This window comes from Scyliorhinus torazame, chromosome 11 (assembly GCF_047496885.1).
Source record: "Scyliorhinus torazame isolate Kashiwa2021f chromosome 11, sScyTor2.1, whole genome shotgun sequence".
NCBI lineage: Eukaryota > Metazoa > Chordata > Chondrichthyes > Carcharhiniformes > Scyliorhinidae > Scyliorhinus > Scyliorhinus torazame.
In genome coordinates, this window is record NC_092717.1 from 24,833,628 (window position 1) to 24,905,716 (window position 72,089).

Sequence of the window (72,089 nt, forward strand, 5' to 3'; positions counted from 1 at the left end):
GAAGGCCCAAGGGGCAGCGATCCGGGAGGTGTGGCAAAAGGCCTTGGAGAACGAGGACGAGATCTTGGGCCTGGCGGTGAAGGTAGAAGCGCACGAGGCGATGCTTAAAAAATGGCAGGAGAAGTTCGAGGACATGGAGAACCGGTTGAGGAGGAAGAATCTGCAGATTCTGGGTCTCCCGGAGGGAGTGGAGGGGTCGGATGTTGGAGCATACGTGGTCACGATGCTGAACACGTTGATGAGCGCGGGGGCCTTCCCGGGGCCCCAGGAGCTGGAGGGGGCCCACCGAGTCCTGGCGAGGAGGCCCAAGCCCAACGAGCCGCCACGGGCGGTTCTGGTGCGATTCCACTGTTTCGTGGACAAGGATTGTGTCCTAAGGTGGGCAAAGAGGGAGCGGAGCAGCAGGTGGGAGAATGCAGAGGTCCGGATATACCAGGACTGGAGCGCGGAGGAGGCCAAGAAGAGGGCCGGGTACAATCGGGCTAAGGCGGTTCTGCATCGGTAGGGGGTGAAATTCGGGGTGCTGCAGCCAGCGCGACTGTGGGTCACTTTCAAGACCGCCACCACTACTTCGAGAAGCCGGAGGACGCGTGGACCTTTATCCAGGCTGAAAAGTTGGACTCGGATTGAGGGTCAGTTGCGAGGGGATGTCGAGAGGGGATTGATGTGATTGTTGTGTTTTGGGGGGATGTTCTGTTCTGTTTGGTATTGTTTTTTGTTGGGTGCTGGGTGGGGTAGGGTGAAATGGTTCGTAGTGGGGGTTTGGTGAGAGTGTGGGCGTCGGTGGTTGGAAGAGGGGGCCCCATTGGGGGGGGGGGGGGGAGAGGGGAGGCCCGAGGTGGGGGGAGCTCGGATCAGAACGCGAAAGGGAGCTGCGCCTGAGGGGGCGGGGCCGGATTAGTGGGAAACGCGTTTTTTTTCCCCGCGCTAGGGAAGGAAAGGGGCGGGGTCGGGGGGGTCGGGGTGGTGCTGGAGAGGAGCGCCCGCTGATGGACAGGAGAGGGGGGAGATTCTCACACTGGAGTGGCAGGAGCGGCCGGGGTCAGCAGGAGTCAGCTGACTTACGGGAGTGCTATGGGGGGAGCAACGCAGCTAGGGGGGACCTAGCAGGGGGAGGAGAGGGGGGGGAACTGGGTTGCTGCTGCATTGGCCAAAGGGGAGCTGGAGCCTGAAGAGAGTCGGGGCGGGGGTCTGCCGCTGGGGGGAACGGAGAGTGCGGGAGGCGCGGGCACGCGGCTGGCCTAGAAAGGGAGATGGCTAATCGGCAGGGGGGGGGGGGGGGGGGGGGGGGGGCGGGCAGCCCCCTGATCCGGCTGATAACTTGGAATGTGAGAGGCCTGAACGGGCCAGTCAAGAGGGCCCGTGTGTTCGCGCACCTGAAGGGACTGAAGGCAGATGTGGTTATGCTCCAGGAGACGTATTTGAGGGTGGCAGACCAGGTTAGGCTGAGAAAGGGGTGGGTAGGGCAGGTTTTCCACTCGGGGTTGGACGACAAGAATCGAGGAGTGGCGATTTTGGTGGGGCAGCGGGTGTCGTTTGAGGCGCTGAGTATCGTGGCTGACAATGGATGTCGGTACGTGATGGTGAGCGGTAAGCTGCAGGGGGTGCGGGTGGTCTTGGTGAATGTGTATGCCCCGAGTTGGGATGATGCGCATTTATGCGGCGCATGTTGGGCCGGATTCCGGACCTGGAGGCAGGGAGCTTGATAATGGAGGGGGGGGGGGACTTTAACACAGTACTGGATCCAGCATTGGACCACTCCAGGTCCAGGACGGGTAAGAGGCCGGCGGCAGCCAAGGTGTTGAGGGGGTTTATGGACCAGATGGGAGGAGTGGACTCATGGACGTTTGTTAGGCCGGGGGCCAGGGAATTCTCTTTCTTTTCCCACATCTACTCCCAGATTGACTTCTTCATTTTGAGCAGGGCGCTGATCCCGAGGGTGGAGGACTCGGAGTCGACCATAGCCATCTCAGACCATGCCCTGCACTGGGTGGAGCTCGAGCTGGGGGAGGAGAGGGACCAGCGCCCGCTGTGGCACCTGGAGGTGGGTTTGCTGGCAGATGAGGAGGTGAGCGGGCGGATCCGGGGGTGCATTGAAAGATACCTAGAGGTGAACGATAAGGGGGAGGTGCAGGTGGGGGAGGTCTGGGAGGCGCTGACGGCAGTGATTAGGGGAGAGCTAATCTCCACTGGGGCCCACAAGGAGGGGAAGGAGAGGAGAGAGAGGGAGAGGTTGGTGGGGGAGATTTTAAGGGTAGATAGGGGGTATGCAGAGGTCCCCGAGGAGGGACTACTCAAGGAGCGATGAAGGCACCAGGCCGAGTTCGACCTGTTGACTACCAAGAAGGCGGAGGTGCAGTGGAGGAAGGCGCAAGGGGCGGTGCATGAATACGGGAAGAAGGCTAGCCGGATGCTGGCACACCAGCTGCGGAAGCGGGAGGCGGCAAGGGAGATTGGGGGAGTTAGGGATAAAGGGGGGAACACGGTGCGGAGTGCAGTGGGAATAAATGGGGTATTTAGAGACTTCTATGAGAGGCTGTATAGGTCTGAGCCCCCGATGGAGGAGGGGGGGATGCGTAGTTTTCTGGACCGGCTGAGGTTCCCGAGGGTAGAGGAGGGGCAGGTGGCGGGGCTTGGGGCACCGGTAGGGCTGGAGGAGCTGACTAAGGGGCTGGGGAGTATGCAGGCGGGGAAGGCACCGGGGCCAGATGAGTTCCCTGTGGAATTTTACAGAAAGTATATAGACTTGTTGGGCCCATTACTAGTGAGGACTTTCAATGAGGCGAGTGAGGGAGGGGGGCTGATCTCACTGACCTTGAAGCGGGACAAGGACCCTTTACAGTGTGGGTCGGACAGGCCAATCTCTCTCCTCAACGTGGATGCGAAGCTGTTAGCGAAGGTGTTGGCTACCAGAATTGAGGACTGTGTCCCGGGGGTGATCCACGAGGACCAGACAGGTATCGTGAAGGGAAGGCAGTTAAACACCAATGTGTGGAGGCTCCTAAATGTAATCATGATGCCTGCAGTGGAGGGGGAAGCGGAGATAGTGGCAGCTATGGATGTGGAGAAGGCCTTCGATAGGGTGGAGTGGTGGTACCTGTGGGAAGTGTTGAGGAGGTTTGGGTTCGGGGAGGGGTTCGTTAGTTGGGTTGGGTTACTGTACGAAGCCCCGGTGGCGAGTGTGACCACAAATCGTAGGAGGTCGGAATACATTCGGCTGTACCGGGGGATGAGGCAGGGGTGCCCCCTATCCCCCCTGCTATTTGCGTTGCCAATTGAGCCTTTGGCGATGGCTTTGAGGGAGTCCAGGAACTGGAGGGGGCTGGTGCATGGGGGGGAGGAACACCGGGTATCACTGTATGCAGACGACCTGCTAGTGTATGTGGCGGACCCGGTGGGGGGGATGTCGGAGGTGATGCGGACCCTCAGGGAGTTTGGAGACTTTTCCGGGTATAAACTCAACATGGGGAAGAGTGAGCTATTCGTGATACACCCAGGGGACCAGGGAAGGGGGATAGACGAGCTTCCACTGAAGAGGGCGGAAAGGAGTTTTCGGTACCTGGGGATCCAGGTGGCCAAGAGCTGGGGGGCCCTGCACAAGCTCAACTTGATGAGGCTGGTGGAGCAGATGGAGGAGGAGTTTAAAAGGTGGGATATGCTGCCACTCTCCCTGGCGGGTAGGGTACAGTCGGTGAAGATGACGGTGCTCCCGAGGTTCCTTTTTATATTCCAGTGCCTCCCCATCCTGATCCCAAAGGCCTTTTTTAAGCGGTTCAACAGGAGCATCATGGGGTTTGTATGGGTGAAAAAGACCCCGAGGGTGAGAAGGGTGTTTCTGGAACGGAGCAGGGACAGAGGAGGGTTAGCGCTACCTAATCTGTGTGGGTACTACTGGGCTGCCAGTGTGGCGATGATACACAAGTGGGTAATGGAGGGGGAGGGGGCGGTGTGGAAGAGGCTGGAGATGGTGTCCTGTGTGGGCACGAGCCTGAGAGCGCTGGTGACGGCACCGCTGCCGCTCCCGCCGACAAGGTACACCACGAGTCCAGTGGTGGCGGCGACCCTCAAATTTTGGGGGCAGTGGAGACGCCGCAGGGGGGAGGCAGAGGCTTCGGTTTGGTACCCGATCCGGGAGAACCATCGGTTTGTCCCGGGGAGAATGGATGGGGGGTTCCTGAGCTGGCACAGAGCAGGTATTAGAAGGATGGGGGACCTGTTTATAGATGGGACGTTTGCGAGCCTTGGGGCATTGGAGCAAAAATTCGGGCTCCTCCCTGGAAATGCCTTCAGGTACATGCAGGTAAGGGCGTTCGTAAGACGGCAGGTGAGGGAATTCCCGCTGCTGCCAGCACGTAGGATCCAGGATAGGGTGCTCTCGGGGATGTGGGTTGGAGAAGGCAAGGTCTCGGCGATCTACCAGGAGAAGCAGGAGGAGGAGGAGGAGCTGAAAGGTAAATGGGAGGAGGAGCTGGGGGAGGAGATAGACGAGGGTACGTGGGCGGACACCCTGGGTAGGGTAAATTCTTCCTCCTCTTGCGCCAGGCTTAGCCTGATACAGTTTAAGGTTCTGCACAGGGCGCACATGACGGGGGCAAGGCTGAGTCGGTTTTTGGAGTGGAGGACAGGTGTGTGAGGTGTTCGGGGAGCCCAGCAAATCATGCCCACGTGTTCTGGGCTTGCCCAGCGCTGGATGGGTTCTGGAGGGGCGTTGCGAGGACGGTGTCTAAGGTGGTAAACACCCGGGTTAAGCCGAGTTGGGGGCTCGCACTATTTGGGGTATCGGACGAGCCGGGAGTGCAGGAGGCGAAAGAGGCCAGGGAAGGGGGATTCTGGCCTTTGCGTCCCTGGTAGCCCGGCGGAGGATTCTGCTACGGTGGAAGGATGCGAGGCCCCCAAGCGTGGAAGCCTGGATCAGCGACATGGCAGGGTTCATTAAATTGGAGAGGGTAAAATTTGCCTTAAGAGGATCTGTGCAAGGGTTCTTCAGGCGGTGGCAACCATTCCTAGACTTTCTAGCGGAACGTTAGGAGGTGGTCAGCAGCAGCAGCAACCCGGGGGGATGGGTGGGGGGGGGGGGAGTGTACTTTGTGTTTACTACTGTGCTTATTATCGTTTAATGGGGGGCTTGTATAATGTGGGAATACGTGACATAGCTGTAAGATGTTTATTTATGTGTTCTTTGTTTTTTCTTATTTCTGTTAGGGGGGGCTTTGTTGAAAATATGTAAAAAATTTGAATAAAAATATATTTTTTAAAAGAGTCTGCACCGTCCCACTTAAGCCCTCATTTCCACCCTATCCCTGTAACCCAATAACCCCTCCTAACCTTTTTTGGTCGCTAAGGGCAATTTATCATGGCCAATCCACCTAACCTGCACGCGTTTGGACTGTGGGATGAAACCAGAGCACCCGGAGGAAACCCACGCAAACACGGGGAGATCGTGCAGACTCCGCACAGACAGTGACCCAGCGGGGAATCGAACCTGGGACCATGGCGCTGTGAAGCCACAGTGCTATCCACTTGTGCTACCGTGCTGCCCGTGGAGAACCCTCCAGTCTGAAAAACAACTGCTGTCTATGTTCTATCCCTTAGTCAACCTCATATCCAAATTGAGCCTTGAATCACATGGACTTTATTTTTGAAAACAAGTAATGGTACTTTGTCAAATGCCTTTTAAAAGTCGAACACACACATCACCTGCATTACCCACACCAACTGATTGCAGTTCTTATTCTCCGCCATTATCTATTTGGTAGATGAAGAAAACATCCGGTTCTGAAGGGCCAATACGGTTGGCAAACCGTCGGAAGATCAGTGGGCGAGGGACTGGGCGATTTCAACTCCCATGTCTTCTTCCCCTTTGACCAGGTGGGAAACTGCAGTTGGGGCAGAGAACCTTTCCTACCCTAGCTTCCCTGCCTGCTATGTTGGCCTAATGACGGAATGGTTAAAATGGGGGTGGAATTTGGCCTGCATATCCAAAGGCAGAACTCACTGGCAGAAGAGCCGGTTTGGGTGCCAGGAAGGAAGTGGAATCACTATGGACAAATCCCGCGGGCCATTTTAACCGCCTGCCTATCCTGCTTCCATTCGACAGATTGGATTAAAGTCATCCTTTTAGTTTCCTATGATACATTGCCTGATCAAATATAAAATCTTGTGTCTCGGTGTAGCAATCTAGACGTCGCTATTTTGATGAAAAAACATCAATCAACTAAACCTTTGTGTCAATGCCTATCTGTGATGAGACTGTGAATTAATACAAATGGATTCCCATGGATGTTGGTGTAAATTAGCTTGTGAATTGATTGATGTTTTCATTCCAAGGCTTATAAGAAATTTCAAAAAAGAAGAATGGTCTTCATTTTTGCCTTGATTCTATCACATTACAATAGCAGTCTCTAAATTCAGCAACCCCCACCCTCCAAAACTCATACCAATTATTTTCTTTGATATACTAGCCAATCCACTATAATATTGCTTACAGGTAGTTCAAGGTCTGGAGCACGGTTCCACTGTTAGCTCAGTCTGTCCCTTTAAGGGTGCTAGTCTAATAAGTAAACCAATTTAAGTATAGGAGCTAATAAAATGTTAAGTCAAACAGAGGCCAGTTATAACTGCTCATGAATTTTAGGCCACGGGTCAATAACCTAACCAGGACAATAATGTGGTTCCGAGGGAGCTGACCTTGCCCCCTAATTTGAGGTCAGCTCAATAATATCATTTTATAACTCTATCAGTACAAAGTACATGACAGTTGGAAGCGACAAGGGCTGGAGGGTGGAATTTCAGGCATCAGCCAACCATTCAAGCACTGACAGCACTTCCCGGAGTGGCACGGAATAGCCTGGCCAGGCATGCCACTGGAGTAGCGGGAACAGTGGGGTGGCATGGTAAGGCAGGGGGCATTAATGGCAAGGAGGTATAGAACATAGAACAGTACAGCACAGTACAGGCCCTTCGGCCCACGATGTTGTGCCGACCATTTATCCTAATCTAAGATCAACCTAACCTATACCTAGGTATGTGGGGCAAAGGTGAGGGGAAGGACTTTTCTTCACATTTGGGGCTTCCGCTATGGTATAGAGACCAATTGTTCTGTTGCTAAAGTCACCTTACGGTGAGAGCTGTCTAATTCAGTGCTGTAATATGCTTTGTACACAGTTTATGGGAAGAATTCGAACATCCTTCACCCTTGACAGACATACAGGGACATTCTAGGGGAGTTGTGATGTGGAGATGCCTGGGCTGGACTGGGGTGGGCACAGTAAGAAGTCTCACAACACCAGGTTAAAGTCCAACAGATTTATTTGAAATCACAAGCTTTCTGAGCGCTGCCCCTTCATCAGGCGAAGTGAGGGTTGTGGACACCGACTTTCACACAAGACAATATAGGGACATGCCATGCATCAGCCATGGTGGTTATAGGATATGGGGAGGCAGTGGCATTCTGCTGTTGATGCTGGACTAGTAATACAGAGACCCAGGGCAATGCCCACCACAGCAGATGGTGAAATTTGAATTCAATAAAAATCTGGAATTAAAAAGTCTTAACGATGACCGTGAAACAATTGTAGGAAGGAAATCTGTCATTCTTACCTGGCCTAGTTAGCCTATATGTGACTCCAGATCCATAGCAATGTGGTTGACTTTTCAATGCCCTTAGGGATGGGCAATAAGTGCTGTCCCAGCCAGGGACGCCAACGCCCCATGAACGAATGAAGGAAAAAAACGATATAACTAGCAGATTGTCCGTGGAATTTCTCAACACTAAATTGGAGCTGTTTTATTCTTTCCTGAGATTGGGGGGGGGGGGGGGGGGGGGCATCACTTACTGCTCATATTGCAAGCGTATTTTAGAGGGCAGTTAAGAGTCGTTGCTACGGGTCAAGAATTACATGTAGGCCAGGCCGGGTAAGGATGGCAGATTAGGGTATTAGTGATGCAGATGGATCTTGGCGGGTTTTTAGCAGATGGTTTAAGGTTGGGAGGCAATGCAGCGCCACAGTGTTACACAGGGGGCAAAGGTGATATAGTGCTTCTTTAATGCCAAGCTATCTGACTCTAGGTGAGTCAACAACAATTTTGGGCTCTCTGAGTTCAATTGTATGAAAGGCTCCAGATTGCAACACAAGTTTCACAATTTCCCGTAACTCACAGCTGTACCAGCTGAGATCAGCCCCTCCAGTACAGAATGGGTTAGTATTCCTGGGGGAGGGTTTTTCAGATGGTGGGGTTTCGTGCCCTGCCGTCAAAAAGGTCCACGGGGGACGCACCCCTGTTCTGTGGAGTATTAATTCACACTGGGGTCGGCCTCTATCTGGGGCGAATGGCCTGTCTCAGAGTGTTGCCAGATTGGTTGGCCAGCTCTCGTCTCAGCAGCGTTATCGGGAGCAGTGAAGAATCAGAAACCAGGTGGCAGGAGAGTACAGGGGGGCTCTTTGTAGGGCCACGGCAAGAGGTTTTGGGGATGGGTGGTGATTAGGGTGTAAGCAGAGGTCTAAAGGCCCAGGGGGTGAAGAGACACCCTGGGATGGTGGGGGCAGACCAGACAGGCTACCCCTCCTGTGCCTGACCTCCTCTAAAGGCCTGATAATTGAGGCCATTAGTTGGCCATTTAAGGGTGTCAATTGGGTAAGGGCCTTGTCCACCTCCCATAAAATAGCAGCAACAGCTTGCGGGTGTGTGGGCTGTGAGAAGGAAACCTGCAGAATCATACGCCCCCTCCTCTCCCACCTGTAATCCTACCCACGGGGCACTGTAAATCCTGCCCCTGGTTTGTATGGGCTGAGTTTTAAAGGGAGCATATTGTTCGCCTGCTTCCTGGTGGAATAGTCAGTCTTGAGGTGGCCGACGTTATAAAAGCGACAGGAACCCTGCCGTCAAGAGGTGCTGGCCAATCAGATTGGCTGAGTGTTTCCAGCAGCGCCATAACAGAGTAGTGGCCACCGCTGGGTCTACAAATAGTCCCAACAAAAAGGAACATGGATGTTGTCTGAAAGGTGAGCTCTGGTGTGTTGGTCAGGGAGGAATTGGGACACTAGAGACAGGAGAGAAGAGGGTGGGGTGTTGGATCCTAGAGGCTGGGGGGGGGGAGGCACAAAGGGACCATCATCTTGGATGTCCGCCCCAGATGGGCACAGGACACCCCCAAAGGAACCCTTATTCCTTCTTATCTTTTCGCCCATAAAGGTAAGAAGGATGTTGACCTTCCCCAGCCACACATTATTGCGGTGGAGGAGGAAACAGATCCTTAACTGACAAAGTCCTCATTGAACCTAAGGGTGGGCTGACTAGTCGATGCCTTTACCCACCTATCACTAATGAGGGACAGCACCCGGGGGTGGGGGGGGGGGGGGGGGGGGGGTTGCAGGTGGGATGTGGCAGTCTGAACTACTGAATATTTTCTGACCAATAGTTAGCCCTGTGCTTTCTGCATGTTACAAAGATGCGGATGTTGAGATATTCCATCTCAGAGTTTTGATTGATTTTGGAATTTCCAAATGGTGCTCAAAGTGGTCGCACATTTTTACGACAAGTTGAATCTGTGCAGCACCTTTAACATATTCAAATATGTGGCACCGAGGAGGTTGGGGGAAGGGGGCACTGGCGAGAAAGAATTGCCAGATAAGGAGATATCGGTATAGGTGACAAACATTTTGACAAAGAGAGTAAGTTTGAAGGAGGAAAGGGAGATTGAAGGAAGGATACCTCGAACCTGGAGCCCAGAAGGCATGACCGTGGAGCGGATGGGAGAGGCCAGAATTGAAGGAGCTTGGAGGGCTGTGGGGCTGGAGGAAATTACTGAGATAGTGAGGCAATGGAGGGAAATGAAGAACAAGAATAAGATTTGGCAAAGATGTTCGCCGAAGGGAAGGGAAGGCTGTGGCTGGGGCTGACAAAACGGCTGCTGGCTATATGGTGTACAACACAAACAAATGCCAAATCTGTTCAACTACATTGAAATCGATGGGGGGTGGGGGGGGGGGGGGGGGGGGGGGGGGGGGGGGAGTGGGGAGAAGGAATGACACTTCCAGGGAAATAGCAGCTGTCCTATGCACACCTTGTAGAGAACCAGGCCATGTTGTTGGAATCTGGAATAGGAATCTGATCGGCCCATGTACGAGCAGATTGGTAACTGGAAATCCTTGTTTTGAGTCATTGTCGCAAGTAGGTTTCATTTATCCGTTGCAGCCTGTAGCACACTCTTTCTTTTTCTCTCACTCTCTCCCTCACTCTCTCCCACTCTCCCTCCCTCTATCTGCCAGTAAATCTGCCAGGTAATCACCCGCTCCGGAAGCGCTGTGCCCCATGCACCAGCTGCTGTGCCTCATTCTTTGGCACGGCCAAGTGTTGCTGTTACCATGGAGACGGCAAAGCAGCAGATGACATCTTAAGCTGGAGAGGTGCCAAGGTAATCTGATGGCGCGGTTTTTGTGTGTGCATTATGTGTTTTATTAGAAAGAGTAAGCCCTCCCTTCGAGCCTGTACTGTTGGCAGCGAAACAAGTTTGAACTTTGAGCCAATTGTAGGCCACCAATTAACTACCAGGACCAGCTGTTGTTTGTGTTGTGCCAAGTCTGAGGATCTGCACCAAGGCTCTACCAATATTAACTCCTTAAGGGGCTCGCAAGTATTTTAGCTTGTGCACTGCCTAATATTGCTCTCCCAGATAGCTGCCGACATTAGTATCCCAATGTTCCAGGTCATATTGCTTTGACAAGATTGGCATTCCCAGGGCACCTAAATCCACGTTCCTGGGGTCTCTTCATGTCTCCAAGCTGAGGGGTAAACAGAGCGAGAACAGCTTTTCTCACTGTAATTAATGTTCTGAAAGGGGTACTCAATCCATTTAGTATTGCCAGTTGGAGCTATTCTTTTGCTGGCTTGTCCTTTGCCCATCCATTCAGAATTCTCAGGTGAACTGAGATTTCTGTTTGCTAGTTTGAGCAGGAAAATGTTATTTTACCTTCACTTGACGTTGTGGCTAACTCTTCTCTGGGGTTATGTGGGGTGGTGGGTGATGGTTGGGGTCCAACTTGTGTCTGCAGCCGTCTAGGCTGTGCCCAATTGGCCTAGCCTGTCAGCATTCGTAAGCAATTGAACCTGGTAGGGTACAGCAGTCAAGGCCAACCACGCCATCACTTGCCATCCCCTGTGCACATCCCCTAGCTGACAGGCTAGGCCAATTGGGCACAGCCTAGACGGCTGCAGACACAAGTTGGACCCCAACCATCACCCACCACCCCACATAACCCCAGAGAAGAGTTAGCCACAACGTCAATGATAAAAAGCAGAATCTTCTGCTCCCGGACGGGGGGAAACTTAGTTTGGCGTGAGGCCAGATATTCGCTTCCTGACAGCGGGATGAACTTTAGGGATTAAGTTCTCGGGAATCTAAAGGTGGGTTAAAGGCTGGTTGAGCTTTCTGCCGAACAATGTCAGGGAGCCCTTTGCATGTATTAGCATCTCGTTAGCATGCTCATTAAAAGCCCACCTCGCTTGAATGAAGATCCCCCACCCCCACCAAATGGAGTTCTCCGCCAGCGAGAAATTAGAATGTTCATTTTTACGACTGCGCGTAAGATTTGTGTACTTGGCAAGGTTGACATCTTCCATGATTAACGATGAATTGTTGCTGCAGGACCCTCTTTGGGAAGTGTCTGTAGATGACACCTTATGCTCAAGACCGGGTGGTGGGAGTACAAGTTGCTTTGAAAATGACCAAGGGAGAGTGAACGGGCAAGAGTAGAAGGGGTACTGCTGGCCGTCTGGGTGCCCTTTATGTATGGCAGTGAGACCTTTGACCCCTCGAGGTAACGGCGGTGATGGAGACTTTGTGCCTGACCCTTGCACCTCCCGGATACATAGGCCAGAATTCTCCAGTCATTGCGATTCACTTTTCCCACTGGCGGTGCATCCCCGCGGTTTCCCGGTGGCGTAGGGTCGTTACAATGGGAAATCCTATTGACAAGTGGCGGGAAGATAGATTGCCACCGCCAGCTGAGAAACACGTGGCTGACGGACCAGATTATCTCGCCCATATTTAATGCCCCTGCCGCCACCCCCCTCCCCAACCCCCTCCTCCCAGCATAAATCACTCCCACTCCCACTCCTGCCACCAGACATAAACTCCAGAACAGAAGATGCCAGTCTCCCTCACCCAGTGACAATGAGGCCCGATTGTCACACTGCTCCCAAACTCCGGTTTACGGGTTTTATGCTTTCAATTTTCAGGTCGGTATTTGTTTCCCCAACGAGCAGGAAGACGCAGTGGAAAGTATCAAAAGTGTTTCAGAGAGCGGTCCTTGCCAGCCTCCTTGTGATTTGCTTACTCATTTAGATGCGAGTTTAGGAAAGAAATAGGTTGTGAGAATGGGTTGAGTGAGGGAGATGGAAACACACCGGGCCGGGGTGGGGGGTCACACATCACTGCAGACAGGGTAATTTAGATCAGCAGCGGTCTTTCTCACTGTCCTTTCAGTTCCTTTTTCTCCGCTTTGTAAACTTTTTAACGTTCATTGGATTCGCCGGCACTGAAATCGGCATTAACGTGATGGTAGCAGCCTCTAATTGAGACTGGTAGATTCAGGGGCAGCATAGCAGCGCAGTGGTTAGCACTGCTGCCTCAGAGCGCCGAGGACCCAGGTTCAATCCCGGCCCCGGGTCACTGTCCGTGTGGGGTTTGCACTTTCTCCCCGTGTCTGCGTGGGCCTCACCCCCACAATCCAAGGGTAGGTGGATTGGCCACGCTAATTTGCCCCTTATTTGTAAAAAATAAATTGGGTACTCGAAATTTATTTTTTTAAAAGAGATTGGTAGACTCCCCACCCCGGTTGAGCCGACACTCTGTATTTGTATGGACCGACCACAGGGGTGGCTAAAGTGTTGCTGGTTTCACACTGTAGACCCTTTCAATCTGCAAATGGGGGTCCTCTTGGGGTATGAAGGACCCCGACTGCCATTTTAGGACTGAGCTAGATGGTGCTTGAGGCCCAGAGATAAATAATTTTTCAATTAGTTTGGAGGGGCTAGAGGTAGTTGGAGGGTTTCTTCAGACCTGACCAAAATAACCTGGGCCGCTGTCAACCTGAACTCACCATCTTGTGTGACCTCACGGGTGACCATGAACTGCATTAAATTTTCCTTTAAATGATGTCCCGGTGTTAAAATACTTCCAGCCTCTTCACTGCAGTTCTCAGGAATTTCCTCCCCAAACTACTCTGCCTCTCAACACGCTCTCACCCCCTTTAACCAACTCTTCAACATCCTGCTCCAATCACCAAGCTTTCAATCATCTGATCAAATCTCACCTTGTATAGCTTTGTATCAGCACTGTGCCTTCGTGCACTGGCTCAGAATATTTATATGAAAAAAGACAAGTATATTGCACCTTCCAGGACCGCCGAATACCTCAGGTTTTCCAGGTAACCAAGTATTTTTGATGTGCAGTCACTGTGGAAATGTTGGAAATGCGGCAGTCAATTTGCTTGCGACAAACTCCCATTAACACCAACGTGACAGATGATCTGGCTTTTCCTGGGAAGATTAAGGGGTAAATATTGACCAGGACACCAGGTGAAACACCCCTGCTTTACTTAGAAAGAATGCTGTGGGATCTTGTATATCCCCTTGAGAGGACAGGTGGGGTTTTGGTTTGACGCCTCACCTGGAAAACGTTAAAGGTGCTCTCTATAAATGCAGGTTGCCGTTTCTGCTTTCCTTCCCTGGCGGAGCTACCTTACCTCAGGCTCTTGGTGATGAGAGGCCTCAGTGTTAAGGTGGGCAAAAGCTCGGAATCCCTGTCCCTGGCAGTTCTTCCGTGACTCCTGTTAGGACGTCTGCGTGGGTGGATGCTGAGAGCAAGGTTAAGCTTGGCAGGCAATGTCCACACCGTGAAACAATCTGCCCCAAAACACAGACAGCGTGCTCACCTGGGTGAAGTGTAGAAGTATCACCTGTAAAACAAATACACGGGATGGCAAAAAAATAAAGGGGCGAACTGTTGTCAAAGAAAATTGGGGGTTTTCATGTTGTGATCATAAATAGATTACAAGGGCGGCATGTGGCGCAGTGGTTAGCACTGGGACTGCGGCACTGAGGACCCAGGTTTGAATCCCGGCCCTGGGTCACTGTCCGTGTGGAGTTTGCACATTCTCCCAGTGTCTGCATGGGTTTCACCCCCACAACACAAAGATGTGCAGGGGAGGTGGACTGGCCACGCTAAATTGCCCCTCAATTGGAAAAAAATTAATAATTGGGTACCCTAAATTTATAAAATAAATAAATAAATAAATTACAGGGGCTTGAGATGAGATACTTTGCTATGCCATTCATCTCCTTGAATAGGACTCGGTGCAATTAATATCTATGGACCTCCGGTTGCGGCTATGCCTAGGTAGGTCACACGTTCGGCAGCTCCCGCTGGGAACGGACTTTTGGGCTCTCTAGAGGGGCCCCAACGGCAATTGTTCGACGGTTTCCAGTGTGGGAAGGTGACAGCAAGATCCCCCCGACATTATATGGATTGGACCAGGAGTGGAGCAGTGAAAAAAGTGATCTTGGAGCAGCAAAAAGTGAGAGGGAGAAAAAACAAGATGGCGGCGGGTGGAGACCAAGCAGCATGAGCGCAGTGGTCGCAGGAGCAGCAGGGGTTTCTTAAACGCTGCTTTGAGGAGCTGAAAACCGAAATGCTGGCGCCAATGAAGGCGGCAATTGAGAAGCCAGTGGAGACCCTGAAGGCCCAAGGGGCGGCGATCCGGGAGGTGCGGCAAAAAGCCTTGGAGAACGAGGACGAGATCTTGGGCCTGGCCATGAAGGTGGAGGCGCACGAGGCGCTGCACAAGAGGTGGGCGGAAAGATTTGAGGACCTGGAGAATAAGTCGAGGAGGAAGAATCTTCGGATTCTGGGTCTCCCCGAAGGAGTGGAGGGGCCCGATGCTGGGGCATATGTGGGCACAATGCTCAATTCGCTGATGGGCGCGGGAGCCTTCCCGAGGCCTCTGGACCACGCCCCGCATTGGGTGGAGCTGGAGTTGGGGGAGGAGTGGGACCACCGCCCGCTGTGGCGCCTCGATGTGGGACTGTTGGCGGATGAGGAGGTGTGCGGGCGGGTGCGGGGGTGCATTGAAAGATATTTGGAGGCCAATGACAACGGGGAGGTGCAGGTGGGGGTAGTCTGGGAGGCGCTGACGGCGGTGGTCAGGGGAGAGTTAATCTCCATCAGGGCCCACAAGGAGAAGAGAGAGAGCAGGGAGAGGGAGAGGTTGGTGGGGGAGATCTTAAGGGTGGACAGGAGATATGTAGAGGCCCCCGAGGAGGGACTACTCAGGGAGCGGCGGAACCTCCAGACGGAGTTCGACCTGTTGACCACAGGGAAAGCAGAGGCACAGTGGAGGAAAGCGCAGGGGGTGACGTATGAGTATGGGGAGAAGGTGAGTCGGATGCTGGCACACCAGCTTCGTAAGAGAGGCAGCGAGGGAGATAGGTGGAATTAAGGATAGCGGGGGGAATATGGTGCGGAGTGCGGTGAGAATAAATGAGTTATTTAGGGACTTCTATGAGGATCTGTACAGATCTGAGCCCCCAGCGGGGGAGGAGGGGATGCGATGATTTTTGGATCAGCTGAGGTTCCTGAGGGTGGAGGAGCAGGAGGTGGCCAATTGGGCTGGAGGAGCTGGTTAAAGGATTGGGGAGCATGCAGGCGGGGAAGGCCCCGGGGCCAGATGGGTTCCCGGTCGGGTTTTACAGGAAATACGCGGACCTGCTAGGTCCGTTGCTAGTGAGGACTTTCAATAAGGCAAGGGAGGGGGGACCTTGCCCCCGACAATGTCTAGGGCGCTGATCTCTCTGATCCTGAAGCGGGACAAGGGCCCACTGCAGTGTGGGTCGTATAGACCGATCTGGCTCCTCAATGTGGATGCTAAGTTGCTGGCAAAAGTGCTGGCTACGAGAATTGAGGACTGTGTCCCGGGGGTGATTCATGAGGACCAGACGGGATTTGTAAAGGGCAGGCAGCTAAACACTGATGTGCGGAGGCTCCTCAATGTGATTATGATGCCCTCGGTGGAGGGAGAAGCGGAGGTAGTGGCAGCTATGGACGCAGAGAAGGCCTTCGATCGGGTGGAGTGGGAGTATCTTTGGGACGTGTTGCGGAGGTTTGGGTTCGGGGAGGGGTTCATCAGCTGGGTCAGATTGCTATATAGAGCCCCGGTGGCGAGTGTGGCTACGAATTGCCGGAGGTCGGAGTACTTTCGGCTGTACCGAGGGACGAGGCAGGGGTGCCCCCTGTCCCCCTTGCTGTTTACATTGGCAATTGAGCCTCTGGCCATGGCACTAAGGGAGTCCAGGAAATGGAGGGGACTGGTCCGAGGGGGAGAGGAACATCGGGTGTCGCTGTATGCGGACGACCTGTTGTTGTATGTGGCAGATCCAGTGGAGGGGATGGCGGAGGTCATGCGGATCCTAAGGGAGTTTGGGAACTTCTCGGGGTATAAGCTTAATGTAGGGAAAAGTGAGCTCTTTGTGGTGCATCCAGGGGACCAGGGAAAGGGGATAGATGACCTGCCGTTGAAGAGGGCGGAAAGGAGCTTTCGGTACTTAGGGATCCAGGTGGCTGGGAGTTGGGGGGCCCTGCACAAACTCAATTTGATGTGGTTGGTGGATCAGATGGAGGAGGATTTCAAAAGATGGGATGTGCTGCCACTCTCGCTAGCGGGTAGGGTGCAGTTGGTTAAAATGATGGTCCTCCCGGGGTTTCTCTTTGTGTTCCAGTGCCTTCCCATTATGATTCCCAAGGCCTTTTTCAAACGGATAGGTAGGAGTATCATGGGTTTCGTGTGGGCAAATAAGACCCCGAGAGTAAAGAGGGTGTTTCTGGAGCGTAGCAGGGACAGGGGGGGGCTGGCTCTGCCAAATTTTTGCGGCTATTATTGGGCAGCCAATGTGATGATGATCCGTAAGTGGGTAATGGAGGGAGCGGGGGCGGCGTGGAAGAGGTTGGAGATGGCGTCCTGTGTGGGCACGAGCCTGAGGGCGCTGGTGACCGCACCGCTGCTGCTCTCGCCGACAAGGTACACCACGAGTCCAGTGGTGGCGGTGACGTTGAAGATCTGGGGGCAGTGGAGACGACACAGGGGCGAGGTGGGAGCCTCGGTTTGGTCCCCGATTCGGGAGAACCATCGGTTCGTCCCGGGAAGGATGGATGGGGGATTTCGGAGCTGGCATCGGGCAGGGATTAGAAGAATGGGGGACCTGTTTATAGATGGGACGTTTGTGAGCATGGGGGCACTGGAGGAGAAGTTTGGGCTACCCCCGGGAAATGCTTTCAGGTATATGCAAGTGAGGGTGTTTGTGAGCCGGCAGGTGAAGGAATTCCCACTGCTCCCGGCACAGGGGACTCAGGACAGGGTGATTTCGGGTGTATGGCTTGGAGAAGGCAGGGTTTCGGCGATCTACCAAGAGCTGAAAGAAGAGGAGGAGGCCTCGGTAGAGGAGTTAAAGGGCAAGTGGGAGAAGGGGCTTGTGGAGGAGATAGATGAGGGTCTGTGGGCTGATGCCCTGTGATGGGTTAATTCTTCCTCCTCTTGCGCCAGGCTCAGCCTAATACAATTCAAGGTTATTCACAGAGCGCATATGACAGGGGCGAGGTTGAGTAGGTTCTTTGGGGTGGAGGACAGATATGGGAGGTGCTCGGGAAGCCCGGCGAACCACGTCCACATGTTCTGGTCGTGCCCGGCACTGGATCGGTTTTGGAGGGGATTCGCGAGGACTATCTCAAAGGTAGTGAAAGTCCAGGTCAAGCCGAGTTGGGGGTTGGCACTATTTGGGGTAACGGACGAGCCGGGAGTGCAGGAGGCGAAAGAGGCCGGTATCCTGGCCTTTGCATCCCTGGTAGCCTGGTGGAGAATCTTGCTATTATGGAAGGACGCGAAGCCCCCCAGTGTGGAAGCCTGGGTAAATGACATGGCAGGGTTCATTAAGCTGGAGAGGATAAAGTTTGCCTTACGAGGGTCTGTGCAGGGGTTCTTCAGGCGGTGGCAACGGTTCCTAGACTATCTCGCGGAGCGTTAGGAGGAGGTCAGCAGCAGCAGCAACCCAAGGGTGGGGGGGGAGGGGGGGTCTCTTTCGGGGGGTGGGGAATTTGGGTGGGTGGGGGGACCTTCCCTACAAGTACCTTTGAATGTTATATGGGGGGGGGGCTACTGTATATGGGGAAACCCAATGTAAAAGTTTTGTATAATTTTTGACTGTTGTGTTTGCGTTTCTTTCTTTTTGTTATGGGGGGCGGTTTGTTAAAAGTTTTGTTGGAAAATTTGAATAAACACATTTTAAAAAAACAAACAAGTAATATCTATGTACTATTGATGAAGGGTTTGGATATAAAGAGATATCAAGGGATATAAATGGAAGTGGGCTAGTGTGGGAAGGGCATTCAGGAAAAAAGTAACTCTTCTTCAGTACTCTGCTAGAGTAGGTTTAGCCCATACCACCACAATCTCCACCATGGGCAAGGTAAGATCCACACCACCCTTCCAACCAACTGGCTCTCCCAAGGAGTCTGAATTGCTGTTGTAGCCCAGAGCTTTTTTTTTGTCTATCCATTCATGGGATGTGCCAACCCTAATTTCTCTTGAAATGAGATCATTTTAAGAATGAACCACATTGCTGTAGACCCGGAGTCACGTATCGACCATGATCCTAAAGGACATTAGTGAATCAGATGGGTTGTTACGCCAATGGTTTCACAGTCAACATTGGATTTTTAATTCCAGATTATTATTGGTTTCAAATTTCACCATGGTGTGATTTGACCCTAGTCCCCTTACCCCAGGTCTCTGGGTTACTAATCCAGCATCACCTCTCACCTTCCTTATCATTAATGGTGGTAGAGGCTCCAATTTTTTTTCCAACTTAGTGCTGACCAGGAATCTCTCTCCCTCTTACCGGCTGCCATTGTCAAGTGTTGGAAGCATTTGCAGGTTGATGCTCAACCTGTTTAACGGCGTTCTGACTGTACCTTCCCAGGCCATCAAGGACATTACCCACTCCGAGACAGGGACACTACCCCCTCCGAGTCAGGGACACTACCCCCTCCGAGACAGGGACAGTACCCCCTCCGAGACAGGGACACTACCCCCTCCGAGTCAGGGACACTACCCCCTCCGAGACAGGGACAGTACCCCCTCCGAGACAGGGACACTACCCACTCCGAGACAGGGACAGTACCCCCTCCGAGACAGGGACACTACCCACTCCGAGACAGGGACACTACCCCCTCCGAGACAGGGACACTACCCACTCCGAGACAGGGACACTACCCCCTCCGAGACAGGGACACTACCCACTCCGAGACAGGGACACTACCCCCTCCGAGACAGGGACAGTACCCCCTCCGATCAGGGACACTACCCCCTCCGAGACAGGGACACTACCCACTCCGAGACAGGGACACTACCCCCTCCGAGACAGGGACAGTACCCCCTCCGAGACAGGGACACTACCCACTCCGAGACAGGGACACTACCCCCTCCGAGACAGGGACACTACCCACTCCGAGACAGGGACACTACCCCCTCCAAGACAGGGACACTACCCACTCCGAGACAGGGACAGTACCCACTCCGAGACAGGGACACTACCCCCTCCGAGACAGGGACACTACCCCCTCCGAGACAGGGACAGTACCCACTCCGAGACAGGGACACTACCCCCTCCGAGACAGGGACAGTACCCCCTCCGAGACAGGGACACTACCCCCTCCGAGACAGGGACAGTACCCCCTCCGAGACAGGGACACTACCCACTCCGAGACAGGGACACTACCCACTCCGAGACAGGGACACTACCCCCTCCGAGACAGGGACACTACCCCCTCCGAGACAGGGACAGTACCCCCTCCGAGACAGGGACACTACCCCCTCCGAGACAGGGATACTACCCACTCCGACCTCCCTGCCGGGTCGGGAAATTGCCGGGGGGCGGCGTGAATCCCGCCCTGACGCCAGCTGCCGAATTCTCCGGCACCGGTGTTTTGCCAGGGGCGGGAATCGCGCCGTGCCGGTCGGCGGCCGCTGGTAGCGCCCCCCCCGCCCCCCAGCGATTCTCCGCCCCACGATGGGCCAAGTGGCCGCCCACTTTCAGGCGGTCCCGCCGGCGTAAATCAAACCAGGTCCATACCGGCGGGACTTGGCTTTACGCGCAGCCTGCAGAGTCCTCGGGGGGTGGGGGGATCGGATCCCGGGGAGCGATCGGGACCCACCGATCCGCGCGCGGGCCTGTGCCGTCGGGGCACTATTTCTCTCCGCGCCGGCTGCTGTCAACCTCCGCCATGGACGGCGCGGAGAGGAAACCCTCTGCACATGCACCGGGATGACGTCAGCACACGCTGGCGCTCCCGTGCATGCGCCAACTTGTGCCAGCCGGCGGAAGCCCTTCGGCGCCGGTTGGCGTGGCGCCAAGCCCGTTCACGCCGGCCTAGCTCCTGAAGGTGCAGAGGATTCCGCACCTTCCGGGCGGCCCGACGCCGGAGTGGTTAACGCTCTCCTCGCCGCTGGTACGGCCCGCCCCGTCGGTAGGGGAGAATCTCGCCCCATATCTTTAATGAAATTGAGAGCTCTAAGTGCAGACAGTATTAGTGGTCAGTTACACACGCAAACACTGAGAAGCACACCCCTTTGATTGTCAGAGACTCCTTGTTTGTTGTCATGATTTTATTATCAATAATGTGAAGGACGGGGGCCAAGGAAAGCAGAGGGAAATCTGTGTGGGCCCTAGTTCAGGCTCTTGATATTTGGATTCAGGGCTGGAGTAGTTAAATGCACATTTTCAGAGCGTTTCCCTCTCTCATTGTGTGTGGTTTACTTTGATTTCACCCTGAGCTGCCCCTTTGAATTGGCCTTAGCAGTCCCAGCTGTCCCGGCTGCCTTGAGGCTTTAATAGAAGTTCATGTTACTCATTGACCGGCAAATGAGTCTTTCACAAATCTCTGGCGGGGAGCCAAGTGGAAGTTGCACCACCTATAAAACGACACAAGCGGCCTAGTGTTGTGGTTTTTTTTTTATGGCTCTGAGCACACTTTATTGCTTTCCAGCAGAATATTTGTTGAAGCAGCCGGTGGACTGCACATCAGACAGTCGCGGCTCTGATTGTCAGGCGCTCAGCTCTTTTGCACTGTCATCTGCTCCGAGCAGTTTGTGGGGAAGGACATCATGTGGCCGCATGAGGGATAAGCTTCACTTCATTCAGCTGGTGTCTCAAGCAGAGATCCTGGGGCTGGAGCTCAGATGTGAGGAATCAGCAAGTTGTCTGCTTCCCCTCTTCTCCCCAAGACATGGAAAGGCGGAGATCGGTGGAATGAAAAGCGGGTGGGAAATCCACTGTGCTCTGTTTGAAAGTTACCCCCTTTCACCTTCCTCTGCCCCCCCCTGCATTTAAACTCCGTGCAGTGAACCATACAGCTCATTTTGATCTCTGCTCTATTAGCCATTGTAGGTCAGGACAATGGCGCTGGGTGCAACAATTAAACTTAGTGCCCTTGAGATGGATAGGAGGGAGAAAAGAAAGATTGAGTCAACTCCATCAATAAAAGAATATATTAAAATAAGTCGTGGATGGATTAATATTCTTGGGGAATATCTCAAGGAAAAGCAGCCTTTGTAAATGTGATGTCGCACTTAATGGGCAGTTGTGTTAAAAGTGACACGGGTCAAAATACCAAGACAGCAGTGCCTCAGCACATCAGTACACTGGTGGTTTAGGCTCATGGTCGAAGGCGTCCTTTATTTTCCATGAACTTAACCTAACCAAATTATCCACTGTTGTCTTATCTTCACTGAGCCGAAGAGACTTGGAAGGACCCGAGTCAAATTTGTGTTGGTACGGCAAGCAAACCGATCTCAGGCAATGGAGCGGAAATTGTTTTGTTGATGACCACCACCCCCCCACCCCCCCCCCCCCCCCCAGATTTTGAACCATTAACCCTTGCAGGACATGCCCATGTGTACACGTCAGGGAGGGCAGGGCGGGTTCATCCTCACGAGTTGTGCCTCCCGAGAACTACCGTTCACGGTGTGATCAGTGCTGCAAAGAGATCAACTACCTAAGACACTGAGTTGCTGTTGAAATGACTGCACGACAGCATGAGATAAGGAGAGGGGAGGGGGGGGGGGGGGGAGAAAATAAAGAATTGCTTTAGTTTTGAGTAATTCACCATTTAATGAGAAATCACCACCTTTTTTACATATTTGGGGAGTTATAGGGAAATGCAACTTTTTAAAAGGCATCCTTTCTAGAACCCGTGCATTTATTAAAAGCATACAGAAGGAACAATTTGCATGTTCTTTTTCGAGCTTTGCTGCCAAAAGATGTTGCAGCTTAGTTCAGTCTAAGCAGACACTGATCTTTTCGTATTTTCAGAAATTATCGATGAAAGCATCCAAGCAAACAAATGTTTAGCGGCGCTGAAGCCTTTGGGGGATTTTCAGAACCAATTCACCAAAAACAAACATAGGAATAAACAAAAGGTGTCCAGTGGGAAGATTCTGCAACTCGCAAACGCGGAGGGTTCTGATGGCATCAAACATTCAACAGCACCGCCAACACCCGTAGCGCCTTTAAGATAATAAAACATCCCCAAGGAGAATCATTGGAACATTGTAAAACAGAGCAGGGTCAGAAACTGGGTGTCAGCGACTCAGAACCTACATACAGACCAACTTTGATTCTGTTAAACTCAGCAGTAATGCAAACCGGGATGGGGTGGCTGGTTGGGTATAACTCAGTCGCAGGTTCTCTCACCCAACGACAATAAGGGAAAAGTTCTGCAAGCTCAGTATTTGGAATCTGTTAAACCTCCCCTCCTTTCTCTCCTTCATGTCTGTGACCTGTCTTTATTTTCCTCTCTCCTGAATTTACCCTGCTTTCTCAATAACGTCACTTCCCCCTGCGGCCTCATCTGCTCACTTATTGATTTGCCTGTGTTTGTCTCCACCTCCCTTCCGCTGTCACTATTGTTGATCGTGGACTTCAGATTTAAACGGAAACATCTCCGCAGCACACCACTGTCCATTGGATTCATCTCTTCCCCCCATTATTCCTGTAATTTCTATAATATTTTTGTTCTTGCTGTAACTTCTCTAATCTGTTTCACTTTCCTCTGTTCTGTCTCTCGCAGCTTTAAGAAAATGTTCCACCTCCTTTTCTGGAGAGCCCTAAGTGCTTTACCTCTCTTTAAATTTTTTGATACATCTCTCTAGTTACCTGATTCTATCGCTCACCTTTCAGTGTCTAATTTTCCCACTATTTCTCTCGCTCTCTGGTTTCTCTGTCCTTTAATAATCACTGCCATCCGGTGTACTTAGTCCCAGTCTCTCCCCTGTCACCCTGCTTCCTATCGCTAATGTTTTTGCTGTTCTCTCTTCTCTTTAGTCCTCCCTCGCCCGGAACAATGGTGCAGTGGCAATGTGACTAGAAGCTCTGGGTTCTGTGGAATTGCTACAGTGCAAAAAGAGGCCATTTGGCCCATTGAATCTGCACCAACCCTCTGAAAGAGTACCCTACCTAGACCCACTCCCCTTGCCCCGTCCCCTTAACCCCACCTAACCTGGACACTTAAGGTGCAATTTAGTGTGGTCAATCCACCTAACCTGCACATTTTAGGACTGTGGGAGGAAACCGGAGCACTCGGAGGAAACCCATGTAGACATGGGGAGAAAGTGCAAACTCCACACAGACTCACCTAAGGCCGGAATTGAACAGGGGTCCCTGGCGCTGCGAGGCAGCAGTACTAACCGCCGTGTCACCCAAGCGAGTCAAAAGTGATTTTTTTTTTGTTCATTTATTGTTACACACCTTACACTATGGATGGCAGAAGGCTAACTGAATTGTTTCACAGAAGACAGCCTAGAACAAGGTTTCGATTGCTGAAGGTGCAATTAGCGTAGTCAGTGTGATGTTGTTTGATTTCTGAATGAGGATGGCTTTGCAGTGTAGTGTCTCACAAAGAACACCAAGCTATGTTTTGAACAAAGCTAATTTATTTACACTACAACTAAATAGATTTGACTTGCTTGCTAAGATGTACAAGATGACAGATTGATTAAAACTATGATTCTAGCTTCAGAGCTCCTGATAACACGACTATACTCTATCTCGCCGAACAACCTTCTCCCCGAATCAAGAGTATCACGTGATCCACGTGTATGCGCTTGATCGCCATCTAGTGGTTGCAAGTAGTTACAGTAAATTGTTAACTCGTCATTATTATTACAATACACATGTTGTCACAGTCAGTAGAAGGGGAACAATCGAAGCACAAGGAGAATCATGATCGGGGCAGCGTCAGAGAAAGAAGTCTGAAATTGTACTGGAAGGCTAAAGTGAAAGATTATCACCATAAGTGGTTTAAGTGGTTACCAGGAAAAGTTGTGAAAATATGTGGTCCTCGCACATGTTTGGTCAGGATGTTTGTAGAGAAAAGGTTAGGTTTGTACATATAGATCAGTTTTACCTTCAGAGGTTCATGAGGAAGAAGGAAGTTGGGAAGAATCAAATGAGGTTGCTGAATTGGTTGAGTAGAGTACCACTAGTTATTCCTACACAAGTTCTGCCTGAAGCCAGCTTAGATCCGAGTCAGAGTCAGACAAACATGTCTGATGAAGTAGAAAATTCAGTTGAAGGTTAAGATCAAAATCAGTCTGTGTTGGAGAAAACCTTTCATCAGACTCGGGGCCCAGATAGGACGGGTTCCTTCCCAAGTTCTGGAAGTTTGGAATGGAGATATCCTCTTAGGTATGGGGAATTAGTGGCTAAATTAGATTTTGAAATAATGGATTTAGATTTGCAAATAAGCAACAAACTCGGGAGCTCTGCCTATGAGAGCACGGCTGTACTTGTGATTTTGTTTTCCTGCCTGGATGTACCTATAGACAGTGAAGATGGAAATTAGAACATCTAACTGTGCAGAAGGAGACCATTCGGCCCATCGAGTCTGCACCGATCCACTTAAGCCCCCACTTCCATCCTATCCTCGTAAGCCAATAAACCCTCCTAACCTTTTTGGTCACCAAGGGCAATTTATCACGGCCAATCCACCTAACCTGCACGTCTTTGGACCGTGGGAGGAAACCGGAGCACCCGGAAGAAACCCACGCAGACACGGGGAGAACGTGCAGACTCCGCACAGAGAGTGACCCAGCGGGGAATCGAATCTGGGACCCTGGCGCTGTGAAGCCACAGTGCTAGCCACTTGTGCTACCATGCTGCCCACATTGTGGAGCTTCTTTTCTTGATATTTGTAAGTTGCGTATGTTTCACAGCTACACAGCAAGGTGCTGAGAGCACATGCCATCTTGATGTTATCATCAGGAACGGCTGTATTTAAGCGTGAGTTTTTAATGGACACTACTGGAAACAAGATTTCCAGGAACTTCTGAACGTTCATTAATTATTTAAAACAATGCACAGTGATAGATAAGCACGAGGCCCCTTCGCAAGGCATCTCTATCTGATATCACTGATGCTGTATATTAGCTATTAACCTTTTATTTAAAAAAATAATTAATTTAGAGTATCAAATTCATTTTTTCCAATTAATGGGCAATTTAGTGTGGCCAATCCATGCACATCTTTGGGTTATGGGGGCGAAACCCACGCAAACACAGGAAGAATGTGCAAACACCACACGGACAGTGACCCAGAGCTGAGATCGAACCTGGGACCTCGGCGGCGTGAGGCAGCAGTGCTAACCACCGTGCCACCGTGCTTCCCCTTTCGAAAAATAAATTCAGAGTACCCAATTCATTTTTCCAATTAAGGGGCAATTTAGCATGGCCAATCCACCAAGCCTGCACATCTTTGGGTTGTGCGGGCGAAACCCACGCAAACAAGGGAAGAATGTACAAACCCCACACGGACAGTGACCCAGAGCCGGGATTGAGCTGCCATTAACCTTTTACAACTGCAGTATCAGGCTCTGCATCAAGGAACAAACTGTCACCGTGATTCTGAGATAGCAGAATTCACTAACCACTTCCAGTGGAGGGGGGCTTTATTTACTGTGATCAGGAGCAGAGATAGTTCTTAGATATTCATCCCCATCTCAAGGTGCAATAAAGTTAAGGACCAGGAAAAGTGTGACAGTGAAGAGAGTTTTGTTCAACACAGAAAGAGCCGCATGTGCCTTGGAAAGTTGTAGCGCTGTGTGTTAAGTCCTGGCTCTGTGGGTAACACTCTCACCTTTGAGAGTCACAAGGCTCTGGGTTCATGTCTAACTGCAGAGACTCAAACACAATAATGTAGTCGGACACGGTGATGCAATATTGAGAGAACGCTTCACTGCTGGATGTTCTGCCTTTGGCTGAGATGTTAAAATGAGGCCTTGACCATTTTCTGAGGAGGACGTAGAAGGCCCGTGGCACTATATTGAAGTAGAGCAGTGGAGCTGCCCCCGGCCTCCTCGCCAATATTTATCATCAAAACAGATTATGTGGTCATTATCGCAGTGGTGTGCTGGGAGTTGGTTGCTGCATTTCCGACATTACAGCAGGAATTTCAATTTAAAAGTACGTCATAGCGCTGAGGGCCATACTAAGGTCTTGAAAGGTGCGATGTGAAGGCAAATCGTTCCTTCTGAAAAGGTTCTTCTGCGGAGAGGTAGACAGTAAACACAGAATGGAGATGGGGGGAGAGGAGGATAAAAAAAGTTACCTATTCTTGAAAGGGTCTTTTTCAAGGTGGGTGAGGGAAGGGAACGTCAGCTTGCAAACCAGCCCCCCTGGAAAAAATAGCGAGTTACATTCTTTTATAAATCGACAGGAAATTCTGGACTCTCCAACTCGTCCTGTGATGAAGGGTAAAATGTTCAAACGCGATCATGTGAACATGTGCCACTTTAATTTGTTACAGCCTGTTTTATTTTTGTTCTTGAACATGCTACTATGTAGTGGTTAGCAACATCTCTGCAATTAAAATGTCTGACTAGCTTTGGAATTGAAGGACTGATTACAGCATTGCGGTAGAGGAAAGATTCCATCTACGTCTTTGAACAGAAAATGTAAGAGCACAGCTGTGGGTTTTGATGCCTTGTGTATACATACACATACACACAAAGCGCAACAAAAATACATATTTTTGGTTAACCACTGGCGTGAAGGTAAAAGTTATTTATTTTTTCGTTCTTTGGGAGCGAGAACGCAAAATGATGTATTTTCCAATTGCTAATCGTGAGCTGTGTAACTCTTGGTAATCACACTGGGAGGTGAAGGCTTAAACCGTATATTTCCACAATCTGATTAAAGGTTGGCAGGAAGTCCCATACGTTGCTCAGTGGATTACAGCTACGCAGCAGATTCCTTTAGATTTGCAGCTTCTCTGGTCAGGGGTAAGATGACTATAGGTCATCGTGGAAAATGTCATTGTTGTATGGTATACCTCCCAACAGCTCCTTCCCGACAATGGCGATGTGACACCCAGCCAACTCGGAGGAGGCTCTTACATACAACAGAATTGAAAATCCATTTGTCAGGAAGGTTCTTTCCTTCCCCCGATAGCGTCAGCGGCCGCTCACGGCATCCCCGCGCATGCGCAGTGGAGGGGGTCTCTTCCGCCTCCGCCATAGTGGAGACCATGGCGAAGGCGGAAGGAAAAGAGTGCCCCCACGGCACAGGCCCTGATCGCGGGCCAGGCCACCGTGGGGGCAGCCCCCGGGGCCAGATCGCCCCGCGCCCCCCCCCCCCCCCCCCCAGGACCCCGGAGCCCGCCTGCACCGCCTGGTCCCGCCGGTAAGAGAGGTGGTTTGATTCTCGCCGGCGGGACAGGCATTCCAGCAGCGGGACTTCGGCCCATCACGGGCCGGAGAATCGCCGGGGGGGGGGGGGCGCCAATTCGGCGCGGTGCGATTCCCACCCCTGCCGAATATCCGGTGCTGGAGAATTCGGCAACCGGCGGGGGCGGGATTCACGCCAGCCCCCGGCGATTCTCCGACCCGGCGGGGGGTCGGAGAATCCCGCCCCTGGTTCAGCAGGCCATTGGGATTCTGCGTTTTGCCGGCTGGTTAACGGGGTTTTCCACGCCGTCGGGAAACCCTCGGACTGCCGGCAAAACGGAGCAGCCCGACAGCGGAGAATTCAGCCCATGATCTTCTCCAGGGCGAACGTTGTAAAAATATAGATATTGTATGAGAGAATGGGTTAACAATTTCATGTAAATAATTATTACCACCAGATGGTGATCAAGAGCAGTCACATATATATCACATGACGATCCTTGATTCTGGGAGAAGGTGTTTAGGCGTGAGGGAGAGTAGTTGTTTATTTGAGAGTTCTGTAGTCAGAGTTATAGCATAGTTTATTTCAGCAACCTTGTACTTAGGAATACGTTCAAATCTAGTTTAAGTGGTGTTAATAAATCAGCTTTGTTCATTTACTTAGCTTGATGTTCTTTGTTAAATACTACGCATTCAAGACATCCAGACAAAGAAAACAGAGAACATCACAAATGCATTTCCCGATTTTCCACGCCCACGGTGACATCACGAGGTGCATGCTCACAAAGGGCGAGAATCTCATTATAATGGGTTTGAATAAATTTGAATGTCCCCCGCAACATGATCTCCCCTCACTGAATGTTCAAACCTCGCCAACGTGACGTTGCGTCAGCGCGGTTTACAATAATCTTTTAAAAAATTTAGAGTACCCAGTTAATTCTTTTTCCAATTAAGGGACAATTTAGCGTGGTCAATCCACCTACCATGCGCATCTTTTTGGGTTGTGGGGGTGAGACCCACGCAGACACAAGGAGAATGTGCAAACTCCACACGGCAGCTAAACACTGCTCCACCGTGCCACCCCTACAACAGCTTTTTCAAAGCGTGATTTAGTGGGATGCAAAGGTAAGTCTAGCCCCTGGGGGGGGGGAGGATTGTGCCCAGGCAGTGCCCTGGCACGTTCCCCTGGCACAGGTTGGCACTGCCAGTTTGGCACTGTCAACCTGTGCCAGAGATAGTGCCAGGGGCGAGCCCTCATGGGTGCCCCGTGGGGAGGGGTTCCACCCCCACCCCCCACCCCCACCACAGTAAATCCCGGCCACTCCGTTTTTTTTATTCAGAGAGACTCAAAGCCTGCAGTGGAAACCGGCCTGCGCAGCTGGAGAGTTACACACCAGCTTTCAGTCTACGCCTGACACTTTGTAAAAATATGGTAAGATTCCCCCCTCCGTATCTAATTTTAGCTTTGTTGAGCCATTCCTGGATTCCACATTTGCTCAACTGCCTGGATGGATCCTTGTCCGTTTTAGACCAGGGGAGAGAATCAACTAATGTGGAATGCATGAGGGTTTGGGCTGATAGGAAATACAGAAACTGGGTTTGACACTGTTGCTCTTTTTAGCTTTAGTCTATTTGCTCTGTTATAGGTCACCTTTGCTCATGAGTCGCCAGGTATCTTTATGATACCGCCACGTGGTTCAAGTTCAGGTTATGATTAATAACACAGCACACCGCTTAGTAAGGATTAAAACAACGGTCATTTATTATATACAACAAGCAATATTAATACCCTAATACTACTATTTATATAATAAACCTATCACTACTGGCCAATACTTAACTTAGGAAGAGCCCACCAGGTCAGGGAAACAAATGGCTTGTCCAATCAAATCGGGCCCGCGGGATTCAAAGGGCTACTACAGGTCGGTGGCTAGGTGTCTCTACCGGATAGCGATGGTTGGATTCAAACTTACGATACACGGTGGCTGGTCTTGCGAAGGTCTCGAGCAGGCGAAGATGAGAGAGAGAGAGATCTGAACTTGTACCTTCACTTTTATAGGGCCCAGGGGCTTCCCGCCTCCTGGGGCGGCCCTTGACCCTGAGTCCCAAGTGATTGGATTCTGTCCCCAGTCTCTGGGGTCGATGTGTCCAATGGTGAGGCGATTCCTCGATCGGGGGGTGGTCGCTCACCTGTCTTTGTTTCGGCCACTGCAGGCGCCGACAGGTCTGGCCCGGTATTCAATTGCTAATATGTTGCAATTGTTCCCGGGGATAGCCGATTTAACTGTGGATGTCTGAGTTGATTAGGTGTAAACAGTCCTGAATGCAACTGCTGGGTTGATGGGCTGTTGATAGCCCTGAGTATCGATCTGGGCTACGTTCCCAGAGCTGAATATGGAAACCTGTCTGCAGCTGCCTGCTTGTGTCTTCTTGGCTGCTTTACCCAGCAGTCTTTTGGGTTAGCCGTTTTAAACTGGGTTTTGGCCAGATCAATCGGAACGCAGCCATTTTACATGGCTACAACACAGCCTTAGAAAGTGCCTGGAATTCAATTAGATAGCTAATAGGCCCGAGCCCCAGTGTAACAGGGTCTTCCCCAACTTACTTACTATTTTCCCGGGAGTTGCTGACCAGGCCAGCTCGATTGCCCTTTGAACTGGTGGTTCATTTCAGAGGCCATTTAAGGCTGGAGTCATGTGTAGGCCAGATCACGGAAGGACAGCAGATTTCTTTCCTAAAGGGCATTAGTGAACCACTTGGGTTTTAACGACAATCGCTGATAGTTTCATGGTCACCATTACTGAGACTAGCTTTCTAATTCCAGTTTTATTGCTTATGAGTAACTGAATTCAAGTTCCACCAGGTGCAGTGGTGGCAGTGGAACCCCCGACCTTTGGTTTATTAGACCAATGATATTACCTCTACCCCATCATCCCTTGCATGTTACCTTTTTCTATCGCCCATCAGATTCCACTCCTTTAACGTCTCCACGGCTGTGAAAATTCAGTCTTGATGGGATTAGGTGCAGCTTTAAATCAGAAAATATATAAGACCATAAGACCATAAGACATAGGAGCGGAAGTAAGGCCATTCGGCCCATCGAGTCCACTCCACCATTCAATCATGGCTGATTTCAACTCCATTTACCCGCGCTCTCTCCATAGCCCTTAATTCCTCGAGAAATCAAGAATTTATCAACTTCTGTCTTAAAGACACTCAACGTCCCGGCCTCCACCGCCCTCTGTGGCAATGAATTCCACAGACCCACCACTCTCTGGCTGAAGAAAATTCTCCTCATCTCTGTTCTAAAGTGACTCCCTTTTATTCTAAGGCTGTGCCCCCGGGTCCTAGTCTCCCCTGTTAATGGAAACAACTTCCCTACGTCCACCCTATCTAAGCCATTCATTATCTTGAAAATTTCATTGAGCCTCCCTCGGTCTTCCGCCATACTTTAACGGGAGGCCACCAGAGATCCCAGAATGCAAACAACAACTTATATTTATGTAGCATCTCTAATGTAATAAAATGTCCAAAGCTACTTCACAAGAGCATTATAAAACCAAATTAGCAAAGCAAATCACTGATTATGCCACTTCTCCAGGGGAAGGGGAGGGGGGTTCTGCTACCCGTCTGTTGGTGGAGATCGGGAAGACTCCCAAGGGTTTTCAAAGTTGTTATTTTCATGAGCTAGGAAAGTGGACAAGTCTCCCATACTTTCTTCAGCTGCCTCGGTCCTAAACTCTGGGATTCCTTCCCCAAACCTCTCTGCCTCTCCCCCCTCCATGAAGGTGCTCCGGAAAACCTGACCCTTTGACCAGGATTACCTGAACTAATGTCTCCTTCCTTTTCTCCGTGTTCATTTTTGAAATCTGGTTCCCTTCCTGTAAAATGCCATGGGATGTTATGCTAAGCTAATGGTGCCATAGAGGAACATAGGATCAGGAGTAGGCTATTCGGCCCCTTGAGCTTGCTCAGACATTTTACCAGATCACAGCTGATCTACCTCAACTCCATCATCCATCACTATCCCGTATCCCTCAATACCATTGGTATCTAGAAATCTATCAACCTCTGCTTTGGACATACTCAATGACTGAGCTTCCACAGCCCTCTGGGGTGAAAATTCCAAAGAATCCCCTTTCTATGAGTGAACAAATTCCTCCTTTTCTTGGTCTAAATGGTCTACCTCTTATTCTGAGACCAGGGGAAAGATCCTTCCTGTATCCACCCTGTCGAGACCTGAAAGAGCACAGCTCATTCTTCTAAACTCTAGAGAATGTAGGCTAGGCTCATCCATCTTTCCTCATCAAACCGTCCCACTAACCCTGTCTGGTAAACATTTGTTGTACCCTCTCTGTGGGCAATGTATCCTACCTCAGGTAAGGGAACCAAAACTGCACACAATACTCCAGGTGCGGTCTTACCAAGGCTTCATACAACTGCAGTAAGACCTTTACCCCTACACTCAAATTAATTTGCATTAAAGACTAACATGCACTTCCGGTTGCGGCTATGCCTAGGTAGGTCGCACGTTCGGCAGCTCCCGCCGTGAACGGACTTTTGGGCTCTCTAGAGGGGCCCCAACGGCAATTGTTCGACGATTTCCAGTGTGGGAAGGTGACAGCAAGGTCCCCCCGACAGTATATGGATTGGACCAGGAGTGGGGCGGTTAAAAACGTGACCCTGGTGCAGCGGAAAGTGCAAGGGAGGAAAGCAAGATGGCGGCGGGTGGAGACCAAGCAGCGTGGGCGCAGTGGTCGCAGGAGTAGCAGGAGTTTCTTAAACGCTGCTTTGAGGAGCTGAGGACAGAAATGCTGGCGCCAATGAAGGCGGCGATTGAGATGCTTGTGGAGACCCAGAAGGCCCAAGGGGCGGCGATCCGGGAGGTGCGGCAGAAGGCCTCAGAGAACGAGGACGAGATCTTGGGCCAGGCGGTGAAGGTGGAGGCGCACGAGGCGCTGCACAAGAGGTGGGAGGAAAAATTTGAGGACCTGGAGAATAGGCCGAGGAGGAAGAATCTTCGGATTCTGGGTCTCCCTGAAGGAGTGGAGGGGCCCGATGCTGGGACATACATGAGCATGATGCTCAATTCGCTGATGAGCACGGGAGCTTTCCCGAGGCCCCTGGAGCTGGATGGGGCTCATCGGTCCTGGCAAGGAGGCCCAAAGCCAACAAGGGCTGTAGTGGTGAGGTTCCACCGCTTCATGGACAGAGTGTGTGTCCTGAGATGGGCCAAAAAAGAGCGGAGCAGCAGGTGGGAGAACACGGAGATCCGAATTTATCTGGACTGGAGTGCGGAGGTGGCTAAGAAGAGGGCTGGTTTTAACCGGGCTAAGGCGGTGCTCCAAGATCGGCACCACTATTTTGAAATGCCTGATGAGGCATGGAACTTTATCCAGTCTGAAAAGTTGGACTCAAACTGAGGGTCTGTCGTGGGGGGATGTTTACTGTGTTTACTGCGTTTGGGGAATGTTCTTTTTGTTTTGGTGCTGGGTGGGGACGGGTGAATGGATTTGATGTGGGGATGTGGGAGAGTGTGGGCGTCGGTGTTGGAGGGGCAGGGCCCCGCGGAGGAAGAGGGGGGGTGGAGGCTGCAAAAAGGAGCTGCGCCAGAGGGGGCGGGGCCGGCTCAGGCAAGCGCAGGTTTTTTTCCCGCCTTAGGAAGGATGGGGACGGGGCCAGGGGGGGGAAGGGCGGTGCTGGAGAGGAGCGCACACTGACTGCCAAGGTTTGGGGGGTTTCTCACACTGGGGGGTCGATGGAATGGCGGGAGAAGCCGGTGTCAGCAGGAGTCAGCTGACTTACGGGAGTGTCATGGGGAGAGCAAAATGGCTAGATGAGGATCTAGCAGGGGGAGGGGGGGAAGGGGGGGAACTGGGTTGCTGCTGCATTGGCCAAAGGGGAGCTGGAAGTAGGAGAGGTAGTCATGGAGGGAGTCCGCCACCTGGGGTTCTGGAGGGTGCGGGAGGCGCGGGCACGTGGCTGGCCTAGAAAAGGAGATGGCTAGTCGGCAGGGGGTGGGGGTGGGGGGGTGGGTGGGGGGGGGGGGGGGGTGGGGGGTGGGGGGGGGGGGGGGCGGGGGGGAGCGAGTAGCCCCCTGATCCGGCTGATAACCTGGAATATGAGGGGCCTGAACGGGCCGGTCAAGAGGGCCCGGGTGTTCGCGCACTTGAAGACAGATGTGGTTATGTTCCAGGAGACACAACTGAAGGTGGCAGATCAGGTTAAGCTGAGAAAGGGATGGGTAGGGCAGGTCTTTCATTCAGGGCTGGATGCGAAGAACAGAGGTGTTGCAATACTGGTGGGGAAGCGGGTGTCGTTCGAGGCACTGAATATTGTCGTGGATAATGGAGGTCGATATGTGATGGTGAGCGGTAGGTTGCAGGGGGTGCGGGTGGTACTGGTGAACGTATATGCCCCGAATTGGGATGATGCCGGATTTATAAAACGCATGCTGGGTCGGATTCCGGATCTGGAGGTAGGAAGCTTAATAATGGGGGGGACTTCAACACGGTGCTGGACCCAGCACTGCACCGTTCTAGGTCCAGGACGGGCAAGAGGCCGGCTCCGGTGCTCAGGGGGTTTATGGGCCAGCTGGGGGGAGTGGATCCATGGAGGTTTGTCAGGCCGCTGGCCAGGGAATTTTCCTTCTTTTCCCACGTCCATAGAGCCTACTCCCGGATAGCCTTTTTCATTTTGAGTAGGGCGCTATTCCCGAAAGTGGAGGGAACGGAATATTCGGCCAGAGCCATCTCGGACCATGCCCAGCATTGGGTGGAGCTGGAGTTGGGGGAGGAGAGGGACCAGCGCCCGCTGTGGCGCCTTGATGTGGGACTGTTGGCGGATGAGGGGGTGTGCGGGCGGGTGCGGGGGTGTATTGAAAGATACTTGGAGACCAACGACAACGGGGAGGTGCAGATGGGGGTAGTCTGGGAGGCGTTGAAGATGGTGGTCAGGGGAGAGCTAATCTCCATTAGGGCCCACAGGGAGAAGAGAGAGGGGAGGGAGAGGGAGAGGTTGGTGGGGGAGATTTTAAGGGTGGACAGGAGGTATGCAGAGGCCCCCGAGGAGGGGCTACTTTGGGAGCGACGGAACCTCCAGATGGAATTCGACCTGTTGACCACGGGGAAAGCAGAGGCACAGTGGAGGAAAGCACAGGGGGCGACGTATGAGTATGGGGAGAAGGCGAGTCGGATGCTGGCACACCAGCTTCGTAAGAGGGAGGTAGCGAGAGAGATTGGTGGAGTCAAGGATAGAGGGGGGGAATATGGTGCGGAGTGCGGTGAGAATAAACAAGGTATTTAGGGACTTCTATGGGGATCTGTACAGGTCTGAGCCCCCAGCGGGAGGAGGGGATGCGACGATTCCTGGATCAGCTGAGGTTACCGAGGGTGGAAGAGGAGGAGGTGGCTGGTTTGGGGACGCCGATTGGGCTGGAGGAGCTGGTTAAAGGATTGGGGAGCATGCAGGCGGGGAAGGCCCCGGGGCCGGATGGGTTCCTGGTTGAATTTTACAGGAAATATGTGGACCAGCTGGGCCCGTTGCTAGTGAGGACTTTTAATAAGGCGAGGGAGGGGGGGACCTTGCCCCCGACAATGTCCAGGGCGCTGATCTCTTTGATCCTGAAGCGGGACAAGGATCCATTGCAATGTGGGTCGTATAGACCGATCTCGTTCCTCAATGTTGATGCTAAGTTGCTGGCGAAGGTGCTGGCTACGAGAATTGAGGACTGTGTCCCGGGGGTGATTCATGAGAACCAGACGGGGTTTGTGAAGGGTCAGCAGCTGAATACAAATGTGCGGAGGCTCCTCAATGTGATTATGATGCCCTCGATGGAGGGGGAAGCGGAGGTAGTGGCAGCTATGGACGCGGAGAAGGCCTTTGATAGGGTGGAGTGGGAGTATCTTTGGGAAGTGTTGCGGAGATTTGGGTTCAGGGAGGCGTTCATCAGTTGGGTCAGGCTGCTGTATAGAGTCCCGGTGGCGAGTGTGGCCACGAACCGGCGGATGTCGGAGTACTTTCGGCTGTACCGGGGGACGAGGCAGGGGTGCCCCTTATCCCCCTTGTTGTTTGCACTGGCAATTGAGCCGCTGGCAATGGCACTGAGTGAGTCCAGGAAATGGAGGGGATTGGTGTGGGGGGGAGAGGAACACCGTGTGTCGTTGTATGCCGATGACCTGTTGTTGTATGTTGCGGATCCAGTGGAGGGGATGGTGGAGGTCATGCGGATCCTTAGGGAGTTTGGGGACTTTTCGGGGTATAAACTCAACGTAGGGAAGAGTGAGCTCTTTGTGGTGTATTCAGGGGATCAGGGAAGGGGGATAGACGAGCTACTGCTGAAGAGGGCGGAAAAGAGCTTTCGGTACCTGGGGATCCAAGTAGCTAGGAGTTGGGGGGCCCTGCACAAGCTCAATTTGACGCGATTGGTGGAGCAGATGAAGGAGGATTTTAAAAGATGGGATATGCTGCCACTCTCACTATCGGGTAGGGTGCAGTCGGTCAAAATGATGGTCCTCCCGAGGTTTCTCTTTATGTTTCAGTGCTTTCCCATTTTGAACGCCAAGGCCTTTTTCAAACAGGTAAGCAGGAGCATCATGGGATTTGTGTGGGCGAATAAGACCCCGAGGGTGAAGAGTGTGTTTCTGGAGCTTAGCAGGGACAGGGGGGGGGGGTGCTGGCACTGCCAAATTTGTGTGGCTATTATTGGGCTGTCAATGTGGCGATGATCCGTAAGTGGGTAATGGAGGGAGAGGGGGTGGCGTGGAAGAGGCTAGAGATGGCATCCTGTGTGGGCACGAGCCTGAGGGCGCTGTTGATGGCACCGTTACCGCTCTCGCCGACAAGGTACACCACGAGTCCGGTGGTGGCAGCGATGCTGAAGATCTAGGGGCAGTGGAGGCGACACAGGGGCGAGGTGGGAGCCTCGGTTTGGTCACCGATTCGGGAGAATCATCGGTTCGTCCCGGGAAGGATGGATGGGGGGTTTTGGAGGTGGCATCGGGCAGGGATTAGAAGAATGGGGGACCTGTTCATCAATGGGACGTTTGCGAGCCTAGGGGCGCTGGAGGAGAAGTTTGGGCTACCCGAGGAAACGCTTTCAGGTACATTCGAGGTACAAGTGAGGGCGTTTGTCAGGCGGCAGGTGAGGGAATTCCCGTTGCTTCCAGCACGTGGGATTCAGGACAGGGTGATTTTGAGTGTATGGGTTGGAGAAGGCAAGGTTTCGGCGATTTACCAGGAGCTGAAGGAAGAGGAGGAGGCCTCGGTGGAGGAGTTAAAGGGCAAGTGGGAGGAGGAGCTTGGGGAGGAGATAGATGAGGGTCTGTGGGCTGATGCCCTGAGTAGGGTTAATTCTTCCTCCTCTTGCGCCAGGCTCAGTCTAATACAGTTCAAAGTTACTCACAGAGCGCATATGACAGGGGCGAGGTTGTGTAGGTTCTTTGTGGAGGAGGACAGGTGTGGGAGGTGCTCGGGGAGCCCAGCAAATTACGCCCATATGTTCTGGTCGTGCCCGGCGCTGGATGGGTTTTGGAGGGGTTTTGCGAGGACTATGTCCAAGGTAGTGAACGCCCGGGTCAAGCCGAGCTGGGGGTTGGCATCATTTGGGGTAACGGACGAGCCGGGAGTGCAGGAGGCGAAAGAGGCCGGTATTCTGGCCTTTGCGTCCCTGGTAGCCCGGCGGAGCATTTTGCTATTATGGAAAGATGCGAAGCCCCCTAGTGTGGAAGCTTGGATCAATGACATGGCAGGGTTCATCAAGCTGGAGAGGATAAAGTTTGCCTTGCGAGGGTCTGTGCAGGGGTTCCTCAGGCAGTGGCAACCGTTCCTAGACTATCTCGCGGAGCGTTAGGAGGAGGTCAGCAGCGGCAGCAGCCCAGGGGCGGGGGGGTGGAGGAGGGGGGGGGGGGGGGTTTGTTTGGGGTTGTTTGGGTGAAGGTGGTTTTTTTTTCTCTATTTGTGCTTTTAAATGTTATATGGGCGGTTATTGTATATGGGGGAAATCCAATGTATAATTTCTGATTCTTGTGTTTGTGTTTCTCTTTTCTTGTTGAGGGGGGGTTTATTGAAAATTTGTTGAAAAATTTGAATAAATATATATTTTTTAAATATTAAAGACTAACATACCATTGGCCTTTCCAATTGCTTGCTGCACTTGTCCTGCATGTTAGATTTCAGTGACTTCCGAGCAAGCTCACCCAGGCCCCTTTGGACACCAACACTTTCCAATCTCTCACCATTTAAGAAATATTCTGCATTTGTTTTTCTTACCAAAGTGGATAACTTCACGTTTCTCCACATTATATTCCATTGTCCATGTCTTGCTCACACACTTACTCTGTCCAAACCTCCTTGAACCTTCTTGAATCTTCCCCGCAATTCACAGTCCCACCAATTTTTGAGCCATCTGCAAACACGGAAGAATTGTATTTTGGTCCCCAAGTCTTTGATATAGATCAGAATTCCCGGTTGTCAGGATTCTCTTCCCGCCGGCAGTGCACCCATGGGGTTCCCGGCACTATGGGGTGGCTTCAATTGGGAATTCTATTGGCTTCTGGGCGGGCGTGTTTGCGGTCTTAGCCAGGATAGTGGAGGAGGAGGCGGGCCCAGAGCCTTTGGTGCCGATATTTGGGGTTTCAGAGAAGCCGGAGCTCATGGAGTGGAGGAAGGCCGATATCTTGGCCTTCGCCTCTCTGATTGCACGACAGCGGATTTTGCTGGAGTGGCGGTCGGCATCGCCACCGGGGGTAGCGGCTTGGTTGGGTGACCTGTACGACTTCCTGAAATTAGAGAAGATGAAGTATGAGTTAAGGGGCTCTTCAGGGGGGTTTGAGAAAGGTGAGGAATGTTTGTGACCGTGTTTGAGGGGTTGTTCGTCCCGGTGGCGGGGGGGGGGGGGGGAAATCTGTAGACTGTATAGTTGGGAAGTATGTTTCCCGGGGTGTTTATTCGCTGTAACCTGTTTTGATGCATTTTTAAAAAAGAATCCTATTGACAAGTGCGAGAAGAAAAAATCCCACCGGCAGCAAACGGCGCGCCACCGAGAAACACGCGGCAGGGGGATTGGGAACCCCACCCATTGATTGTGAACAGCTGGGGACCAAACACTGTTCCTTGTGGTGCTCCATTCACAACAGTTGGCCAACCTGAGAATGATCCATTCATTCCTACTCTCAGTTCTCAATGCATTGACCAATCCTCAATCCATAACAATATATCACCCCCAATCCCATGAGCTCTATATTTTAGAACATTACAGAGCAGTACAGGCCCTTCGGCCCTCGATGACCTTCTGTGTGGGGCCTTCTCGAAAGCCTTCTGAAAATCCATGTTGACTGTCCAATCTCACCATTATTTTCTAAGCGCCCAGTTATCGCATCCTTTAGAATTGATTCTAGCATTTTCCCTGCTATTGAAGTCACAGGTCTGTAGTTCCTTGTTTTCTCTCTCTACTTTCTTAAATCTTGGGGTCACATTTGTTCCGTTTCGATCTGCAGGAGTCGTTCCAAAAGCTATAGAATTTCAAAAGAGCATTCATTCTCTCTACTGCCTCCTCTTGCAACGTGCTGCGGTGTAGATCGTAACATCTAGGGGATTTATCAACTTTCAATATCGTTAATGTCTCAATCACTACGTTTTTACAAATACTAATTTCTTTCAAACCCTCAATCTCACCAATCCCTTGGTTCCCCAGGATTTCAGAGACGCTGGCATCTTCTGATGCCACTGACAGCACACCCCTGTCCCGGATTTTCCGGCGGTGAGGAGTGCATTCAACAGGAAATCCCGTTGACAAAAGCGGGACCAGGAGATCTCGTCACTGGCTAGTGGACTCCCTCTGCTACCGGATATGCGTGGAAAATCCCACCCTTTATTTTGTATCTTCCTCCCCAGTCTTTGTTTAGTTTCTCTGCCAGTTCCTTATAATCCAATATGAATACTCAACCCTCTGCCCGGAATGGGACCATGTTTGTCTTTACTAACCTTTTCCTATTTGAATAGCAGTGAAGTTTGCACAGTCTGGTTTTATAGCCACACTCGTTTAATTTCATATTCTATTTTCTCTTTCTTTATCTTGCATTTGAATGAAAGCTGTTGCGTGTGGGTGAGGGACAGGATCAATTATGGGATATTGTTCCCCCCCCCCCCTCCTGCCCCCACCCCCCATTGTTGGATTGTCTGCCAGTAACATATTGTCTGGCCTCACATGAAGAACGGTCATTTGTCTGATTGCAATTGTGCACAGAACCATCCATTAACATGAGTCAACAACTTGAGTTTGGGAATACAGGGCCACCAGGGATAGTCAGAACATTTAAATGTCTTGCAACAACCTACCAGTTAAATGTTTGAAGCTGAATGTTTTCATTCAGCGTTTCAAGTAATTTTGGGTACATTAATAGCCATTAATTCACAATTTCACTCAATCAGGGCACAAAGATTAAAGTCTGAAATCTAAACTTCAGAGCATTTCAGACTACGTGTAAACAACCCCACACATCTATCATGCTGATGTCTGAATTTTATAACTCCCCTGACTCAGACTAGTGTTTCCTTTACCATAGATTCCAACTGAGAGATCAACACAGATGGAATGGGCACTCTGCATCTGCATTGCGGAGCAGTGCTCCCCCGGGAATAAGGATTCCCTTGGCTCAAGCTAATAGGTATTTTCAAAGAGCCTTCAAGAGCCCGCATAGGCATTGTAAAATCCTCAGCTTTCAATTCTCAGTTAGGCAAAGAAAGCCATTGAAACAGAAGGTTCAACAACATTCCCTGACACAATAAATGATAATGATGCAGGTCAAGCAAGATCAGAGTGCTCAGTGCAACTCTTAGGGAAAAGATACAACATGATCTCGACGAGTTTAAATCTTTCCCCTCCAAACCTTTGGGTCATATTTTCTGAAACATAGGAGGAGGTCCTATTGCAATCTTAAAGGAGCAAACACCATCACAATTGCAGCCATCTTAGTTACCAAATATTGAAGAGATAAGTAACATGGGGTGGGATTCTCCGTTGCCCGACGGCGATACCGTAATCGGCGATCGGGCGGAGAATCCCTGTTTATGACTGAATCAGGAATGGCGCCTGTTTTTGGATGCTCCGCCCCCTCCAGAACGGCATCATCGGGGAGTGCGCTGCACGCCGTTGGAACGGCCTCAGGACGTTACCTGAAGGCACACCCTGATGTTCCGCTCCCGATGGGCCGAGTTCACGATGGCACAGATCGCTTGTGCTCTCAGTTTTCGTCAACCTCGCGTGGCGGCTGCGGACTTTGGCCAGCGGCGCCACAGTCAAGGGGGGAGACGCGCCGCTGGCCAGGGGGGCTTCGGCGAGGGCTGGGGGGGTTTGGTGGGGGGTGGTCCAGGGGTGGCGAGGGGGTATCCATGGGGACACTATCTGGCAGGTCAGGTCCACGCGTGGCCGGCGCCATGTTGTATGGCGCGACCGCTGCAGGTCGGCGCCGTGCATGCCCGGCCACGGATCCGGCCATTCTCCGGACGTTTTTGGCGCGGGAGCTAGAAGTTTTAACCCAGCACCACTGCTAGCCCCTCACCGGTCCTAGAATCGGTGAGGGTTCGGCGCCGATTTTGGCGTCTAGACGCCACAGTTCCCACGCCAGCATCAGCACTTAGCCATAAAATCAGAGAATCCAGCCCATGATGTTTCAATTTGATATCTCCACAAGATGCTTGTCAAATATTTAAAAATCAGCTTTGTGATATAAAAGTAAATGTAATAGCATATGTAGGAGATGGTTGGCAGGCAGGAAGCAGAGATGGAAGAATGGTTTTAAATGGCGTGCTGGAATAATGCTGGGTGCATTTTTGTTCTTTATTTCTCGATAGTTTGCATGTGGGAATAGAAGGCACAATCTGGAAATTTACTGACAATGCAATAATCGCACTGCTGCCTCATGACGCTGAGGACCCGGGTCCGATCTTGGCCCCGGGTCAATGTCCGTGTGTAGTTTGCACATTCTCCCGTGTCTGAGTGGGTGCATTCCCCACAACCCAAAGAACAGCAGCCATAGGTGGATTGGCCACGCTAAATTGCCCCTTAATCAGAAACAAAATAATTAGGTACTTTAAATTTATTTTTAAAAAGATAATGCAAACAGTGAGAAGGATTATAAAGGACTTGAGGGAGATATAGGTTAGTGGACTGGGCAGGCAGGTGGCAGATGCAAGGAAATTTGAGATAATGGGTGGAATTTTCCACCCCCATACCATGCCGATCCATGAGGGTATAACGTCTTTGGAAAGACGCTGAAAGAACTGGACTAATAGAGACACCCAGTATTCAAATACATAAATCCACAAAAGTGCAAGAACAGTCAAGGATAGCATTTCGCATTTTGTATGTAACAGAACTGAGTACAAGAAAAGTTGTATACTATATTTGTTCGGCCTCAGTTAGAGTAGTATGTGAATTTTGGGTGCTGAATAGGGAGAGGGCACAGTATAGATTCACCAGATAATGCCAGCAATGGTAAACCATGTTTAACAGGAACGAACGACTTGAGATTGTGGTGATATGCCTATGGGCTATATCATAGTGGGATGGTGTGAGACCTCCAACCAGCAGGTGGCGGCGGTACAGACACACCATGCAGTCTCCTTGACCAAGGTCATGAGACTTGGGACAGGGACAGGGATAAAAAGAAAGGCACATCTGGCCATCCAGAGAACAAGATAGAGAGGGTAATAAGACATACATGTAATTGGTAAGCAGAAGGTGTAAGTTCCAGAGGAGTAGCAAGACTCCATGATAACGTGCTCTGTATCAGATTGCATCCTACCGTACGAGAGACAATAAAGAATCCTGGTTTGGACAGACCGGAGTGTTTGGTGAGTTACTTCATAAAGTACAAGGGACCAAACACAACAGGGATACTGGGACTATTTCCATGGGATCAGTAAAGCAAAACAAAAGACCTAATAGAAATATTTAATAATTAGGAGAAAACTTTGATAGAGATAATAGGGATAGACTTCTTCTGACTGGGGAATGAGTGGTTAGAGATCATTAATTTATGATTGCCATCAAGAGAGTGAGGTGTGACGTTAGGAAAAATGTTGTTGTGGAATAGTTTGTTGGAGCGGGGAATGGTTAAGGTGAAAACTGTTGTGCCTGCAAAGGGGAAATAGTCTAAATATTTAAAGTTGTGAAAGAATATGGGGCTACAGATCAGTGAGATTCGTTTTGGATTGCCCGAGAAAAACGCTGGCACATCAGAGTTGCTGCTTTCTATGCTGGAAACTTCTGAATTTGTATGGATTTTATCAAGAGACCTGTTAACTAATGTGATGCCAATAGAGGTAAAATGGGTCTTCAACAAATCGGCAAAATGGGTAATAACGAATGAGAAGCCCTTTGTACAATCGGGTGTGGTGCAATCCCGCAGGAGCCATTTTCATTGTCAACAAACAAATGTAACCAACCTGGATTATCTGTGAGGTTAAACGCGGTACGGAAATGGATAAAGAGGTTGTCACTACAGTAAAGTATGCCAAGGGTCAAGCGGCTCAAAGTGCCATGGAGTCGTCGTCATTGCAGGTTCGTAGAGAGCCCTGCAAAGAAACACGCTGTTACGACCAGTCAGTTCAAATGTTTTCAGTAAACCGTGCTCTATACTGAGTAAAACAATTTGCAAAAAGAAGAGAAAGCGAAAGGAGATTTTCTTTTCACGCAGCTCGAGGTTAAGGTCTGGAATGCATTGCCTGAGAGTGTGGCGGAGGCAGGTTCAATCGAAGCATTCCAAAAGAGAAGTAGACTGTCACCTGAAAGGGAAGAATGTGCGTGCAGGGTTACGGGGAGAAGGCAGGAAGTTGGAGCTTGGGTCTACTGCTCATTTGGAGAGCCGGTGCAGACACGGCGGGCAGAATGGCCTCCTTCGCCGTGGTAACAGTTCTGTGAGTCAGACAATTCGGGACAGGCAGGAGGCGTGACTTTAATCATCCCCCCCCCCCCCCCCCCCCCGAGCTAAAGAGATTCACATTCCGCCTCGCTTCGGATTAAAAGTGATGGAAGAGCCAGGTAAATTTACTCGGAAGGATTCAAGAGCCTTTCTAATTATGTCACAACTCTCTGTGGGATTAAATTAGGACAAAAGTGACCGGCTTTGATTGTGGTAGGATGAAGAAGCACATTGAGCATTGATTATTAAAATGCTAACGGCTTCATGGACACCAAAATGAAAAGCAAATGGAATGACTGTGGGGGCTGGGGGGGGGAGGGCAATTAATTTTTCTGGAACAGGCTTGATATCCCACCTTGAATGAATTGGATTATTTTGAGTTGAAGCTTGTTTCGCAATCACAGAGGTTTGTGAATAAAAATCAGGGAGACATTTTATTTGTGTCGAATTCATACCAAAGATGTTGTGGTTACAGTGAGTTTGCCTCATATTGGCACGCTCACCTTTCTTAAAAATAAATTTAGCGTACCCAATTAATTTTTTCAATTAAGGGGCCATTTCAGCGAGACCGGCACATCTTTTTGGGTTGTGGGGTGAGAGCCATGCAGACACTAGGGGTGCGATTCTCCCAGTCCCGCGCCGGGCCGGATGGCTGCGTGGAAAAAACAGAGTCCAGCCAGCACTGTCCACACCTGGTCGCTGCCGGCGGGAACACTGTGCGAAGGGTCGGAGGGGGGCGGCCTGTGGGGGGCGGGGGAGGAGGGGGGCTCCGTCCCCGGGGGGGGATCCTCCGATGGGGTCTGGCCCGTGATCGGGGTGGGCCAGCCTCTTCCCCCCCCAGGCCTACTTCGTCCAGCCCCAGAACCCCCGCGCCATGTTGCGTCGGGGCCGGCGCGTTCCGTGAAGCCACCGTGCATGCTCGGGTTGGCGCGTCGCCACTGCGCATGCGCGGGTTGACGCTGCCCCCAGTGCGCGCCAGGAAGTGAGGCTGGAGCGGCGTGAACCGCTCCAGCGCCGTGCTGGCCCCCTATGTGGGCCAGAATCGCTGGTGCACGCAGCCGTTTCGCGCCGTCGTGAAACGCGACGGCGTTCACGACGGCACGGACACTCTGTCCCACGATCGGAGAATCGCGCCCAGGGGGAATGTGCAAACTCCATACAGTGACCCGGGACCCAGATCAAACCCGGGTCCTCGCCGCCCTGAGACAGCAGTGCTAACCACTGTGCCACCTTGTTGCCCTGTTAGCACTCTCACTTGTTCATCATTAAACCTCTTATTGACTGAAGGCAATAAATTTATGTGACCGATGGTATCATACAAACTCTTAATACATTAAGATTCAATTCTCGGTGAGTATAATGAAGCCATTTCAAATGACCAGATAGACTTCTCTATCCTGCAAGAGTGAAAGAAGCTGCATTTTGTTCACATGCCATCAGTTTCAAAGAAGAGTCATGTCAGACTCGAAATGTTGGGCGAGATCTTCCAGCTGTACGCGGGCATCCCAGCGGCGTGGAGTGGATTCAATGGGAAACACGCCACGGGAAAGCCAGGGAATCTTGCCCGTTAATTCGGTTTCTCTCTCCACAGATGCTGCCAAACCTGCTGCGTCCTTCGCGCGTTTTCTGTTTTTATTGCCATCAAGGAAAGGAATTGGATTAAAAAAGATGATCCTAATATCTCTCACAACAATTTCCAGGCTTCTCATTGTAAACAAAGCCTTTTCAGTAATCCTGCAATGGCACAGATTGGCAACCCATTCGGTGAGAGCTGAGGGAGCCTGGTCCCAGAAGAATGCCCGGGTTAGACAAATTACCATAAATCAGGCACATACGTGTGTCAGGATCGGGCACTTTGTGTTCCCGCAGGGAAAATCTGCGGAACTTGAAAGCCACATGCAATTAGTTTCAAAGTGCAGGTGGTTCAAAACGGCTGTCTTTTGCCGGGGAGTAAATTCAAGGTGGCACCTTTAACCGTCCTGGGTGTTCCAGGCCACGATCTCGGGCCCCACCGACTGGATCTTGCCACAGTCCAGTTCATTTGGTTCTCAGGAGGCAAGAGCAGCAGCAAGTCTGGATATTGGTGCAATGCCACCCACTTCTTAAAATGGAGGTGAACGGGATAGGCGGGGATGGGGGAGGGTGGTGGCGGATGGACCACATAGGACTTCTGTAAACACATGCACCCGGGGTGGGGGTGGTGTTCCAGGACAATAAAAATTAATAAGGGGAGGGGAGAGTTAATGATGAGGGGAGACATTTTCGAGGGTGCTAAGAGAGATGAAGAGGTGCTCAATGGTTCAGATATATGACAAAGAAAGAGGTGGTGATGACAGTTTGGGGCCGAGATTCAAGGCCTCACTGCTAGTCTAGGAGGCTCTTTTATCCCCTGTCCAGACCCTCCTGAACTGTTACCTCACAGCAGAATCCTTCAATGCGAACATACCCCAACCATGTAAAGTGCCACACGTGCTTTACATTTTCACATGGATCACACGGACGCTGGCTTCCAACGCAATAGTGGAAGTGATGCCCATTTCTGGCTGCAGCATTGGAAATGGCATACCACCGATTAAGTTCTGCCTAATATTTTGGTAGTGCACCTGCATTTGGCTTGATGCCCTACTTTAGATCCTAAACTGGGTCACAGAAGGGGAACAACCAGGTCACAGGAGGCTTACAAAGCCAGGATGTTCCTACCCGAGACACAGTAACCGAATGCTGAGTGAGCAGCGGTGTGTGATTAAGCTGATGCTGCAGCACAGAAGGCCATGTTGTGTAACATCAGTGAAAGTCAAGATAACCACCGTACTGAATCTGTGCATTAACAGCACTTTCCATCGCAAGATGCTCAAACACAACCAGCCACTGCTTTGCGAAGTGCTGGGTCTGTGGTGCGGCTGGAAGTTCTTCAACAGAAAGCACGCCGCTTCCGGGAGTGCGATGTCCCCGCATTCAACCTAATTTAGTGATATTTTTAATTCTCTCCGTCCCACAGGAACATTCTCCCTCACGGTGATTGCAGCAGTGAGAAACATGACAAGTAGGCGAGGTTGACAAATGAATATCCAGCTATCTGCTTTGGACATATTCATCCAACTTGACGCGGCAGATAAAAGCTTGGCAAATTGATTAATACGTTCAACTCTGATTTAATAAAAAAACGGCTGGCCCCATTGTCCAGGCCTCTGCTTTCTTTGACAGAGACCTAAACCCATAATGGTTCATAAGATCTAATCACTGAGGATTTCCATTTCTGCAGACGGACAATTTCCATTTGCTTGGCCAGGAAAGATATTTAAACACTTACTCTGTGGCAGCAGCATGGCGTGGGGGCATTTTGAGCGACCTAGATTTCTGAGAGCTGCCACACACAATGGAAAGTCTGAAGAATCTATGTTCTGCTTCCAGTGGCGATGGTTGTGGCCCAGTGAGTAATAACTTTCACCTCAGAGTCAGCATTAACAAAGAACAAATAACAATACAGCACAGGAACAGGCCCTTCGGCCCTCCAAGCTTGCGCCGACCATGGTACCTGCCTAAACTAAAACCGTCGGCACTTACGGAGTCCGTATCCTTCCATTCCCACCCTATTCATATATTTGTCTACATGCCCCTTTAATGCCGCTATCGTACCCGCTCCCACCACCTCCCCAGGCAGTGAGTTCCATATATTTACCACTCTCTGTGTAAGAAACTTGCCTAGCACATCTGTTCTAAACTTTTCCCCATGCACTTTAAACCTATTTCCCCTAGTACTTGCCTCTCCTGCCCTAGGAAGGAGCATCTGAGGATCCACTCTGTCCATGCCACTCATAATCTTGTAGACCTCTATCAGGCCGCCTCTCAACCTAGGGGCTGGTTTAGCACAACGGGCTAAACAGCTGGGTTGTAAAGCAGAACAAGGCCAGCAGCGCGGGTTCAATTCCTGTACCAACCTCCCCGAACAGGCGCCGGAAGTGGTGACTAGGGGCTTTTCACAGTAACTTCATTTTCTTTTTCTAAAAAAAAATAATAAAAACATTTAGTGTACCCAATTCATTTTTTCCAATTAAGGGGCAATTTAGCGTGGCCAATCCACCTAGCGTGCACATTTTTGGGTTGTGGGGGAGAAACGCACGCAAACACGGGGAGAATGTGCAAACTCCACACGGACAGTGACCAAAGCCGGGATCGAACCTGGGACCTCGGTGCCGTGAGGCCGCAGTGCCACCGAGCTGACCTACGGTAACTTCATTTGAAGCCTACTTGTGACAATAAGCGATTTTCATTTCATTTCATTTCAACCTCCGTCGTTCCAGTGAGAGCAGACCGTGTTTATCTAACCTCTCGTCAATGCCCTCCATATCAGCCGACATCCCAGTAAACCGCTTCTGTACCCTCTCCAAAGCATCCACATTCTTATGGTATGGGACCAGAATTGTCCACAATATTCCAAATGAGGCCTAACTAAGGTCCTGTACAGCTGCAACATGACTTGCCAATTTTTATATTCAATGCCCCAACTGATGAAGGCCAGCATGCCGTATGCCTTCTTGACCACCTTATCTGCATGCTTTGCCACTTTCAGTGATTGGTGGTCATGCACGCCCAGATCTCTCTGCCTGTCAGTACTCGCAAGAGTTCTACCATTTACTGTGTAATTCCTACATGCATTGGACCTTCCAAAGTGCATTACCTCACACTTGTCCGGATTAAACTCCATCTGCCATTTCTCCGCCCAAGACTCCAACCAGTTTATATCTTGCTGTATCCGCTGACAATCCTCTTCGCTATCCGCAACTCCACCAATTTCTGTGTCGTCTGCGAACTTACTAATCAGACCAGCTACATTTTCTTCCAAATCATTTATATACACCACGAACAACAAAGGCCCCAGAACTGATCCCTGTGGGATGCCGCGAGTCACAGCCTTCCATTCAGAGAAGCATCTTTCTACTGCTACCCTCTGTGCCCAAGCCAGTTCTGTATCCAACTTGCCAGCTCTCCTCTGATTCCATGTGACTTCATCTACTGTACGAATGTACCATGAGGTACCTTGTCAAAGGCTTCACTGAAGTCCACGTATACAACATCTAGTGCCTTCCCTCACCTATCATCTTTGTCACTTCCTCGAAAAACTCAATCAAATTAGTGAGGCACGACATGGGATAATGCATGTTCAACCCTCAGTTCAGAGAGAAGCTATGGTGTAGTACTGAGGGGATGCTGCACGGTGATGTGCCATTTTTCATCTCTGACCCTGTGGCACGATTCAAAGTAAGAAGTCTTCCAACACCAGGTTAAAGTCCAACAGGTTTGTTTCAAACACTAGCTTTCGGACCACTGCTCCTTCCTCAGGTGATTCACCTGAGGAAGGAGCAGTGCTCCGAAAGCGAGTGATTTGTAACAAACCTGTTGGACCTTTACCCTGGTGTGGTAAGACGTCTTACTGTGCTCACCCCAGTCCAATGCCGGCATCTCCACATCACGATTCAAAAGGGAGACCTTTTGGCCTGTCCAATATTTATCCCTCGACTGACACTAAGGGAGCAGATTACCTGGTCATTTATCTAATTGCCGGCTGTTTGTTAACTGGCTGCCGGCTTTCTTACTTTACACTCCTGACCGCAAATCAGACGTAAAAGTGCTTCAAAAGAACTTAATTGGCTGTAAAGTGCATTAGGGTGTTGCGTAAGGCGCTATGTAAATGTAGTTCATTTTCTTTCCCAGGGGATCTATGTTCTCACTCGTGTTTCTGCCGCTGACGTGGATTCCACAACGATCCGGTGATCCATAATCCATTGATTCACACCAGCTATTTCACTAGGCACGCAATTATCGGGTGCAATCTAACCAAATGGGAACTTTGGGCGGGTGTCTCCTGCCACGCCAGCCCGGAGGCCAAAAATTCCCTCCCAAGGTCAATGGACCTTTACATGGTCTGCTTCCCGCCCGTGGTGGGATTGAAATTCAATGAATATAATCTGGCACTAAAAGTCATTCTCAGTAATTGTGACCACAAAACTATAATTGATTGTCGTAAAGACCCATTTGGTTCACTATATCTGCCATCCTTAACTGGACTGGCCTCCATGCAAGCGCGTTTAGCCGTGTGTTTCCCCATGCTTGCAGCTGTGACGCCGGTTAGATACAGGGCCTCAGTGGGGAACGTCCCGATGAGGCCGCACTCAGCCCCATTTCCTGCACTGAGGAGCTCTGCTCGCCGGAATGCCTGAGTAGCGATAGATCGGTTGGCCAAATCTCTCAAGCCCACTACACAACCCCCGGGCCCCTTCCCCCACCAAGTCCAAATTCACTATAAATAGGTCCCCGGCCACCCGCCCCCCCCCCCCCCCCCCCCCCGTCAACAAGGCACCCCCCCACCCAGCCCGATCACCACCAAGCAAAAAATGCCAGCTTGACAACTTGGCAGTGTCAGCCTGGCAGTACCATTGCCAGCATTGCCTGGGCACCTTGGCAGTGTCAGGGTGTACCAACTGCCCAGAAGGCAAACACCTGCGGGCCTTCGATCCTCTGGGAGACCCCCACGGGAGTCATTCCATCTGGTCCCCCACCTCTCTGACAATCACCCCCACCTTCAACACCTCTCTGACCCCCCCCCCCACATTCAACAGCCCTCTGACACCCAACCACAACACCCCTCTGACACCTCCACGTATCCACTCCTCCCCTTCAACACCTCTTTGACACTCACTCCCACCCCCCCCACCTTCAAACCCCTCTGACACTCACCCAGCCCCCCAGTTTCAACACCCCTCTGATACTCACCCCCAACTTTCAACATGCCTCTGACACCCACCCACACCTTCAATGTCCCTCTGACATCCACTCCCCCACCTTCAACACCCCACTGACATTCACCCCACCCTCCCACTTTCAATACCACACTGACACTCACCCTCCCCACCTTGAACATCCCTCTGACACCCACCCCAAACCCTCCCATCTTCAAAACCCCTCTGACACTCAACCCCATCCACCCCCCTTCAACCTCCCCCCCCCGAAACTCATCCCCACCCCGACATTCATCACCCATCCGATACTCACCCACAACCCTGCACTTTCAACACCCCTCTGACACTGAATCCCATCCTCCCCACGTTCAACAACCCTCTGACACTCAACCCCTTGCTCCCCACCTTCAACAACCCTCTGGCACCCACCTCAATCCTCTCCATCTTCAACACTCCTCTTACACTCTTCCCCAACCCCCACAACTTCAACACCCCTCTGACACTCACCCACACCCACTCACCATCCAAATTTGATAGCTCCAATGCTGTTGTGTAGGTTCATGGATGAAGAATGAGTATTTGGATGATGTAATGGGAGCCCTTCACCTCTATAATACCAATGCTTCTCACTGAATTACCATGTTCAAGTCGGGAAGAGTGAAAAGAGGAGTGTGTTAGACATGGGATGGAGAAAAGTCTCCAGTGGAATATCCGTCAAAATGACTTGTCTGTTACTCCAGTTAATAGTGTATGTTAGTCTAAACTGTCACATTAATAAAACTCCTTTCTATGCTTCCTGCTGTGTGAAGAATGTTCCCTTAACTTTTTAATTCAGTCTTGGTGACAATGAATGTTAATTTAATCAATTTTTAGTTGAATATTGGTTTTGAATTTTGTTACAATCGCAAAGGCGACGAACCCAACATGGGAATATGTAGCTGACACAGTATGAGGAACCGAGTGGAACTTAACATGGGGAGAGGTACCTGACACGGGGAGAGATACCTGACACGGGGACAGATACCTGACACGGGGAGAGGAAACTGATATGGGGAGAGGTACCCGATACGGGGAGAGGTACCCGATACGGGGAGAGGTACCCGATACGGGGAGAGGTACCCGATACGGGGAGAGGTACCCGATACGGGGAGAGGTACCCGATACGGGGAGAGGTACCCGATACGGGGAGAGGTATCCAACATGGGGAGATGTAGCTGACACAGGATGAGGAACCTGACACGGGGAGAGATACTTGATACGGGGAGAAGTACCTGATGTAATGCTATGTATATAGACAGGTTAGTGAAGGGAAAATTATTACATCTCTGTATAAGTTAAACACTAGAGGGGGTCACTGCTTCTCTGTATTTAAGCCAGACCCTGAGAGAATTCTGGAAGTAGCAGAAGGAGAAAGCATGGTGACAGCATTAGGAGAGGATTAGATTAGACAGAGTTAACACGAGGTTAGATCATAGTGTAGTTAGTGACTATTTAGATTATTGAGTACTGCTAGACAGATTCAATATTACTTTATTATTAACTGTAGCTCAGTAGAGGGTGCAAACTTCATTTGATTAATAGTTTTACAATAAATTAGTTTTGTTTCAATCTTTTGATTGGTGGATTCTTTGTTAACAAAACATCGGATCATTTTGGAAGGAAAGTCAAAGAACACAACATATTACCCTGAATGGTAATATAACACCTGACAGGGGGAGAGGAACCTGACAGGGGGAGAGGAACCTGACAGGGGGAGAGGAACCTGACGGGGAGAGGAACCCGACTCGGGGAGAGGTACCTGACACGGGGAGAGGTACCTGACACGGGGAGAGGTACCTGACACGGGGAGAGGTACCTGACACGGGGAGAGGTACCTGACACGGGGAGAGGTACCTGACACGGGGAGAGGTACCTGACACGGGGAGAGGTACCTGACACGGGGAGAGGTACCTGACACGGGGAGAGGTACCTGACACGGGGAGAGGTACCTGACACGGGGAGAGGTACCTGACACGGGGAGAGGTACCTGACACGGGGAGAGGTACCTGACACGGGGAGAGGTACCTGACACGGGGAGAGGTACCTGACACGGGGAGAGGAACCTGACAGGGGGAGAGGAACCAGACTCGAGGAGAGGTACCCAATATGGGGAGAGGAAACTGACACGGGGAGAGGTACCTGACAGGGGAAGAGGTACCCGACACGGGGAGAGGAACCTGACACGGGGAGAGGTACCCAATATGGGGAGAAGAAACTGACACGGGGAGAGGAACCTGACACGGGGAGAGGAACCCGACACGGGGAGAGGAACCCGACACGGGGAGAGGTACCCGACACGGGGAGAGGTACCCGACACGGGGAGAGGTACCCGACATGGGGAGAGGTACCCGACACGGGGAGAGGAACCCGACACGGGGAGAGGAACCCGACACGGGGAGAGGAACCCGACACGGGGAGAGGAACCCGACACGGGGAGAGGAACCCGACACGGGGAGAGGAACCCGACACGGGGAGAGGAACCCGACACGGGGAGAGGAACCCGACACGGGGAGAGGAACCCGACACGGGGAGAGGAACCCGACACGGGGAGAGGAACCCGACACGGGGAGAGGAACCCGACACGGGGAGAGGAACCCGACACGGGGAGAGGAACCCGACACGGGGAGAGGAACCCGACACGGGGAGAGGAACCCGACACGGGGAGAGGAACCCGACACGGGGAGAGGAACCCGACACGGGGAGAGGAACCCGACACGGGGAGAGGAACCCGACACGGGGAGAGGAACCCGACACGGGGAGAGGAACCCGACACGGGGAGAGGAACCCGACACGGGGAGAGGAACCCGACACGGGGAGAGGTACCCGACACGGGGAGAGGAACCCGACTCGAGGAGAGGTACCCAATATGGGGAGAGGAAACTGACACGGGGAGAGGTACCTGACAGGGGAAGAGGTACCTGACAGGGGAAGAGGTACCCGACACGGGGAGAGGAACCTGACACGGGGAGAGGAACCCGACTCGAGGAGAGGAAACCGACACGGGGCGAGGTACCTGACACGGGGAGAGGTACCCAATATGGGGAGAGGTACCTGACACGGGGAGAGGAACCTGACACGGGGAGAGGAACCTGACACGGGGAGAGGAACCTGACACGGGGAGAGGAACCTGACACGGGGAGAGAAACCTGACACGGGGAGAGGATCCTGACACGGGGAGAGGAACCCAACACGGGGCGAGGTACCTGACACGGGGAGAGGTACCCAATATGGGGAGAGGTACCTGACACGGGGAGAGGAACCTGACACGGGGAGAGGAACCTGACACGGGGAGAGGAAGCTGACACGGGGAGAGGAAGCTGACACGGGGAGAGGAAGCTGACACGGGGAGAGGAAGCTGACACGGGGAGAGGAATCTGACACGGGGAGAGGAACCTGACACGGGGAGAGGAACCTGACACGGGGAGAGAAACCTGACACGGGGAGAAGAACCTGACAGGGGAAGAGGAACGTGACACGGGGAGAGGAACCTGACACGGGGAGAGGAAGCTGACACGGGGAGAGGAACCTGACACAGGGAGTGGAACCTGACACAGGGAGAGGTGCCTGACACGGGGAGAGGAACCTGACACAGGGAGAGGTACCTGAAACGGGTAGAGGAAGCTGACACGGGGAGAGGAACCTGACACAGGGAGAGGTACCTGAAACGGGTAGAGGAAGCTGACACGGGGAGAGGAACCTGACACAGGGAGAGGTACCTGAAACGGGTAGAGGAAGCTGACACTGGGAGAGGAACCTGACACGGGGAGAGGAACCTGAAACGGGTAGAGGAACCTGACACGGGGAGAGGAACCTGACACGGGGAGAGGTACCTGACACGGGGAGAGGTACCTGACACGGGGAGAGGTACCTGACACGGGGAGAGGTACCTGACACGGGGAGAGGTACCTGACACGGGGAGAGGTACCTGACACGGGGAGAGGAACCTGACACGGGGAGAGGAACCTGACAGGGGAGAGGAACCTGACACGGGGAGAGGAACCTGACAGGGGAGAGATATCTAACAGGGGGAGAGGCAGCATGAGACAAATGAGTACTTGATCAATGTACCTCGCTGGCGGTGTTTCCTGTCATTTCGCAATGTATGCTTTCAGGATTTGGAAATTCTAGCTCCATCTATTCTTGCAAAGCTGACTTGTTTACTTTTCTGTCAGAATTGCAGTCGATTTCGGTGGCGTGAGAGCAGCTGGTGAGTCAGTTTCAGCGGGAGCATTGCGGAAGGAGGGTGCTGGGAGGTAAGTCAACCTTTAAAAGCACTTCTCTTTGCAGGGGCAGGCCAGTCGATTTCGGTGGCGTGAGAGCAGCTGGTTAGTCAGTTTCAGCGGGAGCATTGCGGAAGGAGGGTGCTGGGAGGTAAGTCAACCTTTAAAAGCACTTCTCTTTGCAGGGGCAGGCCAGTCGATTTCGGTGGCGTGAGAGCAGCTGGTTAGTCAGTTTCAGCGGGAGCATTGCGGAAGGAGGGTGCTGGGAGGTAAGTCAACCTTTAAAAGCACTTCTCTTTGCAGGGGCAGGCCAGTCGATTTCGGTGGCGTGAGAGCAGCTGGTTAGTCAGTTTCAGCGGGAGCATTGCGGAAGGAGGGTGCTGGGAGGTAAGTCAACCTTTAAAAGCACTTCTCTTTGCAGGGGCAGGCCAGTCGATTTCGGTGGCGTGAGAGCAGCTGGTTAGTCAGTTTCAGCGGGAGCATTGCGGAAGGAGGGTGCTGGGAGGTAAGTCAACCTTTAAAAGCACTTCTCTTTGCAGGGGCAGGCCAGTCGATTTCGGTGGCGTGAGAGCAGCTGGTTAGTCAGTTTCAGCGGGAGCATTGCGGAAGGAGGGTGCTATTGCGGAAGGAGGGTGCTGGGAGGTAAGTCAACCTTTAAAAGCACTTCTCTTTGCAGGGGCAGGCCAGTCGATTTCGGTGGCGTGAGAGCAGCTGGTTAGTCAGTTTCAGCGGGAGCATTGCGGAAGGAGGGTGCTGGGAGGTAAGTCAACCTTTAAAAGCACTTCTCTTTGCAGGGGCAGGCCAGTCGATTTCGGTGGCGTGAGAGCAGCTGGTTAGTCAGTTTCAGTGGGAGCATTGCGGAAGGAGGGTGCTGGGAGGTAAGTCAACCTTTAAAAGCACTTCTCTTTGCAGGGGCAGGCCAGTCGATTTCGGCGGCGTGAGAGCAGCTGGTGAGTGGTGAGTCAGTTTCAGCAGGAGCTGAGACTTTTTCTCTTTTCTTTAAATTAGTTTTTTAGGCGGGATCAGGAAGTCGACCCGCGGACGTCTGGGAAGACCCTCACCAATAAATTCTGGTGGAGAGGAAACCCGAGACACTACACGTGTAGTGTCTCCCACCCGCCCTCCTCCTCTAACCTAATAATAAAACCCATTGGTCTGAGGTAAGTACCATATTTTTATTATATTATTATTATTTTTTATAAAAATTTAATTTAGTTGTTAGCCAGATCTTGGTAGAAAGTTAGAGGAATGGCAGGGAAGGGAGTACAATGTTCCTCCTGCAGGATGCTTGAGGTGAGGGATGCAGTTAGTGTCCCTGCTGATTTTACCTGCAGGAAGTGCTGCCATCTCCAGCTCCTCCAAGACCGAGTTAGGGAACTGGAGCTGGAGTTGGAAGAACTTCGGATCATTCGGGAGGCAGAAGGGGTCATAGATAGCAGCTTCAGGGAATTAGTTACACCAAAGATTGGAGATAGGTGGGTAACTGTAAGAGGGACTGGGAAAAAACAGTCAGTGCAGGGATCCCCTGCGGTCGTTCCCCTGAGAAACAAGTATACCGCTTTGGATACTTGTGGGGGGGGGGACTTACCAGGGGTAAGCCATGGGGTACGGGCCTCTGGCACGGAGTCTGTCCCTGTTGCTCAGAAGGGAAGGGGGGAGAGGAGCAGAGCATTAGTAATTGGGGACTCTATAGTCAGGGGCACAGATAGGAGATTTTGTGGGAGCGTGAGAGACTCACGTTTGGTATGTTGCCTCCCAGGTGCAAGGGTACGTGATGTCTCGGATCGTGTTTTCCGGGTCCTTAGGGGGGAGGGGGAGCAGCCCCAAGTCGTGGTCCACATTGGCACCAACGACATAGGTAGGAAAGGGGACAAGGATGTCAGGCAGGCTTTCAGGGAGCTAGGATGGAAGCTCAGAACTAGAACAAACAGAGTTGTTATCTCTGGGTTGTTGCCCGTGCCATGTGATAGTGAGATGAGGAATAGGGAGAGAGAGCATTTAAACACGTGGCTACAGGGATGGTGCAGGCGGGAGGGTTTCAGATTTTTGGATTACTGGGGTTCTTTCTGGGGAAGGTGGGACCTCTACAGACAGGATGGTCTACATCTGAACCTGAGGGGCACAAATATCCTGGGGGGGAGATTTGTTAGTGCTCTTTGGGGGGGTTTAAACTAATGCAGCAGGGGCATGGGAACCTGGATTGTAGTTTTAGGGTAAGGGAGAATGAGAGTATAGAGGTCAGGAGCACAGATTTGACGTCGCAGGAGGGGGCCAGCGTTCAGGTAGGTGGTTTGAAGTGTGTCTACTTCAATGCCAGGAGTATACGAAACAAGGTAGGGGAACTGGCAGCGTGGGTTGGTACCTGGGACTTCGATGTTGTGGCCATTTCGGAGACATGGATAGAGCAGGGACAGGAATGGATGTTGCAGGTTCCGGGGTTTAGGTGTTTTAGTAAGCTCAGAGAAGGAGGCAAAAGAGGGGGAGGTGTGGCGCTGCTAGTCAAGAGCAGTATTACGGTGGCGGAGAGGATGCTAGATGGGGACTCTTCTTCCGAGGTAGTATTGGCTGAAGTTAGAAACAGGAAAGGAGAGGTCACCCTGTAGGGAGTTTTTTATAGGCCTCCTAATAGTTCTAGGGATGTAGAGGAAAGGATGGCGAAGATGATTCTGGATATGAGCGAAAGTAACAGGGTAGTTATTATGGGAGACTTTAACTTTCCAAATATTGACTGGAAAAGATATAGTTCGAGTACAATAGATGGGTCGTTTTTTGTACAGTGTGTGCAGGAGGGTTTCCTGAAACAATATGTTGACAGGCCAACAAGAGGCGAGGCCACGTTGGATTTGGTTTTGGGTAATGAACCAGGCCAGGTGTTGGATTTGGAGGTAGGAGAGCACTTTGGGGACAGTGACCACAATTCGGTGACGTTTACGTTAATGATGGAAAGGGATAAGTATACACCGCAGGGCAAGAGTTATAGCTGGGGGAAGGGCAATTATGATGCCATTAGACGTGACTTGGGGGGGGATAAGGTGGAGAAGTAGGCTGCAAGTGTTGGGCACACTGGATAAGTGGGGCTTGTTCAAGGATCAGCTACTGCGTGTTCTTGATAAGTATGTACCGGTCAGACAGGGAGGAAGGCGTCGAGCGAGGGAACCGTGGTTTACCAGGGAAGTGGAATCTCTTGTTAAGAGGAAGAAGGAGGCCTATGTGAAGATGAAGTGTGAAGTTTCGGTTGGGGCGATGGATAGTTACAAGGTAGCGAGGAAGGATCTAAAGAGAGAGCTAAGACGAGCAAGGAGGGGACATGAGAAGTATTTGGCAGGAAGGATCAAGGAAAACCCAAAAGCTTTCTATAGGTATGTCAGGAATAAGCGAATGACTAGGGAAAGAGTAGGACCAGTCAAGGACAGGGATGGGAAATTGTGTGTGGAGTCTGAAGAGATAGGCGAGATACTAAATGAATATTTTTCGTCAGTATTCACTCAGGAAAAAGATAATGTTGTGGAGGAGAATGCTGAGTCCCAGGCTAATAGAATAGATGGCATTGAGGTACGTAGGGAAGAGGTGTTGGCAATTCTGGACAGGCTGAAAATAGATAAGTCCCCGGGACCTGATGGGATTTATCCTAGGATTCTATGGGAGGCCAGGGAAGAGATTGCTGGACCTTTGGCTTTGATTTTTATGTCATCATTGGCTACAGGAATAGTGCCAGAGGACTGGAGGACAGCAAATGTGGTCCCTTTGTTCAAAAAGGGGAGCAGAGACAACCCCGGCAACTATAGACCGGTGAGCCTCACGTCTGTAGTGGGTAAAGTCTTGGAGGGGATTATAAGGGACAAGATTTATAATCATCTAGATAGGAATGATATGATCAGGGATAGTCAGCATGGCTTTGTGAAGGGTAGGTCATGCCTCACAAACCTTATTGAGTTCTTTGAGAAGGTGACTGAACAGGTAGACGAGGGTAGAGCAGTTGATGTGGTGTATATGGATTTCAGCAAAGCGTTTGATAAGGTTCCCCACGGTAGGCTATTGCAAAAAATACGGAGGCTGGGGATTGAGGGTGATTTAGAGATGTGGATCAGAAATTGGCTAGCTGAAAGAAGACAGAGGGTGGTGGTTGATGGGAAATGTTCAGAATGGAGTACAGTCACAAGTGGAGTACCACAAGGATCTGTTCTGGGGCCGTTGCTGTTTGTCATTTTTATCAATGACCTAGAGGAAGGCACAGAAGGGTGGGTGAGTAAATTTGCAGATGATACTAAAGTCGGTGGTGTTGTCGATAGTGTGGAAGGATGTAGCAGGTTACAGAGGGATATAGATAAGCTGCAGAGCTGGGCTGAGAGGTGGCAAATGGAGTTTAATGTAGAGAAGTGTGAGGTGATTCACTTTGGAAGGAATAACAGGAATGCGGAATATTTGGCTAATGGTAAAGTTCTTGAAAGTGTGGCTGAGCAGAGGGATCTAGGTGTCCATGTACATAGATCCCTGAAAGTTGCCACCCAGGTTGATAGGGTTGTGAAGAAGGCCTATGGAGTGTTGGCCTTTATTGGTAGAGGGATTGAGTTCCGGAGTCGAGAGGTCATGTTGCAGCTGTACAGAACTCTGGTCCGGCCGCATTTGGAGTATTGCGTACAGTTCTGGTCACCGCATTATAGGAAGGACGTGGAGGCTTTGGAGCGGGTGCAGAGGAGATTTACCAGGATGTTGCCTGGTATGGAGGGAAAATCTTATGAGGAAAGGCTGACGGACTTGAGGTTGTTTTCGTTGGAGAGAAGAAGGCTAAGAGGAGACTTAATAGAGGCATACAAAATGATCAGGGGGTTGGATAGGGTGGACAGTGAGAGCCTTCTCCCGCGGATGGATATGGCTGGCACGAGGGGACATAACTTTAAACTGAGGGGTAATAGATATAGGACAGAGGTCAGAGGTAGGTTCTTTACGCAAAGAGTAGTGAGGCCGTGGAATGCCCTACCTGCTACAGTAGTGAACTCGCCAACATTGAGGGCATTTAAAAGTTTATTGGATAAACATATGGATGATAATGGCATAGTGTAGGTTAGATGGCTTTTGTTTCGGTGCAACATCGTGGGCCGAAGGGCCTGTACTGCGCTGTATTGTTCTATGTTCTATGTTCTAATTCATTGATATTCAGTGTGGCCATGTTGACTGGAGCTCTGCCTGCACTGGCCTGAACTTTAAACTGCCCATCAAAAGTACCCTGAATTCAAACTTCCCCAGTCCAGTGTGCGCCTGCACCGCACCTCCCCTCCCATCCCCTACCCACCATCCCCTATGTCCACATACCAACTACTGCGGGAGCTTTGCGAAATGGCCACCCTGTCGCAGCACAGTACAGCGTTCCATCTTTGAGGGAGATTGTGGTGAAAAGAAACAATCGCCTATCTGACCTTACCGAGGTGGACTTCCTGAATGCTGTGGAATTTGTGGTCGTTCCGGAGACGTCCATTTTCCAAGGAAACTGTTTGTTTATTTTGGTTGAAGCTCGGTGAGGGGTGTGATGCAAGTGTTTTCAACAGGGGCAAATAGCGTCAAAAACCCAAAAAGAGGACATATAGCGATTCTTGGAAATAAGTCTTGTTATTTGTGAGATGTGGGTTGCAACCATATCACATGTACTACATTTCCTGTGCGCGATATACACACAAACTCTGTTAGATTAAATCTACACCCAACAAGTAAAACAAGTCTAAGCAGACCTGGAAATAATATGTCATTATCTGTTTCATTCTCTGTAGCATGGATGTTCCATTTCCATTGGAATGACAGGACAGGATCCCTGGACGTATATATGGCGAAGAAAATTGAAAACATTCCGATTAATACCAACACTTCAAACGCAAAACTGGGGATAAACATATTCTTTGTAAGGAAAGCAAAAAAAACCAACCTGCATTTGTCTCGCAAAGCGCTTTACGTCAATGAAGTATTTTTTGAAGTGCCGTCATCGTTGTAAGGTGTGAACTGCAGCAGCCAATTTGCCCACTGCAAGCTCCCACAGACAGCAATGCGATAATGAGCGAGTTAAATTTGATTGGGGGATAAATATTGGCCAGGGCACGAGGGATAACTCACCAGCTCATCTTCGAAATAATGCGATGGGATCTTTTTCATCCGCCCAGTGGCGAGGCGGGGACTTCAGTTTAACATTCCACCCAAAAGACAGCATCTCCAACTGTGCAGTACTCCCTCAGTTGTAGCCTCGATCTTTGCGCTTCCGCCCTGGAGTGTGACTCAAACCCATAACCTCGTGACTCAGAAGCGAGAGGGGTACCGAGTGAACCATGGCAGAGTCTGCCTGTGGGCCCCTGGCTGGAAAAAGCAATGCCGGCCACAATACCCAAGGTCCATCCAAGGGGTGTTTTCAAATTGCGTTAGTCAGCATTGAGAAACGTTCTATTTCGGGGCACCAGCGGCCTTTTGCCAGCAGAATGAATGGCAGAGATTGTATCCTGTGGGGAACATTGGTTCCTGTGTTGACCCCTTGAGGTGTATCAAAACATCATCACGATCACAGCATCAACTTGCATTAAAATAGCGCATTTAACATCGCCAATTGTTCAGTGGCACTTTACAGGAAGGGTTATCAATCATTATTTGACACTGAGACATGCAAGGAGATATTGGAACAAGTGACCAAAGGCACACGGACAAAGAAGTAGGTGCTTAAATGAGAATAGAGGCAGGGAGGTTGTGGGAGGAAATTCGATTTCTGCCTGATTCACCTTTTGAGATGATGCCCACGAATTGAGGGTGGGCAGAAATGGAAAGAATCGAGCCAGAACAGAGAAAAAGTCATTTGTAAAAACCCCCCAAAAAAGTCTGCCTCTCAGTTGGAAAGCTTACTGGGTTGGTCATGTGTTGAGTGTGGCTGCACAGAACAGCTGACGTAAGAAGGCGCTACTTCAATCTTTCGATCTCGCCCACAGAGTGTGTTCGCACTTAACCAGAACTAACTTTTGTTAGTTCACTGTGTCAAAAGTCAATGGATCCTTTTCTTTGGTAAACCAAGTTTTAAATTCTGTGCTGCTCTTCCTCGTTTATCTCAGTGAAGAACCTGTGCTGGGGTTGAGGTGAAAGTGATAGCAATTGTACGCGTTTGTACTTCGTTAGGATAAAGGTTTGGAGGGAGATACAGGCCTGAATTTTTCGAATGGCTGGTTCTCGGGTCCTGCCGTCCAAGGTGTTGGCGGGGAATACAACCCAACAGCCCTGAGCAGCCTGCACCCTTTTCACGCCTGAATGAGGGTTAAGTGGCTGTAGGGGGATTGTCTGTCCCTCCCTTCAAGGGAAGTGCCACCTTAGAGCGCGGCCAGCCAATCTCATTGTCCTGCAGCTTGCCAGTGCCTGCAGTGACGAGTGTTCCAGTGGACTGCAGAGGAATTGCAAGCTGGCATCGGAAGCAAAGGTATATTCAAAAGGTCCCAGGGCGGGGAGGGGGAGGAACGACTGGGTAGTGGGGCGCGCCATGGGTTGCGCGAAGGGGATAATCGGCGTCTCGGGGGGAAAGGCAGAGTGGGGGACAGGAAATCTAGATGCCATCGGACCTTGGGAATGGGGAGAGCGTCCAACTTCGGGAAGAGGCTTCTGAAGGAGCTGTACCCCTTCCCGTTGTTTTTCCAGCTGCCCGCACGCATGGTCCATCCTCCTGCCAGCCTGAAAAGGGAGGCTGGGTGGGAAACAGCCCTAAAGTGGCCACTGCTGGGTCTCAATTGGGGCAAGGGTAGGTGTCCCTTCAAGGCCTTTCCCACACCAATGTAAAATCACTGTGTGGGTGCAGCGGGCAGAAAGCGAAGGGAATCCTTTTCCTTCACATTCACCTCCTAACGCCACCCCCTGCCCACAAAGCTGTTGGTGGGGGAACGTGACATTCTGTCTATAGAGTGAAGGGTTATGATCAGAAACACCTGATACTGATGTAACTGTGATGCGATGTCACATAACTAAGAGACTGTGATATGTTGGGAAGCAGATGTACAATCTCATGCTGAGCACTGAGATCGGTATAGGTCTGTAAATTAACAAGAATAGTTTTTTGGGATTACATTTTATCGTGGCATTCGTAGCATAACAGGCAAATATTAAAGAAACACCAAAATACAAGGAAAACACTGCGGGTGTTGGAAATCTGAGTCTAAAAATGCACTTGCACAGACTTCATTAATGAACACAAAAGAATTGTACAGCAGCGTCCTGGCTGTAGCTTGCTCCGCCTGGGAGCCTATCTTTTCCATGGAGTGATTCCACACTCTGAGTCCCAATTGGACACACAGGCCATGTGCTTCTTATTCTGCTGTCGTGCCCTTAAAGGAACAATCACCACACTGAGATAAAAACAGAAAATGCTGGAAAATCTCAGCAGGTCTGGCAGCATCTGTGGAGAGAGGAACAGCGTGAATGTTTCAATTCGTTATGACTCTTCCTCTCTCTTGAGAAAGAGCCGTATGGATTCAAAGCACCAATTCTGTCGCTCTCCCTCTGCACAGATGCTGCCAGACCTGCTTGAGTTTTTCCAGCATTTTCTGTTTTTAATTAAAGCCCCATCTAGACCCCAACCCCAAGATGAAACATTTTATACACAGGAAAGTAGGAGAAGGGACTTAAAAGAGTGGTTAGAAATTGTGACCTGCAGTACTAGAATCAGGAGGCCCCAGCTTCACAAAAAGGTCTATTTAAAAACCAAGTACTTGCTAATTCCTTCCATGACCTCCAGCGATCCCTTTAATGAGTGTTGGTTAGGTTGATGTCCAACACTCAAAACATGCCAGAGCTTGCATAGCATAAGCCACACTGTTGACAAGTATTACAATAGTCTCCTGAAATGATGCCTTCTTTGCATATTTAAATTGGGCAGACAATGTGTTCCCTGGATGACAGCACTGAAGACATTTTAAAACATATTTCATTGGTGGTGAAGCACATTGACACTTCTGCTGGTCATTGGAAGCACTCCATAAACGTAAGTCTTTCTTTCAACAGAGTTGCCTGAAAGCATCCTTGCCGGTGGTGCCAATCAGGCAGAACCTTCTGGCAATGTCTTCGCACCTTTGACCTTGTTAAGCCAATTGCTCAGGGCGGGTACTGAGCATTGGGTCTGGAGTAGAAGTAGAGAGAGCGACAACAAACTGGGTGTGAGGAACCGTAAGAAATTTGTAGCTCGACTGAGTCGTTTGAAGAATAAACCTGTTAAAGATAAAATACACATTTCACTGTCATTCCCCGGCCATATACTATTTTTGAACTTAACATCTTCTGCCCAGAAATTTTATCCCCTCAGAAATGGCGCAACACACATGAATTTCACTCCACCTATGCTTTAGAATGCAATCTTAAATATTAGTCCACTTTCAATCTATTCAGTGTTTCATATGAAACCTCTTTACCCAGAGAGTAGTTCAGGTGCATAGGTCCATAAAATGCCATGAACAATGCAAAAAAATGACCAAAAAGGCTAATGGAATGCTAGCTTTTATTTTTAGGGGACTGGGATATAAAGTCACAGGGGTTATGCTGCAGCTTTACAAAACCCTGGTTAGACCCCACATGGAGATCTGTGAGCAGTTCTGGGCACCGCACCTTAAGGAAGGATACTTTGGCTTTGGAGGGAGTGCAACGTTGGTTTACGAAAATGATACCTGGATTACAGGGGTTACGTTAATAACAATCTTTATTAGTGTCACAAGTAGTCTTACAGTAACACAGCAATGAGGTTACTGTGAACAGCCCCCAGTCGCCACATTCCGGCGCCTGTTCGGGTACACGGAGGGAGAATTCAGAATGTCCAATTCGCCTGACAAGCGCGTCTTTCGGGACTTGTGGGAGGAAACCGGAGCACCCGGAGGAAACCTACGTAGACACGGGGAGAACGTGCAGACTCCGCACAGATAGTGACCCAAGCCGAGGAATCGAACCCGGGTCTCTGGTGCTGTGAAGCCACAGTACTAACCACTGTGCTACTCTGCCACCCTCAAGGAGAAATTGCTCAAATTAGACCTGTTTTCACTACAATTTAGAAGGTTAAGGGGTGCTCTGATCAAAGTATTCCAGATATTAACAGGGAAAGACGGTAGATAAAGATAAACTATTTCCACTGGTTGAAGATTCTAATGCTAGGGAGCATAGTCTAAAGACTAGGGCGAGGTCGTTCAGGAGAGATGTTAAATTAACTTCTTCGCTCAAAGAGAGATCGAGGTTTGGAACTCTCTCCCACAAACAGCAGTTGAAGCTAGAGCAGTTGTTAATTTTAACCTGAGATAGATTTTTATTAAGCAAAGATTTTAAGGGATTATGGCCAAAGACAGAGATAGGGGGTTAGGTCACAGAACAGCCATGATCTTATTAAATGGCGGGACAGGCCCGAGGGGCTGAATGGCCTGCTCCTGTTCCTATGTTTCTAAAATCTGGAGCTTGCTGCCACACGGAGTAGTTGAGACCAACAGCGCATCTACCTTTACTGTGATGATAGGTAAACAAATGAGAGAAAAGGAATAGAAGGATACATAGATGGGACTAGAAGTGGAGTGGGAGGAACTGAGTGTGGCTGGAGCATAATCTCTAGAATCATGGAATCTATCATGCAGAAGGAGGCCGTTCGGCCCATCAAGTGTGCACCAGCCCTTGGAAAGACAACCCTGCTTAAGCCCATGCCTCCACCCTATCCCCGTAACCCAGTAAACAGCCTGGCCTGTTTCTGTACTCTAATTAATGTCTGCTTAACATGACAAACAAGCATTAAAAATCAGATAGTGCCAATCTGTTAGCTCTTCTCTATTTGCTCAAAGATGTGTCATATTTCAACTGAATTTTTAAAAAATACGAAAGAATAATCATTTAAAAAATAAATTTAGAGTAGCAAATTCATTTTTTCCAATTAAGGGACAATTTAGCCTGGCCAATCCACCTACCCTGCACATCTTTGGGTTGTGGGGACAAAACCCACGCAGACAAGGGGAGAATGTGCAAACTCCTCACGGACCGTGACCCAGAGCTGGGATCGAACCTGGGACCTCGGCGCCATGAGGCAGCAGTGCTAACCACTGCGCCACCTTGCTGCCCTAAATTAAAGAATAATCTGCCTAGCTCAACCAGAATGGGTTTGAGCTCAGCACTTGACCACAAAAGAGGAAGGGAGACTGCATTTATATTAGATTTGCCGATCACCAAACAGGGTCCGACAATCTAAACGTACGGCTTACGTTTCAAACAGTCCTGAAGGAGCCGAGCTATTTATCGGTGGCCACGGCTGGCAGCACGAGGTTTCACTCCAGGACTGAAGGGCCTCAAGCTAATGGAGCCGTCCGGCTATCACCTCAGAGTTTCCAACCCCCTCCCACCCCCACCCCCACTGAGCTCCTGCACTGTTAAAACATCGGGCCCTCACACTTCTCTAGAGCCGGCGTCATCACTCGTCTAGAACTAAAATGCCACCTTGAACGACGCATAACAAATGCAGATTGCCAAAGGACGGTGTCGCTCGAAGCAGAACATAAATACTTTGAATGGTTGAGAAAGAAAATGTCTGAACCCACAGAAACGATTGTTGGTATATCTTCTAACTCAGCGCCAATGCTTATTCGAAAGCAGATCTATATATAGACTCCACATATAGGTTTTTGCAGCCTACTTTCCAACAACATGCTAGCGCGCGGCTTTTTTTGCTGCAGTCTTTTTTTGTGCCTTTGTCTTTTCGATCAACACCAGATGCAAAGTTCAGGTGGTTTTTTTTGCTGGTCTCTGCTCGCGTTTCTTGGAAGATGCTTTCTTGGAAGGTGCCTTTCGGAGGTTCTTTAAATGTTACCGATTATGTAATAACGCTGAACGTGACTGAAAAATAAAACCCCTCCCTGATGTTTTTCTTTCCACCGTCATTATTTTGATGTTACTTACCTACTTTGGACGCAAAAAAAGTAAATGTAAGAGATTGCCCCAGAAGCCAATGAGTGTCAGGCCATCTGCGAGGCAGCTCTGAGTCACCTCCACCCAGCCTGCAGGGAACTAGCCTGCCCTTCATGTGTGTTGTCATGGCGATCCTCTGTTACCTTTTGTCTCCCCACCTCCTGCCTCAGCACGCTAGGTGGATCAACCATGCTAAATTGCGCCTTAGTGTCCAACGGTTAGGTGCTGGTTACCGGGATGGAGACGGGGGCGGGTGGGGGTGGGGAAGGGGCCTAGGTAGGGTGCTCATAGAATCATAGAAGTTTACAGCATGGAAACAGGCCCTTCGGCCCAACCAGTCCATGCCGCCCAGTTTTTACCATTAAGCTAGTCCCAGTTGCCCGCACTTGGCCCATAACCCTCTATACCCATCTTACCCATGTAACTATCTAAATGCTTTTTGAAAGACACAATTGTACCCGCCTCTACTACTACCTCTGGCAGCCCATTCCAGACACTCACTACCCTCTGAGTGAAGAAATTGCCCCTCTGGGCCCTTCTGAATCTCTCCCCTCTCACCTTAAACCTATGCCCTCTAGTTTTAGACTCCCCTACCTTTGGGAAAAGATGTTGACTATCTACCTTATCTATGTCCCTCATTATTTTATAGACCTCTATAAGATCACCCCTAAGCCTCCTACGCTCCAGGGAAAAAAGTCCCAGTCTATCCAGCCTCTCCTTATAATCAAACCATCAAGTCCCGGCAACATCCTAGTAAATCTTTTCTGCACTCTTTCTAGTTTAATAATATCCTTTCTATAATAGGGTGACCAGAACTGCACACAGTATTCCAAGTGTGGCCGTACCAATGTCTTGTACAACTTCAACAAGACGTCCCAACTCCTGTATTCAATGTTCTGACCAATGAAACCAAGCATGCCGAATGCCTTCTTCACCACCCTGTCCACCTGCGACTCCACCTTCAAGGAGCTATGAACCTGTACTCCTAGATCTCTTTGTTCTATAACTCTCCCCAACGCCATACCATTAACTGAGTAGGTCCTGGCCTGATTCGATCTGCCAAAATGCATCACCTCACATTTATCTAAATTAAACTCCATCTGCCATTCGTCGGCCCACTGGCCTAATTGATCAAGATCCCGTTGCAATCCTAGATAACCTTCTTCACTATCCACTGTGCCACCAATCTTGGTGTCATCTGCAAACTTACTAACCATGCCTCCTAAATTCTCATCCAAATCATTAATATAAATCACAAATAACAGTGGACCCAGCACCGATCCCTGAGGCACACCACTGGACACAGGCTTCCAGTTTGAAAAACAACCCTCTACAACCACCCTCTGCCTTCTGTCGTCCAGCCAATTTTGAATCCAATTGGCAACCTCACCCTGGATCCCGTGAGCTTTAACCTTCTGCAACAACCTACCATGCGGTACCTTGTCAAAGGCTTTGCTAAAGTCCATGTAGACAACGTCTACTGCACTGCCCTCATCTACCTTCTTGGTCACTCCCTCAAAAAACTCAATCAAATTTGTGAGACATGATTTTCCACGCACAAAGCCATGCTGACTGCCCCGAATCAGTCCTTGCCTCTCTAAATGCTTGTAGATCCTGTCTCTCAGAATACCTTCTAGCAACTTACCTACTACAGACGTTAGGCTCACCGGTCTGTAGTTCCCAGGCTTTTCCCTGCTGCCCTTCTTAAACAAGGGCACAACATTCGCCACTCTCCAATCTTCAGGCACCTCACCTGTGGCTGCCGATGATTCAAATATCTCGGTTAGGGGACCCGCAATTTCCTCCCTAGCCTCCCACAACATCCTGGGATACATTTCATCAGGTCCCGGGGATTTATCTACCTTGATGCGCTTTAAGACTTCCAGCACCTCCTCCTCTGTAATATGCACACTTCTCAAGACATCACTATTTATTTCCCTTAGTTTCCTAACATCCATGCCTTTCTCCACCGTGAATACCGATGAGAAATATTCATTCAGGATCTCACCCAACTCTTGTGGCTCTGCACATAGATGTCCTTGTTGATCCTTAAGAGGCCCGACTCTGTCCCGAGTTACTCTTTTCCCCTTTATGTATCTGTAGAATCTCTTTGGATTCTCCCTTGCATTATTTGCCAAAGCAATTTCATGTCCCCTTTTTGCCCTCCTGATTTCCCTCTTAACTCTATTTCGACAATCTCTATACTCTTCAAGGGATCTACTTGATCCCAGTTGCTTATGTACGTCATATGCCTCCTTCTTTTTGACCAGAGTCTCAATATCTCGAGTCATCCAGGGTCTTTCAGAGGACCGGTCCCGACTCGATGGGCCGAATGGCTTCCTTCTGCACAGTAGGGATTCTATGATCTATGAACTGATTGGCTTACAAAGCTATGTCAGGGAACAGTTAGGATGCAACGATATTACTGAGGTTGTTGCCAGACCAGTTAAGGGTGTCTGACATAGTGAACAAAATGGATCTTTATGACAATCGATGATAGTTTATGGTCACGATCACCGTGATTGGCTTTTAATTTCAGATTTTATTCATTGAATTTCAGTTCCACCAGGGTGGGATTGGAACCCGTGTTCCCAGAGTATTAGGCCAGATTTCTGGACTACCAGCCCAGTGACATCGCCACTCCACCGCCATCCACCCCATACAGAGCATGCGTTGGCAAAGGTCCTGAATTCCCGATACAAAGCGTCACGCAATTCAGTAAGTATGCTAATCCATGGCCAGGATTTTAAATTGACTAAGCAGGCAGGCGCCTGACCCAGAATCGCATGAAATTGTGCAAGGAGATATTGGGCACGTGTCCCGACGTCACTGTGGCCACGCGAAAGATTATGGTCAGCAGGAGTCTGATGCGCACCCTCTGACAATTAAGTGGTCAATTAAGGGCATTAAGGTGGTGATTTCATGTGGCCTGTCCACTTTTTGGCCGATCGGCCAGATGGCCTTCACGTTTGCGTAACAAACATGTTCCAGGGCGGGATGAAACATACGGGGTTCAGTAAAATGAAAGAAGATGTTTGAGGGTTGAGGTCTTGTGCGATCTGCTGTCAGGTGCTTGGGTTTGCAGTGTAGACACAGCGAGCCGCGTTTATTTGAGCTCATTTCATTTTTACATTCCTGCAGCTCCCTGAGGCAGCTCCAAACGCAGCTGTCAGCCTTCAGGGGGCTCGCGGGAAAGGCCCACCCTCAATTTGCTCAGCACCCGCTCTCTTGCCTGCAATTCATTGTCCAGCCTCTCACTGCCTGCGAATTAATCGGCTGGCCAGCGTGAAATGACAGTCCGGGTCCGATCGCATCCAGAAATGCTACATCGCGCGCAGCTGGAAAGCGCACGTTTCAGGCCCATGTTTCAATAAAAGAGCCTGCATTGGATTTATATTGCTGCGCTGACTCCAACGGTAGGCCTCAACACTGGCAACAGGGGCTGGTAACTCTATAGTGTCTGGCTACCTTTTGACTGACCAGGGCCCCTCCTCTGCCCGCAAGGCTCGTGTCAGGAGTGCAACGGGATAGTGTCCCTCCTAAAGCTGCGTGCAACCACAGCAACACCCAAGAGCTTAATAACAAGCAGCCTGTTTGTTTGGAGAACCTCGCCACTGAATTTCACTCTGTCAGCGCACTATGCCTTCAGTGTCCGGCATCCCCTAGCCAAGCTTATTTCACCATTCTTCCCTCTCCTGCAACCTCTAATACTGAGTAGGGTAAAGCCATGTGGTTTCATAGAAGCACCCTCGTCTCTCAGTGTCTCTCCAGGTTGCACACCATCTGAACTTGGACATGTATTACGGTTCCCTCATTGTCACAGAGTAATATCCACGATTTCCCTCCAAAACACCATTGGGAAGCACCAAGAGCAGGAAAGTTGCACAGATCAAGGGGGAGGCTCAGCGTCCTCCTTTCCCGGCCACTCTGGCTACAGCAGTCGCCCACTTTGTACAAAAAACGTTGTAATCCAAGGAGCAGTGTGTGGTGCGAGAGTCTCCAGTAGTGTGGAATGCCAGTGCAAAAATATAATTCCCCCTTAATATCTGTGTCCCAGAGCAGATCAGAGGCGTTCCAGAGCGTGGATAGTCAAGACAAATGTATCTGCTTCAGACAATTGTAGACTTTACAAACCCAATGTGACTTATGACTAAGTCGAAGCAACAATCTCAAGTGTTGTCAAGGTGCAAACACAAGAGAATGAGGACTGTGGGCTGTGTCCTAACCCAAGTTCACAATTAACACTGGCCTTCCCCAAGAGCAAGGATAAAATATAGGACAGATGGTTCCAAGTAGCATTTGGTCTTCTTCTCCAAACTAAGCTGACAAGTTGTTCTCGGTGACCATGCAACTGTACAATAGCTAATATTGCATGCATTCATTAAGTTGTTGAGAGGAAGTAGAGGGCGGGATGAAAATGGGGCTATGTCCCCCACGCCGGCGGGAAAACTGGCGCCAACGACTCCGATGTCAACGGCCCCCAAGGTGAGGAATTCTCACCTTTCTCACCTTTCCAAGGGGCTCGGTTGCTGCCACAGTGATTCCCGCAGCTCCAGCTGGCGCCGAAGGGCAGGAGCGAGTTCGCCCATGAGTGGAAAGGCCGGCGTGATCTCGCGCATGCGCGGAACGGCCGATGTATTTCCGTGCATGAACGGGCGGCATATTCCCACGCACGCGCGGGGAAAGAAGGCCCCCACGGAAACAGCCTGCCCGCAGGATTGGTAGGCCCCTATCGCGGGCCAGGCCACTGTGGGGGCCCCCCTCCCGGGGTCGGTTCCCCCTGAGCCCCCCCCTCAGGACCGCCCCCGCATCCTCACCTGCCAGGTCCCGAGGTGAGTAATTCACGCCGGCAGGACTGGCCAAAACTGGATGGCCACTTGGCCCATAAGGGCCCGGAGAATCACCGGGGGGCGCTCTCAACAGAATCCCGCCGCTACCCGAAAAACAGCACCGGAGAATAGGGCAGATGGCGTCGGGGCGGCGGGGCGCGATTCGGGCCTCCCCCCAGGGATTCTCCGACCCAGCGGGGGGGTCGGAAAATCCCGGCCACAGAGTCTGCAAAGGTATATGGACAGGTTAAGTAAAGGGGACTCACTTTGGCAGACGGAATCCAATGTGTGAAAATGTGAACTTTGGCAGAACGTTTAGAAAAGCAGTGTACTATTTAAATGGAGAAAGATTGCCGAACTCGGTGGTGCAGCGGGATCTGGGTGTCCTGGTACATAGAATACCTACAGTGCAGAAGGGGGTCATTTGGCCCATTGGGTCTGCACTGACCAAATATCAAACCTGCACATCTTTGGACTGTGGGAGGGAAACCCACGCAGACATGGAGGGAAGGGGGGAAGGTGCAAACTCCACACAGACAGTCACCCAAGACTGGAATCTAACCCGGGTCCCTGACACTGTGAGGCAGCAGTGCCAAACATTGTGCCACCCGTGCCGTTAGCATGCAGGTACAGCAAGTGATTAGGAAGGCAAAAGGAAT